General features: G+C 39.6%; 2 protein-coding genes across 2 annotated transcripts; one reads left to right on the forward strand and one right to left on the reverse strand.

Annotated features, from left to right (window-relative positions):
• Positions 1-1,552: 1,552 nt before the first annotated feature.
• On the reverse strand, positions 1,553-8,176 carry SSMEM1 (serine rich single-pass membrane protein 1). The gene is made up of 3 exons (XM_079152669.1): positions 7,939-8,176; positions 4,110-4,164; positions 1,553-2,350 (listed from the first exon to the last, which is right to left on the reverse strand). Exons 1-3 carry the CDS (start codon positions 8,119-8,121, stop codon positions 1,854-1,856), a joined length of 735 nt encoding a protein of 244 aa, XP_079008795.1. The 5' UTR covers positions 8,122-8,176; the 3' UTR covers positions 1,553-1,853.
• Positions 8,177-10,234: 2,058 nt separating this feature from the next.
• Positions 10,235-44,733, forward strand: TMEM209 (transmembrane protein 209). Its single transcript, XM_079149798.1, has 15 exons — positions 10,235-10,337; positions 11,293-11,429; positions 11,553-11,611; positions 12,630-12,761; positions 13,273-13,514; positions 18,697-18,898; positions 24,819-24,994; positions 25,621-25,692; positions 27,971-28,067; positions 31,565-31,690; positions 33,964-34,061; positions 35,342-35,456; positions 35,627-35,724; positions 37,529-37,602; positions 43,022-44,733. Exons 1-15 carry the CDS (start codon positions 10,335-10,337, stop codon positions 43,074-43,076), a joined length of 1,686 nt encoding a protein of 561 aa, XP_079005924.1. The 5' UTR covers positions 10,235-10,334; the 3' UTR covers positions 43,077-44,733.
• Positions 44,734-65,075: the final 20,342 nt, after the last annotated feature.

The raw sequence follows: 65,075 nt of genomic DNA on the forward strand, positions 1-65,075 counted from the left end.
AGTTCATCCCCGGGAGCAGGGCGAAGTAGGTAACAAAGTCTTTGTGAAAAAGGCCAGTGCTTACACTCTTGGTTTTCTTTTTTTGGAAGTACTTGAGATTGAACTCAAGAGTATTCTGCCATTAAGCTATAATCCCAGCACCCACTTTAAAAAAAAAAAAAAATGAACTTCTAGAGAAGGTCTCACTAAGTTGCTGAGACTGGCCTCAAACTTGAGATTCTCTTGCCTCTGGAGTGACTAAAATTAGAGATGTACACCACCATGCCCATCAAAGCTTGACGTTCCCTGCTTCCCACCTGTGCCTTCAAGCCTACTCCAAAACTGAGGCAGTCTGAGTAAGACAAAGGCTCTACAAACTTGGCTTAGAAATGTCACCCCATGTCCTGACTTCTAGCACCCTAGTCCCAATGGTTGTAATCGGATAAGGAATCTGCTCTTGTCAGGAATGAGTACCAGCTCTCTGGTCTCTGACCTGTCCTTTCCCTGTCCCCTCCCCCTTGAAAGGCTCAGTCCTTAGTTATTAGGCTGCAATCTTGGTCATATAGAGTACCCATGTCCTTCCCCAAGACTTAAGCCCTTCTTTGAACTCTAGCCCCATAACCAGTTCCTGCTGCTTTATCTTGGCTTCATCAGCCTTCTCTGAGATAGGGGCCTTGTTTTAAAATCCCGTTGTGGTTCTACCACCCAATCAAAGAATGAGTTCCAGAGTAGCCACCCACTTCACAGGAACCATGGCTGAATTTCAGCTAATTTCTGACAAAGGCTAAACTTTGGTCAGGCTCCTCTGAGTCCTATTCTTCACTAGGCCTCAGTTTTGGTCCTGGACTCTTTGGCCTGCCCAGCCAGGTTTGTGTTTTGTTTGTTTTCTTTTGAAGTATTGGGGATTGAACCCAGGGCCTCACATATGATCCAGACCAGTTTAACAAGAACATTGCTAAATTAGTTTAGGAGGAATCCCCCAATATCAAGTTCTTCAACTCCTACCTTTGAGGTACAAGTCTGGCCTGCTTTTACCAAGAACCCTGTTAGGTCAGTTTAGCAGGAATCCCCTGATCCTTGAGGTCTCTTTATATCCACTAACCTCCTCCATCCTGTCCTTTGACTATAAATCTCCATTTGTCCTTATTGTATTAGGAGTTGAACTTGATTTATCTCCCTATTGACCTTTATTGCCATAACCTTGTATAAAATCTTCATTACCATTTTAACAAGTATCAGAAAAATGTTTTCTTTGGCACCTGCCATGCCCACAGGACAACAGCTGTGGACAGCCCATGGTCCATCTACCCTCTGAGTCATGCTCCTTCCCCTCCCTGGTCTACTCTAGGAATCAGTTATTTTTTTCAGGCCCCTGAGTTCCTCTTCCTCAATAGCTCCTAATAGATGTAGAAACAGAGCTCAGGTAGAGTTGTTTGAAAGCAGAAACCTAGAGAGGATGGATCAATTCTAATCCAACCAACTTCCTCTAGTTCATTCCATCAGTCAGATAACCAAAGGATATGAATAAATTTAAATGGTTTCTTAACATAAATTTATTTCCAAAGAGCTTCCTTATTTGCATTATAGACATAAGCAAAATACACACACTCAAGGCATGAAATATCTATTATATGCTCTTTTGAATAAAAGAAAAATCACAGTGACTACATCAGTGTTCCAGTGGTGCCATAAACAAATCCACTGGCCTTTCCTTGAAAAAAAGAATTGTCTGAAATTTTACCTCTTGTGTTTCAAGTATATTTTTGTTGATAGTAGAGAAACTTTATTGTAAAAGTCTCCTCACCTAGGGCTCTGGTGATTTTTCATTTTTATTAATCTCTTTCACTTGGTTTCAAGTAAGGTAAAGGTGAAATTCAAAATTTTTTGAATTTTGGATTAATGTCAGGCATAGCCTTTTCCTCTGTAGTATCGCCCTTCCTGGTGACTGAAATTGAAGTGCTCTGTAGGAAATGGCGTGTCAACCATTCATTGGTTCTCATGGCTTTGCAGTGGAGGCAGGGCCTTTCTCTGATTTGGTAATTCACCAGATTTCTTTGCCTCTGAGCTAGTTTTCTCCTCTTAATACCAGTTGGAAATAGATGCTGCTCACTTTCACTCTCCTTCCATGAGGAGGCTCCTGAGTTGGATTCTTCACTGTCACACTCAGTAGTGTCACTGTCATGTTGGGTCCGATTCACCTGATGGAGTTGAGAATGGCGCTTGGCTCGTCTTTGTTCAAGATAGGCACTGACCAAGGCCAATTCTGAGTCAGTTACCGGGGAAAATTGAAACTGTTTGGTTTTTTTCATTACTTGAGTAAAGTTCCAGGAACCATCTCTGCTTTGTCGCTTATAAGAATTTTCTTTGCTTGCTAACCAAGAAAACAAATGGACAAGTTAGACACATGGTTGTTTACTGTAACTTCACATTATCCAAGGAAGCCTACAGCATGTGTGGGCTCACTGGTAGGGGCCAAATGTCAAGTCACTGCTTTTATTCAGTTATGTGCACAGCTGGCAGCTGACTGCACTTACCAGTACCATACCCCATCTCCCAAAGACCAGAGGGTCAGACAGATGCTTGATATGTCACTTTTGAAGTTTTGCAGACTCCAGAATATTAAGAACAAAGGGGAAAGTCTCCAAACTTTTCCAAGGAAGGACTTTTCCCCCTTTGTCTTGAAGTCTCAAAGATTCAAGTGTGTACAAGAGGGTGATTTGGGTAGCAAAAACTAAGGATATTTTCTTTGTGCAGTTGTGTGCTGGTGTTGGCTCAAACCAGCTCACTAGCATTAATAAATTTTCAGGAATTTCATGAGATAGTTACACAGTCATTACTAAAAACCATACAAATTTACAATTAAATCAAGCCACTAAAAAAGGTAATAATTACTTAATAATCATCACTTCCAAATTATTGTACTACAGTTTACTATGCTATATGATCTTGAAACGATTCATTTATGTCTGTTGTATCTGGGTGCTGGAAATACTGTGTAAGGGTATGCTACTGCACATCTCTCCCCAACTCCATGTTCAGTGACATGCTGGTAGCTTGAAACCAGCTTTGATGGGGTTACCCTGAAAATCAGCAAACACAAAAGATCAGGGTTTGATGTATGGTTTTGTTGATTGTCTAAGATTAAGAACATGACAGAGAACATGTTACTAATGCAGATTTCAGTGTCATGCGTGCAGCCACTACCTTGTGAATAGCTCCCCAAAATGAAATGTTCTTCCAGTATTCTCAAGTTATTAGCCATTTCAGCAAAGAAACCACTCATATTATAGACAACCATGTTAAGTTCCAACATAACATCTGTTTCACTCTCATTTGAGAAAAACAACATTCATGCTGAAACTATAACCGTTCAACTGCAGCCATGCTCAGAATGTAAGGGTCTGGCAAAAAATCAAGAAGAGGGCTGGGGGTGGTAGCACACACTTGTAATCTCAGAGGCTAAGGAGGCTGAGGCAGGAGGATTGCAAGTTTGAGGCCAGTTTGGGCAACTTAGCAAGACCTTGTCTCAAAATAAAAGATAAAAAGGGCTGGGGGGTATAGCTCAGAGGTAGAGCTCCCCTGAGTTCAATCCCTAGTACCACCAAAAAAAAAAAAAAAAAATTCAAGGAGACCATTTTCTGTGTCTTTCAGTGGTGTACACAGAATTTACCATAAAGGGCATTATATATTATATTATTTATAAATCATGTAAATTGTATGATATATATCCTTTCAATAAAAACATGCACATTTTGGGAGAGCCAGTTGTTAACCTTTACCAGCACACCACTGCTTATAGTTTATTGAAAAAGATGTCACATCAGCTCACTTTCCTGTCTAGCACTAACAGCAAAATGTACAAAAGGCAAGTTAATGTAAAGGGAGAGTGCTGAGGAATGAAAGGAGAGCTTGTGTTCTACCTACGACTAATTCATTGCTTCTGATGGCTTGGCTCAAGCAGCAAAGCTGTCCGGAACTAGGAACTAGAAAAGCAAGGAGCTCACCCAGTGGGCCTTTGCTGGGTGGAGAGGCCCTGCCATGGTTTTAGCTGTTTGCCTCTGTTGCTTGCTTTCCACACTCAGCACATGCCTCTCATCATAGTCTAATACCAGCCACACACCAGCTCTCACCTTTACTTACTGAAGCACTTGTCCCACTGTCTTCATCCTTTTTAGTCTCAGACATCTGTCTCAGAAATATACATTAGTTAAGAGTGATTTCAGTTGTTTTTCACCAATATTTACTTGTTAAGAAAAACTATTGCCCAAGGCAATAATGTTCATGTCTGTTTTTAAACATTCAGCACAGTTAAATAAGTACTTGTTGAGTTCCTATTACTGTGATTCTACTTCTGCTGCCCATTCAGCAGATCATGCTTTGATAACATAATCCACCAAAATGTTCTAATCTAAGCAAAATGGAACAGAGAAAGGAGAGAAAATAATGCTGAGGAGCTATAGGTTACAAAGTTTTCCTTATATTCATTTACATTACACAGAAATTTCATTTAAAAACAGATTCGATAGTACTTCAATTCATTCAAAAATGTTCTTAAAGAACATTTGATCAGGTTGAGTTATTGTTATTGATTTTTTAAAATAAAATGTCTGATAGGAGACATTTACATATACAAATATCTTTACCTGAATTCATGGACTTAATACCTCCTTAATCTTTCAGAATGTTTCCTTCAAGATACAACAATAATTTATTATCTGTTAATATGACATTCAGAAGAAATGGATTTCTTCGAATAGACCAATTCCAAATATTCTGCCCCAAGACCCTATAAATATATTTGTCCCATATTTCAGATTAGTGTCCCATTTTCTGATGCTGAAAATGATTTTTCAAAAGACACAAATACAAAACAACTTTCAGAATGTATCAAAAACTTTAGAAATATTCATTAACGACTTGACATACAATTCTTTCTCAAGGAACCTATCACCAGGAAATAAGCCCCCAAAGAAAGAGAGCTTTTTACACAGAAATATTCATTATAGGATAATTAGGATGATATAAAATTCAAAATTCAAAAGTAGATAATGGCTAATTAAATTATGGTATGATCATATAAAATTTAGTTGTAAAACATTATAATAAAAGTATGTCATAACAAGAGGAGATAAATGTTTCAATGTTGAGCTAAAACTCAAGATGCAAAATTATATATAACAATATGATCACAAGTTTGAGAAAAATATGAAAAGAGACTTTAAGGAACATATGTATATAAGGGGTTGGCTTTTAAATGGTAAGACAGCAACTTCGTTCCATTTTTTTCAAATTTTCTACAATAAGGGGAAAAATGAATTTATGCAGAAAGTCAAACTTCTTTTGGGTTTAAAAAGTGCCATACTTGGATATTTGTAACTGCAATCTAAGATCTTTGGCCCAGTGCTTTCTTGGTACCTAACAAGGTATATCTTTGTTTTGGAGGTAACAGTAACCATTCTCTGAAAATCTTGACAGTGGAAGTCCTCTTTGAAGACACCTTTTTAAAAAATGGTTTAGAGTTCCATAAATATTTTAAATTCGATATGCATAGAGAAAATTATTTAAAAATTGGAAATTTATAATTTATAATTATAAATTTATAATTTATGATAGTTATAATTTATAACTATAAAGTTAATAGTTGGTTATTTCTACATAATCTGGAGTGATTTGTCTGTTTTCCAATAATCTTCACATTTTTTCTAATGTGTACTTTTGTAATGGAGGGAGGAAGGTGTTTGAAAACACTTATTGGTTTTCTCTCATTTCTACAGAAAGCTTCCACATTTGATGTCAAATCAAAATATAACCACAAAATTAAAAGAAAGATTTTGCATTAAGCTAAGTGGAATCATACGGACCGTGGTTACAAAAAGCATTTTATTAATTATCTTTGTGTGTGACTTAGTGAGTGAAGACAGCAGCAGTGCCTGCCCTGAGGGCAGAGTAGAAAATGTGGGCTGTGCTGTCTTTCTGCCACTAACCCAGTTTGTGATCTTACCAAACCACTTAACACCTCCTAAGCTCAGTTTCATATAGGCAAAATGAGGATTTCAGATTAATATTCTCCAGAAAAATACAAGCACTAGCAATCTGAATAAAGCCTAAACAACTATATAAGTTAAATAGAGTATTGATAGTCTCTGAAAGCAAAAGGGTAAGTGCATCTTAAAAAGTGGGAAATCCAGAAGAAATCAGCGTACTTCATGTTGGAGGATAATTACCACCACATTTCCATCGCGCTATTACCATTACTTCAAGGTTTGTAAATAAAGTCTCATAGTTTAGCAGAGAAATGAAGAAGTTCAAAGTGAAGGAAAAATTCCAGTCTTCTTGACTAGCTCTCATATGGTTCTCAGATTTCAAATCTGGGACCCTTCAGGAGAAGCAGTCCCGCCAATTGTAGCTGCCACAAAGGATACAAAATGAAAGACAAAACCTCTAAGATAATTAAGGTTTTAATCAACACTGCATAGACTTAATTCAACATTTCAAACTATGCTTTGAAGTAAACAAATAATATGGCAGGAAATCTAGGTCTAGTCCCCTCTGTCACTCTGTCACTAATCACTTGTGTGACATTGGACAAGTCCCTTAATTTCTGTGGGCCTTATCAACTAAAAAAGGAGGTGGATAATGATCCCTTGTTTGCCTGCAAACAGAGCCTGGACCACATACTCCCTTGAGTCCTTGAAGCTCAGGGTTCGGAGTCTCCAAAGAGCTGATGCAAGCAAGGGAGCAGAGGAATAGCTGAGACCTCTTAAGTGGTCCTCATGATGAAATTGCCAATGATCAATTTCAATTTTTTGTTAATTTTCTAAAGTAGCTTTTCTTGCCAGGCCAGACAAATTCAATATACTTAGCTGGGGAATCTAAGACACATATAAGCTATCACTATTCTAAATCTCCTTTTGGCAAAGTATTTACCTTAAAGAAGCATTTAGACTGTAGATGAAACTTCTTCTTGGCTGGGATATGGTAGGGGAAGAATCTTTGATTATTATAATGGAATCCGGCTGGCACAGACATAGCAAACCTCCTCTCTATCCAGAGCTGATATAGCACTCAGTCTAGCTGACCACTGCCAGACCAGGGCTCTGGCCATAATGCTCAAGGATGGTAGTTTGATTAATCATCAACCTGGCATTAATGGCCAGCAAGGATTCCATGTCAGCAATTTATAAGAGCTTGGTTGCTCATAATATTTTGGGGCTTCACAGTCCTGATAAAGTGGCTATGTCATTCCTAAGAGAATGGGATTTTCTTCTGCTGATAAGTGATCAAGAGTGGTGACTTCAGTTTAGTTTAGTTTAGTTTAGTTCTGCATCTTATCCTATGCAGAAAGTGTATTGCCTCATTCTAAAATCCCCGAAATCCTGCATGTGTTTTTATCAATATGACTAACTTTTTTTTTTATCTTTGACTAGAATGAAATGGCTACAAAAAGAATTTGGAAGTCATTAACCAGGACATAAGTTTATCCCAGCATTATCTAGCATATAGATAAGTGACAAATAACCTAAATATCACAAAATTGAAGAACATCTATGATGTAACCACAAGACAGAAAATTAAGCAATCATTAAAAGTGCCAAGTGAATATAACTTTTGGAAGTGCTTACAGTATATTATTAAGTTTAAAAAGCAGGATATGAAAATACATACAATATAATGCCAGCCATGCAAGAGGAAACATTCAGAGATATACTGGGACAGAAAAAAAGAAGAAAAATAACCTAGAATGATGTACTCAAAAATGTTAACAGTGGTTATCTCTGTGAAATAGTTTTAAAGTTTCTCCTCCATTCTTTTTAATATTTTTGGATTCTCTAAAATGACCTTGAATTATTTTAATAACTAAAAAATAAATTTTAAAAAGTAGATTCAGCAAAGTAATTTATGAAAAATCCCCTAGTATACACTAAAAATATTATTTAAAATGAAAAAATGATATCCTACCCAAACAGAAGCCCGAGAGAAGAACATCAGGACCAATATAATGACAAAATACCAAAGCAGGAAGTTCCCTATTGCCCCACAAGATTCATCCTTCTGGCATTCATAATCCTGATTTGGAATGGTAAAACTTAAAGGTATGGGGGGAGGATCTACCTCCCAAAATAAGGAAAAAAGGTCTCCCATGATGGATTCTTGCTTAGAAAATAAAACATGCTCAAAGGGATGAAGATGACTGGGAACTATTTCACTTCATGAAATGAAGTGACAATATGACAATTTCCCTGGCAACCCATTATGACATACATTTAAGGAACTATTACAGGAATTGACAAGTGCTTCTTGTATTTCTAAGTTTTTAGAAGATTTATCCAAATTACTTCTACTAAAGTTTATGGTTATTTTCCCCCAGACTTCAATATGGTTTGTTTGGCCTCAATCTTTTTCTCCCTGAAATTTTTTGTATACATTTTCATATCTTTAAATCTACATGTCTAATGATACCATTTGTATCAGTCTCTTATGTGTATCATACCATTATAAATTAATATACACAATTCTAATGTTTCACAGAGTTGTGTTCCCCAAAATTCAAATGTTGAAGTCCTCCCTCCTCTCCCATTTGACTATATTTGGAAAGAAGACCTTTAAAGAGTTAGCAAAGGTTAAGAGGGGTCATAAGAGTGAAGCCCTAATCTAATACTACTAGTTACTAGTGTTTTTATTTTAAAAAAAAAAAGGACACACGGTAAGGTGACGACCTATAAACCAACCAGACAGGTCTCAAGAGAAATCGACCCTGCTGGCATCGTGTCATGGACTTCCAACCTCCCAGTTGGAAGAAATAAATGCCCGTTGTTTAAGCTACCCCGTCTGCGATTTTTGTTTGTTTGAAGAGGCATTCATGGTCTGTAATATTTTGTTATGGTAGCTCAAATACATAATGGCAAATGTCTATCAAATTTGATTGGTAGTGTTCTTTTTTAAGCCTTGAATAAATGCACAATAGCCTATAGATTACATTAAGATGGGGAAATAATATGTGTCTGTTAAAAATTATATCAAATGTATACTATTTTTTTGTAGAATTGGACATGGAAGTGGTAGGAAGCTGACATTCTAATTTTGACTGTACATTGAATTGAACCCTTTGAACAATTTTCAAGTTACTTCATGTCTAAATCCACAAGTAGAGTCAAATAATATTACTGTAAAAACAATTAAAAATGATTTTAAAATCTCATTTTAAAAAATCTGTTGGATCTTTAAGCATAGCATACCTGCAGATTTTCATTTGCAATACAGTAAACTTATTTTTCTTCTATTTAAATTTGGAATCATTTTAGGAAAAAGTTTAGTTACTAGAAGAACATGATATAACAACCTACTGGTTTATCAAGACCCTGGCTTAATGTTTTCATTGCCGGACACAATGAATATGCCCAATGAGTCCCAGCTCTGAGCATCTGGGCCATTGGCTCTCTGGGCCTCAGGCCAGCGTCATGATCTCCAGATCTGGGACCCAACTCAGACCTGGGCCAGGGCTGAGCTGGATGTGCCTCCTTAGGGCCCACTACATTCACCTCACTTGGCCTTCACTGCACCTCTGAGACAGTAACCAGGGAGTTCTTTTTTATAGTTCACACCTAGCTCAGTGGCATACTATTTGTATTTGTTAAATAGAACCAAACTCAACTATTCCTTGATGAACCTTTCCCTCATAATCTTAAGTTCCTTCAAAAGAATTTTCAGGGAAATAGGTATTAAAAAAAAAAAAACAACTCTAATTGTTAACTTCAATAAAACAAATTTTGAGGTTTCTTGTTACTGTTGCACTCTCATTTCTCTCATATACGAATATTTAAGAATTTACGTCGGACCAAAACAATTAGGTAAATTATATAGATAGACAGATAGATTTTAACACAAGGAAATTATATATATATATATATTTTTTAACACAAGGAACAGAAATGCTTTGTCATTGCTCATGGTGTCCAGACCCATCATGCACACTCTATCCTGCAAATTACCCACCCTACTAAATAAAATCTGCTTACAAAGGTGAGTACAAAAAAGCCCTAAGGAAGTTAAAATTATATTAATATATACAAAATTCATCTTGTTATAGTTATTACTTTTTACTGCGGTTCAGAACCTGGTCTGAATTCTGCTGCTCAGCTTTCTCCCTGCAGCTTAGTGAGAACTACAAATCGGAGCTGTTTCCCTGGTAACACTGGAGCCGGGTCCCTCCGCCCCGACCCTCCTTCTCGCGAGAAGAGATGGCCCAGTTCTTCCGGTAACTGTAGCTTTGCCCGCCCGCTGCTTCGGCCTTAGCGCTTAGCTTCGCGCATGTGCAGTTGGGAGTGGCGCGAGTTCGCGACTTCCGGCTGAAGAACATGGTGCGTTCTCGGGGTCGTCTTTGTGCTTCCTGGACGTGGAGTGCACGCGGGCTTTAGGAGTTCCGCGTTTACTGATCTGCACGGGTTTCAACCAAGGGAAGATGTGGCTAGGCGTCCCAACACTTTTAGTGAAAGGGAGGAAAGAAACATCAGGGGTGACTAAAGTTTGTACTGAGGGAGCCTGGGAGGGAAGCACTCTGCACTGGGGAGTTGTGATGCGGTGTCAATGGCGGGTACTGTAATGTGCTGAATGGGATACGACTCCGTAGCAGGCACGTTTTCCACTTACCTGTAAGATTGAGTTTAGCAAAAAAAGGAAAGATAAATCCCCATGTGGACCAAAACTGATTGCATAGTTTCCCCTCCTTTTCCTCTTATTCCTTTCACACCATAGATACCCGCCGTCTCATATGTAACTCCTTGAACTTTATCAGCACACAAAATGAAGATCCTTGGCTTGTAGAAGTCCCAGTGCAGGGTTATTTAAGGTGGGACATGGTGATGGCTTCTGCGTTACAATGCAGAAGGAAGATCTTCATGATTTACGTGATCCATGGACTCTTTTCTCCCCAAATTTGGGTATTTTGAGTTTTTTAAATTAACTTTTGATCTAGTCTTTGTGACATACTCCAAAGACAAAAGGTGGAATGTTTGTACACATAATAACCAACCCCTAAATTACAACAACAAAAAGACATTTTTATTAATTGAAAGCATCGAATTGTTTTCTGAAATAACCAGCCAGTTCTCTTTTGATTTCTCTGTGGTGCCAAAGAAGATATAATTTAGGGTTCCCTTTGCATACACTGATTTCAGAATGGAAAAAAAATTTGGTTAGATATTTTTAGAGATGAAGGAAAGTACAGTTTTTCTTCATGAAGGACAGAAAAGTTTTATTTCTTACATGGAGAAATTGTTTCTTTTTATTTAATTCCTATGATTTTTCTTTGAATAGATGCAAGGAGAGGCAAGCCCTAGTGCTTCCCTTATTGACAGAACCATCAAGATGAGAAAAGAAACAGAAGCCAGAAAAGTGGTTTTAGCCTGGGGACTCCTAAATGTATCAGTGGCTGGAATGATATATACAGAAATGTAAGTTAATCAGCCAAAAAAGATGAAAATTTAAGCAGCCAGTAGTTGGTTCCATGGTTTTTTGTATGTGTTTTGATTTTCATTGTTGTTTTTTTAATTGAAAACACTTTCTGATATTTTCAGGACTGGAAAATTGATTAGTTCATATTATAATGTGACTTACTGGCCCCTCTGGTATATTGGTAAGTAATTTTCACTGTAACTGAAGTTTACTATCAATGAACAACTTGTTTGTGGTTTAATTCAGCTATAGTATTCATTCCTTCATTCAACAAATACTGATTGTTTACTGTGTTCCCCAGACTGGGAGTATAGCAGGAAAGGAACAAGGTAAAGCCCTCTTACGGAAGAAACATTCTAGTAAATAATCAAATTAATGAACAATACAATTTCAGGTAATTATGAGTTTTGTGAAGAAAAATTAAGTTCGGGAATGTTGAGATTTGTATTTGTTACTTTCCTGAAATGCTCTCTCCACATTTAAAAGATTAGCCCACATTTCTATTCCATGGATGCTTTCCTCAGTTTCCTCACTCTTTCCTCTTCTTTTGTCTGCTTTTCCATAATCCTTGAGTGTAAAGAATCCCTTGTAAAATGTTAAAATAAATTCCATAATCTGCACACATTAGTCTACAATCTGCCATGAGAGCTGGTATGTCAAGTGAAAGAGCAAAGGATTTGGAATCTATAGACCTGAGTTAGAATCATGGCTCACTGTCTAGATGTACAGTCTTATAAAAGTCATTTGGACTGGGCATAGTGGAACATGCCTATAATCCCAGCAGCTCCAGAGGCTGAATCAGGAGAATTGCAAGTTCAAAACTAGCCTCAGCAACTTAGAGAGACACTCTCTCAAAATAAAATATAAAAAAAGCACTATGGATGTGGCTTAGTGGTTAAACACCCTGGATTCAATCCCCAATACCAAGAAGAAGGGAAAAAAAAGTCATTTGGCCTCTCTGTGACCCTTGATTCATGATTAGAAGGAGGGTAAAGCTTTTCTTACACAAGATTATAAGGATTAGTGATAGTTTGAAACTCATTGATAAATTCTGTACACCAAATAGATATTCATTAAATGATAACTGTTATCAGGGAGTTTTCAATTTTGTTGTTAATTTGCTAAAATATGGAGGCTTTTTGTCCTCCACCCTGATATATACCCCCTCCTTTTTTAAATAAATTGTTGTTCTCTTCCAGAGCTTGCCCTTGCATCTCTCTTCAGCCTTAATGCCTTATTCGATTTTTGGAGATACTTCAAATATACTGTGGCACCAACCAGTCTTATAGTTAGCCCTGGACAGCAAACACTTTTAGGACTGAAAACGGGTGGTGAGTGTTTTATATCTCTTGCAGAGGTGAGGATAAGGTTAGAAATAAATCTTTTTAAATTTAATTTTCCCTTTTCATAGACTCAGAGCTAGAAGGGACTTATCAGGCCTTCTGGTTAACCTGTTAAGCAGATCTGTAGTAAACTGTCTTAAGACCAACTGTTGTTATTCCTCTTTCTATAAATTGAATGGAACTAGCATTCATCAACCTTACAGATAATTGTTCAATTAAAATCAAACGACTGGTTCTTACATTGAAACCAATATCTTATTTTGAACTCTGGAAATGGTAAAAAATTAATTTTTGTGTCCTTTAATAATAATATTTTATATAATTTAACAACCAAGTTCTTATGTTGCTTTCTTTTCTTCCTGAAAAAGGTCTGAGTCCCTTAAATCTGTCTTCATAAACAAATTTTTTAAAATACATACATGTATATGTGTTTGTGTATCAGTGTCTGTGAGCATATGCACATGCATGTGTATAAAATTTTTTTTTCTTCTCCTTCTAGTTGTACAGACTACTCCTCCCCATGATCTGGCATCCCCCCAAATCCCTCCCTCTCCGCCTTCCCCTTCAATTCAGGGTCAAAGCGTATTGAGTTATAGCCCATCTCGTTCACCTAGTACCAGTCCCAAGTTTACCACCAGCTGTATGACTGGATATAGCCCTCAACTGCAAGGTCTGTCCTCTGGTGGCAGTGGTTCTTACAGCCCTGGAGTGACCTTCTCGCCTGTCAGCACTTACAATAAGGTAATGACACTTTTCTCTTGGCCAGTCACATTATTTTAGAATTGGGAGGTACATTGAGAATCATCTAGTCCCACCAAGCGTGGTGACACATGCCTTAATCCCAGCTACTTGGGAAGTCGAGGCAGGAGGATTGCAAGCTTCAACTTTAGCAAGAGCCTATCTCAAATTAAGATAAAGAGGACTGGGGATGTGCTCAGTGGTTAAGCACCCCTGGATTTAATCCTGATACCTAATCAAAAGATTTTTAACAACATCTTAGAACTTGTGGTGTAGCTCAGTGGTAGAGAGCTTACCTAGCATACACAAGACCCTAGGTACCACAAAAACTATTATTAATTTGCACTAAATATCTGTGAAGTTCCTGATAATTTGAAGGGGATAGGTGACTACCCAAAAGAATTGTACCAGTTTATATTGTCACAGAAATGTTTAAGAGTATTCATTTTATCATACCTTTGATTATCAGGTTAATCAATTTTTTATAAATCTCTGCTGATAAAAAAAATGAGAATAGTCTATTGTAGTTTACTGTGAATTTCTTGCAAAGCCACCAAACTATATCCAGAAGTTCTCATTCTTTACCCACTTGTCTTTTGGGTCTGTATCCTTAGGCTTTTTTCCCCTCTTAAATTGGTATTTTAATTATGGGATTTTTGAAAATATACATATAGAAGTTTTAAAATTTTAATAGTCAAATCTGTTTGTCTTATTGTGGTTTGTTCTGTCCTAAATTTAGAAATTTCCTTACTTTGCGAATTGATTTTTTTTCCCCTTTCTGTGATATAAGGCGATGTTTTTGCTGGGTATCACGTGGTGTACATGTAAACCCAATGACTAGAGGAGGCTGAGGCAGGAGGATCACAAGTTTGAGGGCAGCCTCTGCAACTTAGCAAGACCCATCTCAAAATAAAGATCTGAAATATAGTTCAGTGGTAATGCGCCGTGCTACAAGGTTCAGGCCCCAGTACCCACACATAAACATAAACACAAACATGCACACAAACATACAGATGAGGATTTTATTTTTGTTTTTGCTAAAATTTATGTAGCCCCAATATCATACATTATGACTGACTTGTTAGTCCTCATTTATATTAGTGTAATCTTACATATTATACGATCTTTTTCTGGGCCATTCTGTTCTTATAATATGTCTCTCATTGGTTCTTTATATAGCACTTTCACTGTAGATTGTTCATATCAAAAGAGTTAACAAAAAAATTTCAAACATTGCTTTTTTGCTTCAAAATCAGGCAAATTGCACCTTATATTCTATCTGTACAAAAGAAGTGATAGTGAGGCCTACTACCAAAATATCAAGTACAACGTTTATTTTTAAAGAAGCAGTCTTTTCTTGCTCACTTTTCCTACATGATCTTTTGCAGTCATCTTTTCTGTCTTGTACATTCTTCCATTTACAAATTAGATATAAAAAATTATGAATTAAGATTTTTCACATTATAACTTTAAGGGAGAACACATTATATTGGACAAAAGGTCATTTAAATTGATGAAGGAAATGATACATCATGAAGATATAATAGCCACAATCCTTATATGTTGAATAATATAGCATCATTAAATGTAAAGCAGAGGGCTGGGGAGATAGCTCAGCTGGTAGAGTGCTTGCCTTGCAAGCACAAGGCCCTGAGTTCGATCCCCAGTACCGCAAAAAAAAAAAAAAAAGAAAAGAAATGTATATAAAGCAGAAATATGAAGAGAAATTAACAAACAATTATAGTGGAAGATTTTGGCATTGTCAATTTATGTCCAATAAAGTATGCCACAAATAAGGACACAAATATTTGAACAAAGTTTCATAATACCACGTTGTTAAAATATTGAATACTGCATCTTTCTTTTTGAAATGTCCATGGAATTAGACAAACTATTTTCTGACACTTTGTATTTTCTGTTTACTTTGTGGACTGTAATAACACCTAAAAAGCTCAAAAAATACAACAGGACAATTTTACTTATGAATATAAGTGAAAGTCATGAATTAAATAACCATTAATGTTCACAGAATAGTAAGATGCCGATTTTTTTCCTAAAATAAAATAAAGGATAATCAATGACCAGGAGGTTTATTCTACCAGAGCAAGAAATCTGTTAGTATGCTCTGTTCAAGAGTCCACAAAAAACAAAATTTTTCTTTTCTTTATATATTTATTTATTTATTTTTGTAGTGCTGGGCATTAAACCCAGGGCCTTGCACCTGACGGCAAGCACTCTACCAGTGAGCCATACCTCCAACCAAAAAGTAAATTTTTGAAAATTATTTTCTAAAAGCATCCATTTGAATATTAAATACTTTGGTTAACAGCCAATGTGGTGGTGTACACCTGTAATCCCAGCAACTCGGGAGACTGAGGCAGGATGATTGCAATTTCAAGGCCAACCTCAGCAACTTAGTGAAACCCTGTCTCAAAATACAAAATAAAATGAACTAAAGATGTGGCTCAGTGTTAAACAGTGCTTAGCACCAAAACAGCAACAACAAAACCTTCCATTAAGTAGCTGGATATAAGGTAAATATCTAAAATCAATAGCTTATAATCATGTAAAGCATTATTCAGTTAGATCCAAGGGGATTTCAGAATTCCTATCCTAATTATAAAAACCTAACATTCTAAGATTGAGCTGTAGAAATATATATGGTCTATATGAAAACGTGTATATTACTGTGAAATATAAAAAATAGTAAATGAAGAGAGAACATTAATATAGAAAAAAATGAACCAGGAAAGATTTTATTTGTTTGGGGTTTTTGTTTTTTTTATTTTGTATTGGGGATGAAACTCAGTGCTTCACCACTAAGCTATATTCCCAGTTCTTTCTGTTTTGAGACAGGGTGTCACTAAGTGGTTGAGGGCCTCACGGTTGCTGAGGCTGGCCTGGAGTGTGCAATCCTCCTGAGTCACTAGGATCATAGGCATGTGTTACCATGCTCCTCTGAGTAAGAGTTAGGGTATATCCCTGTAGATGTTAAAGCTGTAACATCTGTTTTACTCTTTTAAGTAAAATATGACTCTTGACCAATTAATAGACCAGTTAATACAATAGTACCCAATAAGTTGCAGGAGGAGAGGGGAATAGAATTTCATCTGATTAGACAGAAGGAAATGAAGGGAATGGAGGCAGGATGGGAATAGGAAAGACAGTAGAATAAATCAGATATAACTTTTTCTGTGTTCATATATGAATACAGACCAGTGTAACTCTACATCAGGTACAACCTCAAGAATGGGAAGTTATACTCCATGTATGTAGAATATATCAAAATACACTCGACTGTTAGGTATATCTAAAGAGAACAAATAAAAAATTTAAAAAAAATAAAAGTACTCCAGATATAATCTTAGTATATATAGGGAATTGATATGTTAACATAAAATAAGAGAAATCAATATGAAGGAGGATTAACATTTTTACTTTCAAACAGTGTTAAACAGTTATAGGACCTGTAATTTTTTCTAAATTAATATGAATTGATCATGAAACACAATAGAAAAAATTGTCAATATGCTTAAGCAGACAGTTAACAAGTTATACAGATGACCAGTAATTGTATTTATAGTGTTTAACTTCATGAGGATGAGAAGTGCTAATTAAATGTACATTTAAAACAAAATATTCTTGTATATCAAGTAAACTAAAGTAGTACTTCTGATGAACATATAGTGAAATAGGTATTTCTGTCTATTAGTCTCTGATAGGAACATGATTTAGTGTAACATTTTCATTTAATAGATGGGAATATGTATTTTTTAAAAGTTTATATGCTTCAGCCAAATAAGTTCAGTTTCAGAAATCTATCCTAAAGAAAATCATCAGAAATTCAAGCAAAGATGTATGTATAACAGTGTTCAATATTAATACTATTTACAGTAGCCAAAACTTGCAGACAATCCAAATGTACAGAATAAGAGAATGTAAAAATAAATTATATTTGTATATTAAAATATATGGTAGTACAAATAATATTTTTAAGAGATACAGGAAATAGGTAACTTTTTTTAAAAAGTATATAAAGCTAAATAGTATTGTCTTAATTAGGCAAAGGCATTGAAATAGCTATGTACATTTTAAAGATTTCAAAATAGACAAAATGTGAAAAAGGATTAAATTATCTCTGGGTAGTGAGTTTATAGATACTATCTATTTTCTTCATAAAATTTTTCTAAATACCCATATTACCTTTTCTAATAAACTATTTTTAGAGCAGTTTTGTGTTTAGAGCAAAATTGAGCGGAAGGGAGAGCTGTCCCATAACTCTTCTTATAAATATACTCCATTAGAGTGGCGCATTTATTACAGCTGATGAACCTACATTAATTGACACATTCTGTGGGTTTGGACAAGTACATAATAACATCTATCCACTATTATAATGTCATAGAGAAAAAAATCCCCCATAGTCCACTTATTCATCCCTCTTTCCCTCCAAATTTCTTGTAACCACTGATCTTTTTACTTCCTCCATAATCTGCCTTTTCCAGAATGTTTTATACTTGAACTTAAACATGTGTAACCTTTCAGAGTGACTTCTTTCACTTAGAAATATGCATTTAAATTTCCTCCATATCTTCATAACTTGATAGCTTGTTTCTTGAATAATATACCCATTTCACTCATTCACCTTCTGAAAGACATCTTCATTGCTTCCAAGTTTTGGCAATTATGAATAAAGCTGCTAAAATATCCATATGCAGGTTTTTGTGTGGGCATAAGTTTCGAGTAAATACCAAAGAGTACAATTACTAGATGGTATGGTAAGAGGATGTTTAGCTTTTATAAGAAACCACTCAACTGTTGCAAAGTGGCTGTACCATTTTACATTCCCACCAGCAATGAATGAGAGCCCCTATTGATCCACAACCTCACTATCATTTGGTGGTGTCAGTGTTCTAGATTTTGACCATTGTACGGGTGTGTTACTTTTTAAAAGTTAAAAATAAACCAGGTGTGGTGGTGCATGCCTGTAACTCCAAGAGACTTGGGAGGCTCTAAGGCCAACCTTGGCAACTTTGTGAGACCCTGTGTCAGCATAGAAAACAGAAAGGGATTGGGATATAGCTCACTGATAAAGTTGAAACCACAGTGTAAATAAATAAAAAAGAAATAACAAAAATAAGTTTAAGTTAAGAAAAATAAACTTGGCTTCTTCTATTTTGTATAGTTGGCGAGCTTTAGTCCCTCTCCTTCTTCTCCATACCCTACCACTGTTGGCGCAGTGGAGAGCAGCGGCTTGAGGTCTCGCTACCGTTCTTCACCCACTGTCTATAACTCACCTACTGACAAAGAGGACTACATGACAGACCTGCGCACTTTGGACACTTTTCTTCGAAGTGAAGAAGAAAAACAGCATAGAGTTAAGCTAGGTACACAATTTCTATCTAATGGAAATATTTTTTGTTGTCATTTTACATAATCCTTATTATTTTCATTATTTTAATACCTCTACATGTATTTTTGTCTTTTATTAATATAAGTGAAGTTTAAGAGACAAACACATTTTGTATTTTTATGCATTAGAATTAACTCCCATCAGATTTTAAGAAGTTAAAATATAATTGAACTGAGAAGTCTTGAACCTTTTATGTATAGTAAGATTGAAAGCCTTTTTATATAATGTAAGTTAAAATTTCTGGTTAAAGCTGAGACTAGGCCAGTGCTTATTGGCACATACCTGTAATCCAGATACCCAGGAGGCTAGATTTTGAGGCAGGAGGCTCACAAGTTTGAATGTAACATGGGCAGCTTAGTGAGAACTTGTCTCAAAATTAAAACAAAACAAAAAAACACTGGGGTTGGAGATGCTGAGGATGTAGCTTAGTAATAGGGGGCTTGCCTAGCATGTGCAGGGTCCTGAGTTTACTCCCCAGTACTTGCAAAATAAATAAATAAATAAAGTTGAGGTTATAAAATAATGTTTTGAAGCGGTCTGTAGCAAAACTTATTCAAATAATAGTTGTCTCTTTTGAGATAATCTTTGGAAAGCTGATGTGGCAGGGCAGGTTGAGTAGAAAGCATGTATTTACTCTAAAAATGCTGCTCTTTTTCAGAACATTTTAAAATTTGTCTTTTAGTATTTTCTTAAAGCTACGTAGTTTTCCTAGGGAGGGAAAGTTAGCAAATCTTAATCTATTTGTGGTGGATTTGATTATTACAAAGTCAATTATTTGAAACCAAATTAGATTATCGAACTGAGTAATGATTTTTCCCCCTCAGGAACTTTCACAGAAAGCACATTAGGTGCTAAAGCGCAGCCATGGTGAGGAAGCCAAATTATTGGACCATGGCTCTTTGTGTCGCTTGAAATCTCTCTAGGGAGTTTTAATTTAATTCTGCCTGAGAATGCCACAAATGTCAAAGAAACAAATCAATATTATCTTATTACTTTTGATACATGCTTTTTTTTTTAAATTTTGAAGTATTTCAAATCTACTGAAAATGATACAGGGTGTAACACAAAACAACCTCTACACATGTTTGTGATTTTAAATATTTTCTGACTTCATTTTTATTTTTTCCTCAGCCCACAGAAGTTTATTTAGAAGTGCTATTGTTGTTTGCAAGTGTTATGGGTGTCACTTTTAATTTTCAAGCCTGAAGAGGCCTGATTATCTTCATTTCCCCCTAAGTTAATTGTACTGTGGCTAGAGATTCTAATCTATATCTATTAATGTCTGGGAGTTTTCTTTTTCCTTTTTGTCTGTGAGTTTTCTTTCTTTCTTTTTTTCTCTTTCTTTTAGACCTGCTTGTAAGTTACTATGTGGTAGTATGTCATTTTTTGTAAATGGTTTTTTGCTGAATTCAAAAGAATGCATAATCTCTTAAGTTTGGTCTCCATATTTATTTATTGGTTAAGGTTCTTGATGATATTCTTAAACTTTTTATGTTTCTAATTTTTATCTGCTTCATCTGTTATTTTAAGAAAATATATCAAGGCTCAGTAGAAGAGCACTTGCCTAGCATGAGTGAGGCACTGGGTTCAATCCTCAGCACCACATAAAAATAAATAAAATAAAGGTATTGTGTCCATCTACAAGTTTAAAAAAAAAAATATATATATATATATATAAAGTATATCAAAACCTTCCACTGATTTTCTCAGTAAGACCCTGTCTCTAAATAAAATACAAAATAGGTCTGGAGATCTAGTTCAGTGGTCAAGTGCCTCTGAGTTCAGTCCCACTGATTTTCTTCAATAAAATATTTCTTCATAATTCTGTCAGATTGCTAAATATATGAGATTATGTTAAGTGCTTATAAATTCAGAATAGTTAATATTCTGGTGAATTATGCCCTTTATTTTTATCTTTACCTTAAAATCTGTTTTGTCTGACATTAACACAGCTATACTAATTTCTTTTGGTTAATATTTTCCTGGTATATCTAAATCTATACCTGAACTTTTAAGATTCTTTTCTAAATTAATTTTTACTATGTTGGTTGTTACAGAGACTGTCTCATTGCATTCTTTCATCTCTAGCTTTCACATTTTTTATTGTGGTAAAATTTACATAAGACTTAACTATTTTAAGTGTACAATTCAGTGATAGTAAGTACATTGACACTACTGTGTGTTATGACCTTTATTTGTTGGCATTCTACTTACAAAATAGCATTCTACTCTCAAAAGAAAAGATAAAGCTTTTTCTTCTCCCCAGTTAGGTCATTTATTTTGATGGTTGCATTGTCCCAGATTTGGCTAGTGGGATCCCCTTAAACTTGGCTTCTGTACTCTTTCGACATGACATTCTTTGAGCACTTTTCCCCCTCAGATACTTTCTAGCATTGCAGAATATTCTAGACTTATCCTGTACTTTTGCTGGCTGGTTCTGGAATTAGTCTCTTTACCCCAGGAGTCCTAATTCATTTAGTGAAGCATATTTAGAAGTTAATAACCAGGTTCTGGGTGTTAAACCACTGTTGTTACTGAGGTATTAATACTCTAGGTCCTTAGAGCATACAGCTAGAAAATAGTTCATATTTACATCTTAATTCCAATTCAGCTACAATGGGTTTTTCCTAGTTTCTCTCTTTCCGTATCTGTAACTCCTTTCTCCAGTAATGAGAAACTAGGTGCTCTTACTGTCCCTTACTCATGTGTGCACACATTCTCTTTTCTCCTAAAGCATTTGAAAAAAAATTGTGGGCCCCACACCACTTCATCCCTCAATATATCACATGCATCTTCTAAGAGCAAGGATGTTTTTCTTTATAAGTACAATATGATTATTGTACTTGAAATACTTCTGTAATTCATAGACATATTAATCCACTTGACTTAATAATGACTTTTGTAACTTTTTCTTTTACTGATGCAGTATCAAATGAAGGGTTCCTTTACATTTAGTTGTCATGCTTCTTTTTTCTTTTTTTTTTTTTTTTTCTTTTTTTTCTTAACCAGGGATTGAACAGGGCTGGGGGCGGATTTTTAACCACTGAGCCACATTCCCACCCCTTTTTATTTTTTATTTTTTTAAGACAGGTCTCGCTAAGTTGCTGAAACTGGCTTTAAACACATAATCTTCCTGCCTCAGCCTCCCGGGTCCATGGTACTATAGGTGTGCACCACCATGCCCACCCCATTTGTCTTCTTTAATTTAGAAATTTGCATGTTTGTTTTGGAGTTATATATTTGTCTTCTATGACATTAGCATTTTGAAGAGGTCATGCTCTTGTTTTGCAAATTTGGATTTTTCTAATCATTTTTTCATTATTAGATTCAGGTTAAATATTTTCTGGTGGGAATACAGCTTAGGTGATGACATATATTTTAGGGTTTCCCATCAGGAGATACAAGATAGCATTTTGTCCCTTTGTTGGGGATATAAAATTTAATTCTTTTATCTCCTGCTCTGCAGCACCCTTTTCCCCAAGTGACTGTCACATCCATTGATGAGCGTGCCTCCGTGGGTTAGTGCAGTGGTGGTTGGAAAATGGAATATTATAATTTCTGCATTTTCATGTCTTTTACTTGAACTAGTTGGGTGATTCTCTAAGAAACAACTCTTGTTTTACCCCTCAGCCTACTTTACGTGTTTTAATCACTTTGGCCTCTTGGGCAGCTCTTTAGCTCTCTGTATTTTAACTCACTGAATTTTTTTTTTTTTTTTTTTTTTTGAACTGGGAATTGAATCTAGGGGCTCTAAACTACTGAGCTACATCCCTAGCCCTTTTTATTTTTTGTTTTGAGGCAGGATCTCACTAAGTTCCTGAGACTGGCTTTGAACTCGAGATCCTCCTGCCTCAACTTCCCTACCAGCATTACAGGCACTCATCATTGAATTTTATTTCTGCAATCCCACAGTGCTGGGGACTCGAACCCGGGCCTCGAGCATGTGAGGCAGGCACTCTATGAGATAGGCTATAAGGCCTGCACTTCATCATTGAATTTTAAAGTTCAGTCAGTCATGTTTTTGTTTTGGTTTGTTTTTCATTTTTCAGTTTCATTTGGTTCTTTTTAAATATGTCTGATTTTTATAGAGATCTTTTGTTTTCAGTTTCTTTTTCTATCTCAAAAATTCTTGGAGGTTAAATACTGACACTTTTGTCTTTTTGCCTATTTTGCTTGGAGGCTTGTTCCCCAGTGATTTGTGTGATTTCAGTTTGTTTTGGTAAGAAAGCCTTCATTTTCAGTAGTTTTATTAGTACTTTGCCTAATGTACTAGGCTAGATGGAAGTTCAAATGTGTGTGTGTATATATTTGTATGGTATTGGGGATTGAGCCAAGAGTCTTGAACATGCTAGACAAGTGCTCTACCACTGAGCTACAAACCTAGCCCTTCAAGGTCAAGTATTTCACAGAAAGTTTGATTATCATTTTTAAAGTTACTAGTCAAAATGATCAATTAAAACAGGATAACTTTTTATGCTGTATCATGACCATATTTCTTACCCTCCTTTTCTGTTTCCTACTTGGAAATTAGCTTCACATGAAGTATGATGTTTCTTTACATAACTAAAATTTTATGCTAGCATAAAACATACTATATTCACCATGGCACAAGACTGGCTAACCTTCAAGGTTTGGTGAATTGAAATGTTGCCATATTTCTCTTTCATGTTTTCTCATCTTTTGTGCCTATAAACATCACAGGAAAACCAATTTTAATATTTCATAGTCACTTCTTTTAAAACTTTGTCTAAGGCAAAAAAAAGTTTCTATTTGTGATTTTTGTGTGTGGGTATAAAGTCTTAATTGATGTTTTAGATATCTGTTAAACTAAAAAAAAAAAAAACCCTTCTAAGAATAATTGTCGCTGGAAACTTGCTTATTTTTTCAGTCACTATACTAGGTGCTAGGAGAAAAATTACTCCCTGCCTTCAGGGAACTCAGATTCTCTTTGAGAAGACAGACAAATTGTAACCCTCAAGTGTGATGAGTACTCTGTATAAATAAGCCTCTGTAGGAGTAGATAATTTCTAAATGTAAATTTTTTTTACTCTTCCTATAAGTAAATGTATAAATTTTGTTATAAATTTAGAAGCATAATCTGCAGATAGTCCTTTTTCTTTTTTCTTTTCTTTTTTTTTTTTTTTTTTTTTTTTTTTTGGTACTGGGGATTGAATCCACGGATGCTTAAACTGGACCACATTCCCAGCCCTTTTTTATATTTTGTTTAGAGACAGGATCTTGCCGAGTTGCTGAGTGCCTCACTAATTTGCTGAGGCTGGCTTTGAACTCGAGATCCTTCTGCCTCAGCTTCCTGAGTTGCTGGGATTATAGGCAAGCTCCACCACGCCTGGCTGCAGATAGTCTTTTAATCAACACAGGAATAGTAAATAAAACACAATTAGTGCAAGGATGAGTAAGGTCAGCCCATAGCTCAGAGAATAGTCTATTAATAGAAAGTTGTAGTCCTTCCATTCAGCAGGTGCTTCTAAAATCAGGCAACTTATTAGCCTGTTTATTTGCTGGAGAAATTTGTTTCTCACTGAATCATTTAAAAGTTTTACCAAATAGAACAAGCTTAATTTTATAACAGATATAAACACAGTCAACCACTTATAATTTTTATGGCTCTTAAGTTAATACTATTCAGAAAATGTTCTTTTTAATTTTTAACATGAGAAATGCGTGTTTTCTAAAGAGAAGTTAATGGGAAGGGGGAATATAGATGCTTCATGAGGGGTTTTCTAAAGGGAAGGGGGGAATATAGATGCTTCATGAGGGGTTTTGTCTTCTGATTCTTTGTCATTGCCTGGCTACCTGACTACCCAGTGTTTGGGGGGTAACAGCTAGATGTAAAAATGATAACAAACTGAAATTGTTTCAATTCATTATTGTAGGAAGCCCAGATTCTACCTCTCCTTCTACCAGCCCTACTTTCTGGAACTATAGTCGTTCTATGGGGGATTATGCACAAACTTTAAAGAAGTTTCAGTATCAGCTTGCCTGTAGGTCTCAGGCCCCATGTGCAAACAAAGATGAAGCTGATCTCAGTTCTAAACAAGCTGCAGAAGAGGTAAATGGAAAATAAAAATGACAATATTTATGATTTTCAGATCGCTAGAAAGTCATCTATTCCTGGATCATTTTTTTCTATAATCTCCACTTTACTAGATAGAACTATAAGTCTGGCACTCATTAAACAGAGGAAAGGCTCCTGTTTTACTTTGTGTACTGAAAACTAAATTATGTTGTACATTTTACTCTTTGTGACACATAGTTGACATTAAGGCTCTGCCTAAAGTATTTTTTTACTTATATCATAGAAAGCCTCTCAGGTATCTAATTGTACTTAACATATCCCAGACTCTTGCTTTTAAAATACATTTGGATTAGAACATTTGGCATTCTGTAACTTTATCAGTTTAGTACCAAACATGGGATTTTTATTTTGTCCTTAAAAGCAAGAAAAGTGTTCTTTAAACATACCAATGTAAGGAACTTTTAAAGATATAGCTGTGCATGAACAATAGTCTTGAGAGAATAATTTTAAAACTATGGAATATTAATTAAATGAATATTGATGTTTTTGGAGATTTTTTTCCAAACTTCAGGCACTTTTGAAGGTGCAAGAAAGAAGGATGATTTTTGGCAAGATTTTTTTTCTTCACTGATTGTTCATTTTAAATATATTTTTAATAGGTTTGGGCAAGAGTGACTATGAATAGACAACTTCTTGATCACATGGATTCGTGGACAGCTAAGTTTAGAAATGTAAGTTCTGATGTTTCTGTTAAGACATATTTGTCTCTTAATGTGCAAAATGTGTTCTTAGACTTCAGAGTTAGCTATTAGAATGTTAACATTAATTGTTACTAAAAGTATAATATGATTGGTACACACATAAGAATAAATATGACATTCACCTTATGGTGTCTGTCCATTTACATGAGATCGTTTTTCCCTCCATATTTAGTAAATCAGTGCATTTAGAGAAGATAAAAAATATAGTATTTTTAACCATTAGGATCCTCTTCCCTTTCCCAATTTTCCAGTTGTATTTTCCAAAGAACTCTTCTGTCAGTCTACTATGTACCTAGAATTGTGAGGGAAACAATTGAGAGGAGCCTTGTCCTCAGAAAACTTGAACAATTAGATGATGTATCCTTGAAGATAATTCAGAACATATAATTTCATTGATTTCTCTAGAGAAAAACCCTCTAATCTTTGACCTGGAAGTCAATTCTTCCACATCCAGAGGTGATTAGCTTATGTGCTTTCAACCCTGCCTTTTTGCCCAACTCTGTAGCACTTGTATGTTCCAGGTTCTGTGGGCACATTAACCCCTCCTTCACTACAGCGTTCCGAGCTGCTGAGATTACAGGCATGTGTCACCATACCAAGCTTGTTTTTTAAACAATAGTTAAATGAATAAAAATTGCCAGAACTACTCAGAATTTGATGGTGGAGGAATAACGGCTATATCCCTCTTCCAGACATCTTAGATCATTTTGTTCCAGCCAAAGACCAGCTGGCAAGTAGATGGCATGTAGTAAATGTTAGAAGAATGAATGGATGAAATGCTGTTCTGGATCTGTATGCTGTTGTACTTCTAATTATAAACTAATCTAAAGCTGGGCACGGTGGCACATGCCTGTAATCCCAGTGACTTGGGAGGCTGAGGCAGGAGGATCGCTAGTTCAAAGCTATCCTTAGCAACTCAGTGAGGCCCAGAGCAACTCAGTGAGACCCTGACTCTAAACAAAATAAAAAAAAGGGCTGAGGATATGGCTTAGTGGTTAAGCGCCCCTGGGTTCAATCCCTAATACCAAAACAAATAAAATAAAAAATAAACTAACCTAAAAATGCTAATATACTTAAAATATAAAGTCTTGTTAAGAGTTTTACCTGCTTGCAAACAATTCCTTATCTGAATTCCTTAGGCTATAGCATTCTGAAATCCTGAGTTCTCAGTATTTTTTTTTTTTTTTTTTTTTAAAGCAGTATGGGGGTGCCAGGAATCATGGTGCATGCCTGTAATCCCAGCTGCTTGGAAGACTGGGGCAGGAACATCACAAGATAAAAGCCAGCTTGAGTAATTGTAACAACACTATTAAGAGTCTGGTTAGCACCCCGTAGTCAACTACATTTATATATCTGCAGCAAAGTATATGGATAGGCAAAATAAGTGGAATAAAGTCTATAAATAGCATAGTGTGCACTCAGTTCAAGTTGTCACTGTCTCACATTTTGCTTGCTAAGTCTTTATAAAAGAACTTTCCATTTTCAGAGATTTTTAAAAATTCAGGTGAGTATAAGGAATTGTATGCCTGTATTTTGTCTGAAATATTTTTTCATCCTTTCATTTTATGATTAAAAAAAGCATGGAAACAGAATTGGTGGATATAGTTGCTACAGACACACACAAAACAAAAACACAAATATACCAAACAGGAAGCTTCTTTGGAGAGTTTTTTCACATATCAGAATGAGTGTGATACTAGCTATGGAAAATGGAATTTAAAAATCTCAGTCTTAAAGTAATAGTATGATATTCACAAACTGGTTTCAAGTATAATGAATCCCAGTTTTTCTGTGTGTTTAAGGAATTGGGTTGAGCCTGTATACCATTAATCAGTTATTTGAAAAATTATCTTACAGATTGCAAATTAATATAAACTCTACATTAATATGTGAATAATTACCCTAGAAATATAAACTGAATATTATATTCTTAGATGAGAATAATAATAATAGAAAATACTAAGAAAAATTTAGCTGGAAGTTTTATATTTTCTTCAGAGGAAAAAATAAAACAGACATGTATGATTTAAGAATATAACAATTTGCTTTCCATTTGCATGTTTGCTTAACTTTCTGTAGACTTCAGGTGGCAGCTACTTCCATTCTCTTTCACTGTACTTTATGGTTCTGTTAATATTCAAGTACAAGAAAATAAAAAGTTCTTAGAGTTGCTTGTAAAAATGAAAATAATTATTGGAGAAATACTTTGGAATTATGTATAAAAAACCTATACCTTATTTCTTCTTAGTGGATCAATGAGACAATATTAGTGCCACTTGTTCAAGAGATTGAGTCTGTCAGCACCCAGATGAGACGTATGGGTTGTCCAGAGCTACAAATAGGAGGTATGTGCAGTAGAGTTCAGCATTTGATTTACTTTCAATAAATCAGCCAAGTGGAAAATACCTTCTTATAATGACCAATTAAAAACTTCCTTTCTTATCTTTAGGTGAAGAAAACTAAATGTCTATTAATATATGATTTTTTAAAATGTAACAGCTTTATATAATTTACTTACCATACAGTTAGCCCATTTTAAATGTGCAATCCAGGGGTTTGGGTTGTACAACTGTCCAACCCTATCAGTTTTTAGAATGTTTCATTACCCAAAAAGAAACCCCATCCCCCAGTAGCAGTCACTCCCATTTTGTACATGTCCTCTAGCCCTATGCAAGTATCAGTAAGTATCAGTCCATTTTCTGTCTATGGGTAGGCCTGTTTGGGATATTTCATTTAAATGGTATCATTCAGTGTGTGGTTCTTTGTGACTGTTTCTTTCATATATGTTCTCAGTATTCATAAATGTGGTTGTATTTATCAGTACTTCATTTCTTCATGTGACCAAATGATATTGAAAATGCATCTTACACATTTTACTTATCCATTCATTAGTTGATAGGTGTTTGGATGGTTTCCACTTTGCCTATTATGAGTAATGGTGCTGTGAACAGTCCTGTGCAAGTGTTTATGTGGACCTAAGTTTTCTAGTGATATAGAACATCTTCTCATGTGCTAGTCTTTCAGATCCTTTATTAATTTTTAAACTGGGTTGTCTTTTTATTGAGTTGTGTGCATTATTAATCTATACACATGACCCTTTGCTCATATTAAATACAATGTGCTGTAAAGAAAGTAATTTAAATCACTACTTAAAAATAAAAGTAGGCTGAGCACTGTGGTGCATGCCTGTAATCCCAGCAGCTCGGGAGACTGAGGCAGGAGGGTGGCAAATTAGAGACCAACCTCAACAACTTAGTGAGGTCCTAAGCAATTTAGTGAGACCCTGTCTCAAAATAAAAAGTGACCAGGAATGTAGCTAGCTCAGTAGTAAAGCACTTCTGGGTTCAATTCCCAGTTCCAAAAAAACCAGATCTGGGTATGATAGCACACATTTATAATCCCAGTGACTCAGAGGGCTCAGTTAGGAGGATCACCAGTTTAAGGACAGCCTCAGCAATGTAGAAAGACCCTGTCTCAATAAAAGATAAAAAGGGCTGGAGATGTAGCTCAGGAGTAAAACATCCCTGGATCCAATCCCCAATAAATATATAAATTGATAACAAAGTAAGGTATTATATGATATAATTTGTCTGAAACATATATATTACAACTTATTTACAATTGAGTAATTAGATTTCAAAATGAAAAATGAGTATTTTAGCCAATTCCTTCTATAGATTAAATTTCTCTTTGAAATATAGTAAGTAGTTAGGATTATGCATTAGTACTCATTTATACTGGACATCTTTTATTCAATCTTTATTAATTAAAAATAGAAATGTGCATCCCTGAAGTATTTATTCAGTATCCAAATATTTCATATGTAATTAAAACAGCACTTATATTGCTTGGAAGCTGATACTGTCCCATTTTCTGGATGAGGCTACTGAGACCCAGAGAGGTTAAATAAATTACCCAGTACACAGAGCATTGATTTAGGATCAAACCTCTCTGACTCTTAAGACCAGAATGGAAAATTTCTTGGTCTTGGTAATCGTTAATGAATCTGTGCTTAGTCCTTTTTGAGTTTTTTTTTTTTTTTTTTTTTTTTTTTTTTTTTTTGATTCTAAAGATTGAACCAGGGGCACTTAACCACTGAGCCATATCAACAGCCCTTTTTTATATTTTATTTAGTGACAGGGTCTTGCTGAGTTGCTCGGGGCCTCACTAAGTTGCTGAGGCTGGCTTTGAACTATCAAGCTTCCTGCTTCAGCCTCCTGAGCTGCTGCTAGGTTTACAGGTGTGCACCACCAGGTCCCACTTGAGCCTTCTTTATGAGCTATAAAGATGTGTATCACAACATGTTACCACTGTGATGTGCTTGTTAAAAAATAAAATTACTTTAAGTCCTCTACAAAAAGTAGGGTTCTTTTCCATGTGTCTGTGACACATTTACAAAATATGTATTTTTTTGGTCAAATTATGAATGAGTGGTTGATAAAAACTTCCACCAAGAAGAAAAACAGGGAGTAGTAATTTGAGGAATTTAATAAAACTCCTATTTTTTTAATTTAAAAAAATAAATAAAATTACTTTGGTTTATGACTACAAAAGCTATTATATGTTCATTGTAGATTTGGAAAGTACAGATAGACAATGAAGAGTGTAAGTTGGCTTCCAGAGCTAACCACTATCAGTTGTAAATCACAACCAATTATTATGTTCAAAGGAACTACATTATCTATATAATTTAATTGTATCATAATTTAAGAAATGTGAAGAGTACATCTTTAGAAACTGAAAAATGTGTATATAGTACATATGTATATATTTTTAATTAAATTGAGATCATATTGTTTGTTACTTGCCCCCCAACCCCTTTTTCTATTTTGTTAAATATTCTCCAGCATTATTTTTATGGCTCGACTGTATTTATTATTTATAATTGTTATCAATTGTATTTAGCAGATCTCTGTTTTCTAAAATTTAGGTGAGTTTTACTGTTACTAGTAATACTGTAGCGAATTTCCTTTTACCTAAACCTTAGTGTATATTTGAAATCATTTTCTTAAGATAATTTCTTCAAAGTAGAGTTGTTTAACAAATGAATATTTTTAAAAATTTTTTTTTAGTTGTCAATGGACCTTTATTTTATTTATTTATAAGTCGTGCTGAGAATCGAACCCAGTACCTCACACATGCCAGGCAAGCACTCTTACCACTGAGCCACAACCAGAGCCCAAATATGAGTATTTTTAATTTCTTTTCTTAGTTGTCTTTTGTGATTTAAAAAAAAATCATAATCATAAAGTCTCTGCTTATCCTGGCATAATGGGCAACTTCCAATTCAGTTTATTTTTAAAGCTGTCATGCATCTTTTTATACATATGCCATGAAAGTCTTCTATGTATTACTTGTTTAAAGATTTGTGAAAATGGATTTCATGTACTTCCTTCGCAGAGCCAGGTCTTCTTGCCTGAAATGATAAGTTGTAGATAAAGTGCATAATGCAAATTAAGATAAATTATTATTACTTTTATTTATTCTTTAAACATCTTTTGAGTTCCTGCTGTGTACTTGGTAGTCCTATGTATTAGGGATACAACTGTGAAAAAAATGTCCCAAATCCCTGCCTTCTTTAAGCTTTCTATATTAGATGAGACAGACAATAAAAATAAAGAGGTTAGTGCTAACGAGGAAAAACCACAGGAGGATATTGTTATTGTTGTTGTTATTTTTTACAAAATCTGAGATAGAATGCCATGGAAGACATTATTGACTGTGTGAAGACCTGAAAGCAGTGAGGAACCAGCTCTTTGAACACATGAGGAAGAGCATTTTGGATACTTTTAGAGACTCTCCTGAAGAATAATGTGTGTTCTTTGTGTTGTGTTTTTAACAGAGGCCAGTATTACCAGCTTGAAACAGGCTGCCCTGGTCAAAGCCCCTCTCATTCCAACTCTTAATACAATTGTGCAGTATCTCGACCTAACACCAAATCAGGAATACTTGTTTGAGAGAATCAAAGGTAACTATTGACTTGAAGGGGAAAAAAAATGACAGCTTTTTCATGACATTGGGATTTTATAAATGAATAAAATGAGACATTTTTTGGAAAACATTAAGTATAACCATTTACTTATATTTTTGAATATATGTTTAATTAAGGCTTAATGAAGGTTTATACCTGAACAACTCTTAGATCCTTTATTTTATGTGCTAAGAAGTGTCAAAATAAAAACCTCGAATGTGTTAATTAATAATTTTATTTTGTAAGGAATCTTAAATATAAGCTAAATGGGGCTAAGTGGATATTTCACTTATTCTCTACTCTTGGATATCAAAAATGGATGCCATTACAACATTCTTTATATAATATCAACATCTGACCTTTGTCTTTCGTAATTTTTATCATTCCTGTTTAATTTGTTGCTTCCATGTTTTTGTTGTATTACGATTTAAGAGAGATGTCATCTCTGAGGAGGACTGACTTGGAATCAGGAAATTCAGCTATTCTGACATTCACACATACTCTCCTTATGAATTCTTTGTAATTTGAATAAACTTTATTAAGTTCTCATCCCTAAAACAAGTACTAAAAATAGCATTCCATTATTCATATTTATCATAAATCCTAAATTGAAAATGTTGCAGTATTTTCCCTTTCCCATAGGTTTGAATTGGGGTTCAGGAAAATAAGTATTTTTCATGACTTTCTAAGAACTTTTCACATAAGGAGAATTTCAAACATACAAAACTAGACAGACTAATCTGCACAACTCTTTTGTGTGCATCACCCCACCCTAACATCATCCGCAAGTCTCTGGGCAACTTTTACCTTACCCATACATATCCCCCCATCTGCTTTCTACCTTCTGTATTATTCGAAGCAAATCCTATATATCATTACCAGTTTATCTATAAATATTTCCTAATGTATCTCTAAAAGATGAAGACTTTCGAAATACCACCATTCAGTCAGGCATGGTGGCACAGCCTTACTCCCAGTTACTCCAGAGACTAAGGCAGAAGGATCACAAGTGCAAGGCCAGCCTGGGCAACTTAATAGCAAGATCCTGTCTCAGAATAAAAATAAGAAGGGATGGGCGTGTAGTTCAGTGGTAAAGTGCCCCTGGGTTCAATCCCCCCATATTATAAAAATTTTTTTGAATTAAAAAAAAAAAAAAACACCACACAGCTATACCTCACTACAACATAGTTATCACACCTAATATTTTTAACATTTCCTTTATTTCATGAAATACCCAGTCTATATAAGTTCAGATAAAGTTTTTTTTTTAAGCTTTAGGGTTCCTGTTCATCCTTTCCCTGCCCCCTCTTTGTGGTATTTTGTTGGAAGACTGGATTGTTTGCCCTGTAGAGTTTTCCATGGTCTGGGTTTTATTGAACATATTTGTGGTATAATTTAACATGACCCTCTGTTTTCTGTAGTTCCTGTCAACTCAGGTTCAAATTTTCTGGCAAGATTGCCTCATAGGTGGCAGGGTATTTGTATATCTAAAAACATCATGTAAATATAGTCATACAGACACACATATATACATATAAGTTAAATATACATGTATATATACAGTATGACATATCAAATATACTAAGAAGTTTAAAAGAATGTAATGAACACTGTACCACCAAGATTGAGCATTTGAAACATTTTGCCACATTTGATTGTCTTTCTCACCTGCATACACTTTCCTTTTTTCTATACCATTGGAAGTAACATTGTGGACATCATTACATTTACATTTTCAGCATGCATTTTGCTAAAAATAAGAAAAAGTTTTCAGGGCTATTATGTAGCTTCATGGTAGAGCACTTACCTATCATGTGTAAGGCCCTTTTCATTCCCAGCACCACAAAAAATAAATAGATAAAAGAACATACTTTTATATAGTTACAATACAGTTATCACACCTTAAAAACACAGTTCTACAATACCATCTAAAGTCCATATTCAGATTTCCCAGTTGTTCATTGACTTTTGTTCATTTTAGAACAGTAGTCTTATAACCACATTTTAGATTTAGCTAATTCTTCACAGTGATGTTTAATTTGATCTTTTATAGTCTTTATTTTGGATGTTTTGATCAGGTTTTTAAGATGATATGCTTTCCTTATTGTAATCCTTTAGCCTTTGTTTTTTTCTTTGTCTTTTTTTCGAATGTCTTTAGCTTTTTAATTTTATTTATTGTTTTTAAGTGTTGGGTGTGCTAGAAAAGCACTGTACCATTAAGTTACATCTCCATCCTCTTTACCTTTTTAAATTTTGTCTTTGTTTCACAGAACTTTCTCAGGGAGGCTGTATGAGCTCATTTCGATGGAACAGAGGTGGAGACTTCAAAGGACGAAAATGGGATACAGACCTGCCCACTGACTCTGCTGTAAGTCCTTAGTTGAATATTTTTTTTCAGCTTAATATTTTTGTTACTAGACTTGTAGTTTTGTCTTTCCATTGTAAAAGTAGATACTAAAAATAATTTTGAAACTAAGAAGTAATGACTTATAGTAGGATCAGTGTCTCAACCCAACCAGTTAATACTTCTGTACATTTTTTTCCCCATTTACTTAGGTACTTTTTAATGTTTTTAATCATACTGTAATCATCCTCTATGTAAAATTATGTGTTGATTTTTTTTTTTTTTTTTTTTTTAGTTTGTATAATATTTAAGTATTTTTCATTTTTACACAGTCATTTAACTGTTCTATTTTGGATATTGGATGTAGAAGACTGAAACTTGTGGTAGGGAAACAATTTTTGTTTTTCATATCTTAATGTAGCAAGGAATATTATCTTGTATATTTCTTTTTTCTTTTTTTTTTTTTTTTAAACAAATGGGATACATCTTGTTTCTCTGTACATGAAGTGGAGGCATACCATTTGTGTAATCATACATATACATAGGGTAATAGGTTTTGATTCATTCTGTTATTTTTTTCCTTCCCCCCACCCCTCCCACCCCCCTGTATATTTCTTTCTTGTCTGGGAAAATCCTTTTTCCTTTCCTTTTTATGTAATGATTATTATATGTGAACATTAAGTTTTAAATGGTAATATTCAAGTTGAGAATTGAATATATGTGCATTTTATCTTGATTTTGCTGCTAATTAACTATATGAGTATGAATGATCACTGAACAAAAAACAAAGAATATCCTGCTTTTTTGGGTGACTTTCATTTTGTTTTATTTTCTAGATGCTTTTTGGTTTTATGAAAAAACAAAAATGTATTAAATATTTATGGTAGAGAAGTTTGGTGTTTAAACTGTCCCTGCCCTATATGACCCCCATCCCACTAACACACAATAATGGTACCTTTGGAGGCTGGAATATTTAATGTTTTTTTAATTTGAAAAGGAAACCTTTCCATTAAAATATACACTTATTTGATGGTAAATATGTTTTTCTATTTTAAATTTTTAGTGGATTAGTTGAGCAAAGCCTTGCCTCTCTTCTTAAACATAGTGTATGATTAAAGAGGAAATGATTCCATTATTAGCAAATTCCTTATATGGGTTTTTCTTATCTTTCCATTTTATAAATTTCATCTTAAGCATAGCTTCTTCAAACAATTTTTGTTAATTCTCTCTTGAGGGAAAACTTTAAGGGATATATCTGTACTAGACTTCATGTTAACTTTGAACAATTGTTTCCTCATCTTCAGATCATCATGCATGTATTTTGCACCTACCTTGATTCCAGATTACCTCCACATCCCAAGTACCCTGATGGAAAAACATTTACTTCTCAGCACTTTGTTCAGACACCAAATAAACCAGGTATAAACCTCTCCTAAAAGAATGTGTTGAACCCCATTTGTGTACAATGAATCAAAATGCAGCCTATAAAAATAAAAAATAAATAAATAAAAATTTAAAAAGAATGTGTTGAGATTTTCACATGAAGTATGTCTAGTGGTTAGTTTTTTAATGTAACATTTTCTTTACAGATGTTACAAATGAGAATGTTTTTTGCATTTATCAGAGTGCTATCAACCCTCCACATTACGAGCTAATCTACCAGCGTCATGTCTACAACCTTCCAAAGGTATTTCTATATGTAGAGAATTCCATGTTAGAGAATGTCATGGGTGACTTATATTGATAATGTTTTAAAATTAGAACTTCTTGTTTGTAGAATAGTAAGTGTTTTAAATTAGAGGAAATGTGTTTCTTCTATATTCTCTTCTTTTGACTATAAAGGTAGTATGTGGGCTGGGGATGTGGCTCAATGGTAGAGTGTTTGCCTGGCATGCATGAGGCTCCAGGTTCAAATCCCAGCAGCACAGAAAAATAGAAGAAGAAAGAAAAATTATTCAGAGGCAGCTATAGTTACCATTTTAGTGTACTACCTTTTAGAAACTTTCATTTTGATCTTTTAGTGTATCTTCTACGGGTTAAAATCATTGTCTATAATCCTTTTAAAAATGAACTTTATATCATAATTTTCTGTTCCATAGAAATACTATTTAATGGCTATAAAAAGCTTCAGTCAGGCGTGGTGGCACACGCCTATAATGCCAGCGAGTCAGGAGTCTGAGGCAGGAGGATCACAAGTTCAAAACCAGCCCCACAACAGTGAGGCACTAAGCAACTCAGTGAGACCCTGTCTCTAAATACAATACAAAATAGGGCTAGGAATGTGGCTCAGTTTCAATCCCCAGTACCAAAAAAAAAGTCTGAGGATGTGTCTCAGTGGGTTAAATCCTCAGTACTTGAAAAAAAAAAAAAAAAAAATCACACATCCTCAGTTACTTGAATAAAAACAGCCTGAATCAGGGTAGCAGGTAAATCTGTAAATTGAAAATATAAATTAGCTATTTTTATAGATCAACAACTTACAAATTAATAGTTTGATTTTAGAGCTAGCGAAACAGCCTAGTAGTCCCTTTGTAGATAAAATAAATTTATATTTAACATGTGACTTGTATACTAAGGCATGATGGAGTGTTTGGTTTTTCTTGGGGGAGTACGGGGGATTGAACTCAGGGGCACTTGACCTCTGAGCCACATCCCCAGCCCTATTTTGTATTTGATTTAGAGATAGGCTCTCACTGAGTTGCTTAGCACCTGACTTTTGCTGAGGTGGCTTTAAACTCGCCATCCTCCTGCCTCAGCCTCCTGCACCGCTGGGAGTATGGTAGTGCAACACTGCACCTGGTGATACAGTGTGTTTAGAAGAATGACTGAGAGCTTTTTAAATTCTAACATTTGTTAACGTTTTAGTTTGGGGCATAGAGCACTTTTTGTGTGTAGTGTTCAAGGGCACCAACTTAAGAATAACTCTTTTCCAGGCCTTTATTAGTGCTGTTCTCATGCATGAAACCTCCAAAATGTTAATTTTTTGTTTGTGTATCAGGTCTCAGCTTTCACATGGTTCCCTCAGGGAGGTATTCGGTTCTCTGCCTTGCCAGTCTAGGGTAGATGCCTTCTACCCTAGAAGGCATCCTGCAGCCCTCATAACATTTCTCACACTCTATCTCTTCATTTTCTGTTTGCTTTTCCTACTTGACATTAAAGCTTCTGAATTATGTGAGTCCTTGTGTGTGTGTGTGTGTGTGTGTGTGTGTGTGTGTGTGTTGGTGCTGGGGATTGAGCCCAGGGCCTTGTGCATTCGAGGCAAGCACTCTACGAACTGAGCTATATCCCCAGCCCTCTTTCTGTCTTAACTTGCCGCAAATATTCCCATTTCCTCTCACAAAGTCTAAACATTTTGTTTAACGAAGGAAGGAAAATCTGAATTATGTGAAATTCTGAGTGGTAGAATACAAATTGATAAGATCTGCATTTTTCTTACCAGACTGAATCTTTTTAGATTAATTTAAATTTCGTCTTTTTTGTTTTGGTTCTAGGGCAGAAATAATATGTTTCATACCTTGTTGATGTTCCTCTACATCATAAAGACCAAAGAGTCAGGAATGCTTGGGTAGGTATTTAAAACATAAGTACTTAATTTATTTACTGTTTTTCTTCTTATGTTAAGATTCTGCAGAAGGCAACATCACATAACAAATGATTAGTGGCCTGAACCTTCAATGCAGCTTCTGGTACTAGCTCAGCCCTGTCATTCACAGACTCACCCATATTGGGCAAGTCCATTAACTCTTGAGAACCTCCATTTCTTAATTGGTGAACTGGACCACATCATTAGCTTTAACTTGTGTCCCCTAGAGTTGCAGCTCTGAGATAGATAAAAATCAGGCTCATAGCCAGCACAGTGACTATTAAGGAGGCAGGTTCACAGTTTCAAGGCCACAGTGGGCAACTTAGTGAGATTCTGTCTCAGAATTTAAAACATTAAAAAATAAAAATTTAAAAAGCTGAGGGATTAGCTCTGTGGTAAAGCACCCCAGGGTTCATTCCCCAGTATAGGGATTAGGAGGTAGAATTAGGCTCTTACCACTTGAAAACTTAAAAAAAAAAAAAAAAAAAAAAAACTTGGAAGTCCATTATTTCCAAGCCATTTTATCTCACACACCAAGTATTCTGTAAAATGTTTTTACTTGCAGAGAGACTAAGTTGGTACCCATTCCAAAATATTGTTAACTGGGATAGACAAACCAGTCCGCTGAAGTTTTTAACTTGAAATGGAGCTCACATAGTATTACAGTTGTGGTATTGTCGTTTTAACGATTCAGAATTTTAGTATATCCAACAGTATTTGAAATAAGTGGACCCCTGCTGAAGCTAAAGGTAATACCTGATCCCAGAGTCCAAAGATTGAGTCTGAAGACCTGGATTCTGGGCCTAGCTCTGCCATTCTATCTAAGGCTGGTAAAATGTAAAGGGAAGGGCTCCAAGTAAAAGGAATTGGGCCAACTCCACTTTTGGTAGGCATGCCTCTGTTGAAAAGATTTTGTTTAGGCATCCTGTCATAATTTAGAGATTTCTTATGTTCCAGAACTACACTGTTCAGTAGAGTAGCCACCAGCCACACATGCCATTGAGTACTTGGAACGTAGCTAATTTGGATTGAGATGCCCTCAAGTGTAAAACGTGTACCCAATTTCAAAGACTACCAAAAAAAGTGTCATCTTAATGATTTTGAATATTGGTTAAATACTAAAATACAACTTTGTATATATTGAGTTAAATGAAATCTAGTCTTAAAATTATGCCAGGTACAGAAGTAGATGCCTATAATTCCAGTTAGGAGGCTGAGGCAGAAGGATTACAAGTTTGGGGCCAACCTGGACAACTTAGCAATACCCCGACCCAAAATAAAGTAAAAAGAGTTGGGGATACAGCTCAGTGATAGCGCCCTTCCCTAGCATGCATGAACCTAGTGGGTTCAGTTCCCACTACCACAGTAATAAGAATTTCTTCTTACTTAGGTTTCTACTAGAGAATTTCAGATTATTTATGTGGCCTGCATTTGAAGCTTATATCATATTTCATTTCTGTTGAACAACAATACTCTAGAGAAAGCAAAGCTCTTGTCCTTAAATATATTAGATGCAAAAGAGTAAAACAGATATGTAAATTTATAAACAAATATAAACATTTATCATCTTCTTTCATCATATATATTTTTAGTATAAGATTAAATGGGAAAATCACTTTTGTGGGGCACCTAAACTAATACAGCTCTTCATTATTTTTCATTTTTATTATTATTTTTTCGGTACCAGGGATCAAAGAACATTTAACCACTGAACCACATTCCCAGCCCTTTTTATTTTATTTTTTAATAAAGCCTCTCTTGGCAGCTGGGATTATAGGCATGGGCCACCATGCCTGGCCATTCCTTATTTTTTAATTTATAACACATCCTCAGTAGAGAAATATTTAAACAGTACAGCAATGTACAAACTAGAAAGTGAAAATACTCCTCTCTTAGCCTCTTTCTCTCCACCTCTTACAAGGTACCTAGTGTTAACAGTGTTGAATTTCCTCCTTCAGACTACTTTCTGGAAATGGGTTTGTTTTGTCTTTTTGTTTCACTTTCCTTAAAATGTATTATATCCAAACTTAATACTCTGTGACCCTTTCTCTCTGATCTACACCCCCATCTCTTTTTATTTTTTATTTTGAGACTGAGTCTTAAGTTGCCTTGAACTTTAGATCCTCCTGCCTCAGCCTCCTGAGTAGTTTGAATTACAGGAATGAGACACTGTGCCCAGCTGTGACCTGATTTTTAATCTTATGGTATATCTTGGAAATGTCCATGTCAGTAAATACATATTTTTAAGATTTCTGGAAATATTTAGTTACAAATATGTGTATACATGTATACTGGGTGGAATATGGAATTTGCTACAAATATATTAGTTTCTAAAAGGTTATTTTGAAGTGAATTAATTTTGAAACTTTTTTTGTGTGTGTGTGGTGCTGGGGATTGATCCCATTAAAACATTTTTTGAAACAAAGAATTTTTTGTTGTTGAGTTTTGAGGGGTTTTTGTTTTTCTTTCAGTTCTAGGCATCAAACCCAGTACACCCAGGGCCTCAAGAGCAGGTTAGGCAAGCTTTCTGCCTCTGAGCTACATCCCAGCCTGAATGTTAGGTCTTTTTTATTTTCCTCCTCCCGTTACAGCACCAGAGATTGAACCCAGGGCCTTGTGCATGCAAGGCAGATGTTCCACCGCTAAGCTTCGTGCTCAGCGCTTTTGTCATTTTGAGACAGGGTCTCTGAAAGCACCCAGCTAACCTCTAACTTAGAATCTTTTTGATTCAGCCTCTTGAGCTGGGATTACAAGCATGCACCACCATGCCCAGCTGAATTTTTGGTTTTAATTTAAAATTTGTTTTTCTTTCCATAGATCCAAATTAATACTTTGATGGATAAATGATTTATTTATTTATTTTATGTTTTTATTAGTTGTTGATGGACCTTTATTTTATTTACTTACTTATATGTGGTGCTGAGTATCGAACCCAGTGCCTCACACATTCTAGGCAAGCACTCTGCCACTGAGCCACAACCCCAGCCCGGATAAATGATTTATAATGATAGCATTAAGTTTGTGTTGAGTACTAGATACGATATATCACATACATAAAAATGAAAGAAACTTTAAAAGTTCTTAGGGGAGCAATAATTTACTCAAAGACTAAAAAGAATTGATACAATTTTTGGTTTTTGTGTTTGCTTTGAGACTGAATCCAGGGATTCTCTGTCCCTGAGTTACATCCTTAGCCCCTTTTATTTTCTATTTTGAGATCGGGACTTACAAAGTTGCCCAGGCTGGCCTTGAACCTGGAAACCTCTTTGCTTGGTGCTCTGAATTGGTGCTTGGTGCTTGGTATTCTAGGCATGTACCACCATGCCCAGCTTGAAAGTGTTCATCTTAATGAGCAACTTATATGTGTAAAATAAGACATTTTAGACTCAAAATTATGTGTTTATTTTTTATATTTTTGGGTACCATGGATTGAACCCAGGGGTACTTAGCCAGTGAGCCACATCCCCAACCCTTTTTATATTTTATTTTAAGACAGGATCTCACTAAATTGCTTATTAAGACCTTGCTAAGTTGCAGAGACTGGCTTTGAACTCACAATCCTCCTGCCTCAGCTTCCCTAGCTGCTGGGATTATACACGTATGCCACTGTGCCTGGCTGTTTTTAATTTATTGGTTTTTTTTTTAACCAAGAGGAAAAAACTTTGAAATTAACAACCTTTTAAATGTGATTGACAAATCTTTTATTATACTTTCTAAATCATTTAAATAGTTAAAAACTACCATCCTATAACTTAAAGGAAACTGAATAGCTCAAATAAAGTCTATTTTTAATCATGACCCTAAAACTGCAGATTGATCCAAATACATTATCAGTTCAGTGCCAAATATTTGTGCTTTTACTGGAAATAGATAAATATTTTACTTCCAAAAGGAAAAAAAAACAATTGTACCATGACTTAAATGTTCTGTTCAGCAAAAGACCCCATAAATAAAGTTCAGTGCTAAATGACAACCTGAGACAAGGCATTATACTGTGATACCTATAGCAAACTCAAGTTAATATCCATCACATATAAAGAATGCATATAATTAAGTAGAAACTTAAAATATAGAAAAATAGGCAACAGTATCAGACATTTTTATAGAAAAATGTTGTGCAAATGCCTAACAACCACCAAAAGATGCTTTGACTTCATAAAAAATCAAGCCTAAATTAGAACATTTTTTCCTAGCAAATGAAGTTTAATTTCCCACATTATCAGTGAGGTTATGAAAAAGTAGGGCATCATAGTTGACAAATACCTGTTTTGAAGGATTTTTTTATTTTGTTTTGTTTTGTTTTGCTGTACAGGAGATTGAAGCCAGGGGTGTACTGCTAGTAAGCTTACATCCTCAATCCTTTTTTTTAGCCAGTGGAGTCGGGCTAGGGAGACTAGGGATTGAACCCAGGGGTGCTTTACCACTGAGCTACAATCCTAAGCCAATTTTTAATTTTGATATAATTTATTTATTGGTACTGGGACTTGAACTCAATATTGCTGTACCACCGAGCTAAATCTTCAGTTCTTTGTTAATTTTTATTTTGAGACAGGGTGGCCTCAAACTTGCAATCCTTCTACCTCAGCTTCCTAAGTAGTTTGGATTACAGGTGTGCCCCACCATGCCCTGCTTGAAGGGTATTTTTGGTAATATAGCTGTGTTTTTAATTTTATCAATTTAATACATTTTCATAATTTTAAAAGTCATGTAGGACTAAAAGTTCATGACTCTCATCGTTCCAGATAATAGAGCTATACAGCCCTTTCTTGGGTCTTCAGTTTTAGACACTCTCTGTTGATTTCTTGTTAGATGAATAATTTGTCTCTTTTGTAGTCCTTTTCTATTCACCTCATACTTTGAATACATTTATATCACTCCCTAGAGTAGATTTGTCTTTTCATCCTATGAAATATGGTTTAGTTTAAGATCTATTCATAATATACAATATGCAAACTTACCAAAGCATTCCTCCCTAATAATTAGTAAATTCCTAATTAGCAAATAAAATTCTCTAAGAGGACTACTATCTCTCTAGTCTCCACTTTTTAAAATTTAATTGACTCTTTAATCTTATTTACTAAAGTTATTTTGTTAGCTCTCTTTATTATCTGGTGTAATAGTTCTCAGAGTCCACTGAAAAATTAATTTTCAATGCTCCATAAGTCTTATTTATTCTAAACTTGGGTTTTAAGCACAGTTAAGAAAGTAATTACTATTACTAGAATTCACCTGATAAACCATGCGTAACATGGTTCATTGCAGTATAGCTTTAAATGTCATCAATTAAACATATATTCCTTATAAGGATTCTTGTTTTTGTCGTTAGTAAAAGACCTCAAATGCTTGGCAAGTAGTTGTACTAAAACTTGTTCTGTTTTTTTTTTTTTTTTTCTTTTTATAGGAGAGTTAATCTTGGTCTATCTGGTGTGAATATCTTATGGATTTTTGGCGAGTAGTTGGTTATTTAATTCCAAACATTTGGACTTTAATTTTATTCAACCAGCGCAAGTTGAATCTAAGCATCTTTGAGTCACTGCCTCTCCTGAAATAAGATACATATGTGTATATGTTACAGATTCCTTAGATTTAGCAAAAAATTAGCTATTGTGAAACTTCCTTGTGAAAATATGCTCTGTATCTTCTACTCTAAGAAGCATTACCTTTGATATTGTATTTCAGAAATTTTAATTGGCTATAAAACTGCAACCTTTTGGATTTTTGTTAACACAAAGTAGTGCTGTTCCCTTAATTAAATACATTTACGAGCCCTTCTTCTTTGTAATAAGAATGATCCACCTCGTTCTCCCACCACAGAAATGTTTTCAGTTATGTTATTTAGTAGTAGTATAAGTACTTAAAAAAGAAAATTGCTAATTTAGTTTGTTTTATCTTTTATCCCAGTGTTCTGCAAGTACGCATCTAAAGCCCATTTTCAAAGAAATGAAATTAGCTTCTAAGTTATGTTTGATTAGTCCATGTATATTTTTAAAATATTATTAGAAGAGGCTTGACAGTATTGGCATTTTAAAATGTCAGCACTAAGATTAAATTTAGTTGGTAGAATTAAACTATTTGGATTTTAGTTAGAGTTTGAGACATCAAGAAAACTGTTGACTGCTTTGGTTTTAGCAACTCAATTTTATAATATAATATAAATATTATTATAATATTTTGCTATTTTTAAAGTTCTCTTCTTTAAGATTATAGTGATAGCCTGTTCACTCAAGGCTTTTAGGTACAGTATTTTCAAAATATCCAGAATGAGAAGATACCAAGCTTTAAGTTTTGCTTGACTCTCCATCTTTCTTTTCTGTGTGTATATGGTGTTGCCGGCACTGGCATGTACTTTTCTTGATTGACATTTTCTTAGAGACTGCTGCTTCCTTCACCTTTCTACAAACCTGAAAGTGGCCAAAACCAGTATCTTCTAAAATATTATATATGTATAATTTGTAAATTGTTTTTCAAAAAGTTGCTCCTGTTTTTTTTTAAAGTTGATGCCCAAAAGAAAGGAGATTTTAAGTATTTTTAATGTGTTAAATATATTTGGTATAACATCTTAAAGGAAAATATCATTTAAGCATATTAAATACAAGGACATGTTAAAATTTAAATCTGTGGTTTCAAAAGTTATTGAGGATGTCCTGGAATAACATCTGTTATTCCATTTTGTTAATCTATACAGTTGTGTAAAACTACAGTAGTGTATACTTTATTAAAAGCAGTCAAGAAAAAAATTTCTTAAATGGGTATTTTTTAGTTGTAGGTGGACATAATACCCTTATTTAATTTTTTGTGGCGCTGAGGATGGAACCCAGTGCCTCTTGCATTCCAGGCGAGTGTTCTACCACTGAGCCACAACTGCAACCCCAGGAAAAAAATTTTTAATAATACATAAGACTAGAGATACACACTTTAAAAAAAGGTGTTTTGTCTGCCTACTAAGTGCAGTGTGGCTAGACTCTAAGTATAGCTTTCTTACATTAACTTTTCTTTGCAAATGTTTGAGCCAATTTACTTTTCTTTTTCTTTTTTTTTTGGTTGTTGCTGCCGCTGAGGATTGAATCCAGGGCTTCATGCATGCTCAACACACACTGTTCTCCTGAACTACAACCCCAGCCCCAAAGACAGCAAATGTTTTATCTTTCTCTTCTTCTGTCAGTACCAGCCTTTACTTAAAACCACATTTGTTCTAGAGCATACTTCATTTATAATTCAGTTCCTACTGAGCCATAAAAATACTATGTTGCTTTGCTTTCTCAAGCTCATAAATACTTAAACTGATATTTTGATGGTGAAAATGTGTAGCATGTAAGGGGACATTTTCTAAACTTAGCCTCGTAATATAAATCATTTACACATGGGGATTGCTCAAAGGGCAGTCTTTGGTCCTGTGTTTCACTATATATGCTTTTCCTTAGCGATCTCATTCATTCCACAGCTTCATTTATCACTTCTCTACCTGATTCCTGAGTTCCTCACCAAGCTCCACATCTCTCCTGAGCTCTAGTGTTACATTTCTAGTTACCTGTCAGACATTTCCAACTGGGGATCCTGTAGACCCCCTACATCTGAAACTGATACCACATCTGCTAAAACTAGCTCCCTCATCTATCCTCCCTTTCTCTGCTCTTTGTACTACCAGTTGCCCATGCTCAAAACTCTGGTGTCATCTTTGATTCCTTGAGCTCCCTGGGTCCCCAATCCAATCAGGCAGCAAACCTCATCCATTCTTTCTTAACAATGTCTCTTGCAGCTGTCCCTTTCCATTTCTGCCACCACTCTGCTCATTTACACCCTTATCAACTCACACAGGACTACTGCAACAGCCTAATTAATCTCACAGCCTCCTAATTGTTGCCATGCTTCCAGATTTTCCAATTCATCCTACACATTCTCTTCAAATTTATCTTCCTGAAACACCTGTTTGATCATTTCATTCCCCTGATAAATTCCTTAGCTTGACATTTAAAGCCCTCCACAATCTGGCCCCAAACTGGCCTTCAGCAACCACATCCTTGGCTCCAGCCAGTGCAGGCTGCTCCCTGCTTGCTGGGTTCTCTGCCTGCTCCCTCCTCCTCATCCTCGTCAGTTCTCTGGGGGTGCCCCTCCCATTGCACACTCTCCCCCTGCCTTGAGACTCACTCTGATTAAACCTGCTGTTTGGACCTCGTCCTAACCACACCAGCTGGCAGGCATTCTCCCCAAGGGCAGAATCTGTGCCCCTTCTTTGGCACTCAGCAGCCATATGAATGGACTTGAAAATGACTTTTAGTGCAACAGTAGGCCTCAGATCATGTCTCCTCATATAGAACAAAGATTTTACTAGTTGGAGCTGTAAATGCTGCTGTCCAGGAATACTTGATGGCTAAACCTACCTTTGGGAAAAGGTGTACATCCTCCCTTCTGAAGTACACCTTTTGAGCCAGCCAAGCCTGCTAGCTTTCCTTTTGTGGTGAGGCAAGGCCTGAGGAGAAGGAAGCATTCCCAGCCTGGCCAGGAGAAGCAGCAGCACTGCTTGGAAAGTAAAGTGTTAGGTCATTGATGCCACTGAGCCATGTCTGCCTCATTGATGGGGGTGAGGTCCCTGCACCTATTCACAAGCAGTACATCGTTCCAGATACTACAGGGATTGCTGTGAGGACCCAGGAGAGGCCTCTGGCCTGCCCATCCCTCTAGCTGTCTCTAATCACTGCTGGACTGTGAGTTAGGGCAAGAAATATTAGAGCATAAGCAGGCTCTGGGAGGAAGGCTTCTGGAAAGGATTCATAAAGGGTCTTGTCTGCCCACTAGAATGAGAGTGGTTTACACAGCCAGCACCTGCTGTTCTTGGTCCCCAGCTACACTGCCTAAGTCACTGGTTCTGCCAGCAGCTTTCTGCCATGTTTGCAGGATTTTAGGCATCAGCCCTTTGCCCCCTCCCTCATTCGATCCCTGGACAGTCATTAGTCATTTAGTTTCCACATTGAATGAGCTTCAGTGACCTGGGGTGGGACAGATTATGACTTCCACAGAAAGGGCACTCTGACAGGGTTAGGAAGAAGAGGTGCATCACAGAGGACAGCAGTGATCCCAAAGGTATTTCTTAACTGTCCACATGCAAACTGTACTAGACACTGCTGTGGGTGAAATTTTAAGATAGAAGTAAATCATTTCCTACCCCCCAAACCAAAGTGCTTATTCCTAAATTATTCTGCCTGGAAGAGCTACTGGCCTGCATGGACACATGTAGGGACCAAATTCTGTCACTAACTGGGGCAAGGCAACTAATCTTTCACATGGGAATTTCTGATTATGAGATACAAATACTCTTCATACCTCAGAGACAATTGGGAAGCTAAAAGTGAAAATAATGAATGACTGCCTAAAAGCAGGTGAAGAAAATGACTTTAAGACGTTTTTCAAAAATAACAAATCAACGTAAATCTAGGAAATGGCCCCTTTCACGTTGAAAAGCCACTCTCATTCTTGGATCATGCTAGGATGAAGACCTTTATGAGTTGGCTCAACCCAGCTATATCTCCCTCCTGCTCCCTCTCTGCCTCCCCACCTCAGACTTGGCCAGTCACAGACAAAACCACCCTTGTGTCCTGAAGGCTGGGCTTTCTGGTATACCAAGAAAATGCCTCCTTCCTATCCCACTTCTAAACTAGAAGGAAAAAATAACAACTCAGAATCAGACTCTGCTTTCATGAACTGCATCCCATAGGAGGAAAGTCAGAAGGTGACAAGCTGCTCTAGTGGGGGCAAAACTTGTTTTTCCAGGAGCAGCAGCCGGGCGTGACTCTTCCTCAAACACATGGCGTGTAGACTGGAATCAGGCAACCCTGTGATGGTTTTGGCCCAGAATATAGGCACCAGCTTACTGAACTCCAGCTCTGAAGAAAGGCCCCTGTGTTTCTGACAGGGAGGGGTGTCGTGGCAGGATAGCCTGCGACTAGAGGAGTCCTACTACCTCCTGTAAGAGATACAGAAATCATCAGCCCTGAAACCTGTGGCTGGAGGTGTTACAAGGCTTCCCTCGCAAGTTAGCTGACCACCCTTAAAAATAAATTCAGTTCAATGTTCTGCTGTCAGTTCAGTGTACTGTGTGAGTTCTTCATGCTCTTTTTATGCCCGTCTTGGAAATTCCTGGAGTAAGGACCTTAAAGTAGTGGTTAAGACTCCGCTTAGGCCAAGTGGCTTGGGTCAAACTTGGAGGTAAATCCACTTCCTACAATATGATGTCTCTTAAGTAAGTTACTAGATATTTTCTGTGTGGATAGAAAAATTATCTTTCATTTAAACCGCTTGCTGTTTCTGAGGAGTTGCTACTCCCCCACCGCCATCTTTATTTACCCACTCGCCCACTCCCAGTAGTTCGTGTTAGTAAGGATGTACAGGCATTGCTGATGCCCCTCCCCTGGCAGGTGTGGTATTGGAGCACTGAGTTTTCTTCTCAGAAGAAAATGCAGGTCTCTGCAACCGCAACTCCTGCCAGACTGAGGGTTCCTTGAGGCCTTTGAGGGTAAGTGCATGCAAGGTGCTCAGTATTTGTTGAGTTAATTATTGGGCAAAGTAAACAATTCACTTGAAAAGCAGCCCTTTCCTTTTCTTGAACTGGAATTTTGGTGACTGTGCCTTCTCTACTGAAGACCATAGGGAGTTTCGTGGCTGATAGGTAGAAGGGTGAAGAAAAAAGAAGCCAGGAGCTAACAGTTGGCGGTTGGATCTAAACTTGTGCAAGGGAAAGCCAAAGGGCCCACTCCAGTTCCATGCCCTCCTGTTGATGAGGCTATATTGAAATTGATTCAGAAGTAAAGGGTCTATAAATGTGGCTGGGGTTGTGGCTCAGTGGTAGAGTGCTTGCCTGGCATGTGTGAGGCAATCCTTAACACCACATAAAAGTAAATACAGTAATTTTTTTAAAAAAGGATCTATAAATGACTGGAAAGAAAAAGGCATTTTGAGACATATCTACTGGTAGTTTCTTTGCAGGATGCAAAATTGGTGACATCTTACAAACCCTGTCAGTGAGAGCTGGATTGGGTTGAGATGCAGTGCCTAATGACTGTTCTGACCCAGGCCTAGGATACCCTGATTCTTTTTCTTGAAACACTGGAGAATTTCCTCCAAGTATGTATCTAATTGGACTAGAGGGTGTTATTTTTGGTTTTTTGTTGTTGTTGTTGTTGTTTTTGTTGTTTTTTAGCTATTTATCTGGAATGTGCTCTCTGTGATTAGGAGACCAAGATAGCCTCAGTCCAATCCAGTTGTAGCCTGGGTCCCCTGGTCAGGACAGTCTCAAAAATGCTTATACCTATGCTTTGAATAGATGTACAACATGTACCAACTGCCAACTGTGAACTCCACCAAGGACTGTAAGCAAGAATGCAGTGATGTATCCCCTCAAGGAACTGACAGTTTAGAAGTAAAGATGAGACCTGGAGAGAGAAGTGTCCCCAGAGAAACCAAGGTGATGAATGAGGTTGTGGTGAATCTGCCACATCCATCTTCTGTAGGCAATGCAAACCAGTACAACCCTTCAGGAATGTAATGTGAAACTACATGTGTGTTCCAGTTACTTCCATAACAGATTATCCCAAAACAACAATAAAATAGCCATAGAGTATCTTCCCATGGGTCAGGAATTCAGACAGGCTACAAAAGGGGTTGGCTCCTCTCTGCTCCATAATGTCTTTGGCTAGAAGAGTAAATCATCTTAAGGCTCCTATATTCAGTATCTGGCAGTCACTACTCTAGTTTTGAGTGTCCTAATAGGATATAAACCACCTTGGCCTCCATGTGTGACCTAGGCTTCCTCATAACATGGCGACTGGGTTCCCAGAGCAAATGTCCTAAGAAAGAGAAAAAGGAACGGGAGGGAGGAGCTAATAATATCCTTAGAAGTTCCACAGTGTTTCTTCTGCTTCTGTCAATCAATGCAGCTACAAAGAACTGCCTGATTTTAAGGGGAGGAAGCATAAACTCCCATCAGCACCATCACTACTCAACAGAGAAATGCCTTGTGACACACGGGGTAGCATGGGAGATACATACACGTATATGTGGCTGGTTTTAGTGTCATAATGTGAAATGCAAAAAATGTATATATTTGTATTCTTTAATTCATTGACCCAAGAAAAACTTATTCTATGAAAAGATTCAATAGAAAAAATAGTTATGCCTAAAGGTGTTAATTATGTGTATTCATTATCCATCTATCCAATAAATACTGATTGAAGTACTTTGCCGGGTGCTAGGAATACAAAGAGAATGTAAGATACCCTTCTTTCCCTCAAATAGCTTCTAGTGTGTAATAAGTTAATTCAACCCATCCTAATGCCCAGTGATAAAATGATTTAATAAATCATAGTACACAGGGCTGGGGCTATAGCCCAGTGGTAGAGTGCTTGCCTTGCATGTGTGAGGCACTGGGTTCAAACCTCAGCACCACATAAAAATAAATATGGAAAAAAAAAGAAAATGTGTCCATTTACAACTAAGAAAAATTGTTTTTAAAATATTACACAATTCTATGAGAAACAAGCTTGAGACAACATAATGAAACACTAATAGACTTTTTATTTTGATCTTTAAAAAAAATAAACCTCCTACAACTTTGAAAGACTATGTAGACTGATGGGAGAAATGTTGGATAGAAATGAAAACAAATCAAAGTTGTGTGTCTGCTGTGATAACAATTATGTAAAAATATGCATGCATATCGCCAAGGACTAGAAGAGAATATCCAAATGTGAACTCACTTGTTGAAGTGGGAATATGGATGATTGTTTTTCTTTTTTCAGGGTTTTTTTTTTTCCCCCTAAAGTACTTTTCAATGTAATGTTTCTTTTAAAATTGAAAAAAAAAAAATTCTAGAAAAAAAAAGTGGTACAAATAAAACTTCATAGATCAAAAGAAGAGAAAGTTCTGCTAAGTAAGAAGCTAATGGGAGAGATTTCATGCAGGAGGTGGCATCTGGATTTCAGTAGAAGAAGCAGGAGTCAAGATGTGAAGACAGGAAAGGAAGAGATGTCTCTGGGAAACTATGGAGAAACCAACCAGAGCTGGCTTAGAGTAACATGGGAGGATGGGACTGAATGGAAAGTGGGGTCTGAGGTGCTACAGTAAGGATGGCAATTGTTATTGGGAGATACCCTGAAGCTTGCGGAGCAGAGAATTAAAGCAGTGCTGAAGGAGGATGGCTGTGCCTGCAGTCCTACAGAGGACAAGATCTACAGCAGCTGAAGGTGGGGGTGGGGGCGTTCTTTCTTTGAGGAGGCCACTGTAGTCATCCAGGACCTGGCTTCCTGAGATGGCAAAAAAGACAAGAGCGCATTAGAGGAAGAATGATCACAACCAGTGCACACGACTTGAGGTTTCAGTCCCAGTGATTGGGAAGATGGTGGCACAGATAACAGCAGTGAGGAAGCAACAGGTGTAGAGCAGAAGAGAAATGTTAACCATGGTGACCTTGACTGGTAGTGAAACATCCACATGAGGACTGTTGGAAATAGAAATCTGAATCTTAAGTAGAAGATCCTACCTTAGGCAGAACACCTTGAATGTAACCCTCCTCAGAATGTTCTTCCTTGGCTATCTGTACCAACTCCTTTCCTATCTTCATTAAGAAGATAATTAATAGAGATCAAAACAAACAAACAAACAAACAAACCCAAGTAAAAGAATTACGAAGCTTTAAACACTTAAAAACAGAAAAAGAAAAATCTCTGCTGCGAGTGTGATTCTGTGGTAGGGCACTTGCCAAGCAAGCAGAAGGGGAAAAAAAGACCTGACGGAATATCAGGTCTGCATACCTTTTCATGGCATGTCACATGCCTTCACCTCACCCTGCTCAGCTCTTCATTGCACATATGGAAGATTCAACTTATTTTGTTTTGGGGATCAAACTCAGGACCTTGTGCTTACAAGGCAAGCACTCTACCAACAGAGCCCAGATTCAACTTATTATTGCTGCCCTAACTAACATCCCCTGTAGAGATGGAACCCTGACTTCATCTTCCTGTCAGAGGAACTAAACATTAACTATGTAGACAGACACAATGATGGATGCTTGTAATCCCAGCAATTCGGGAGGCTGAGGCAGGAGGATCACAAATTCAAAGCCATCTTGGTCAACTAATTTTGTCTCAAAATTGAAAGGGCTGGGGATATGGTTCAGTGGTAGAGTGCCCTGGGTTCAATCCCCAGGACCACACACACAAAGGCAACTCCACAAATTTTTACTGTGTGAAATTATACAACAAATTTAACTCCTTTAGTTCAAGGGTTTAACATTTTCCTGCTATGTTATTGATCAAAATTACAACCATCTGGGCACAGTGACAAACACCTGTAAACCCAGTGGCTCAGAAGGCTAAGGCAGAAGGATCATAAGTTCAAGGCCAGCCTCATCAATTTAGCAAGACCCTGTCTCAAAAAACAAAAAAGGGAAAGGGCTTAGGGTATAACTCAGTGGTAAAAGCCCTCTGGGTTCAACCCCCATATCAAAAATAGAGAAAAAAAAATTAACAACCTAGCAGAAAGGATATACTCCAGGGGTTTGTGAAGGAAGTTTGAATGGAGGCAGACACTTCTGCACACATCCTATTGGTCAGCGCATCATCACATGGACATACCTACCTGCAAGGGAGTCTGGGAAGTTAGTTGTTTGTTCTCCGTGACCATCATTATCTCTGGCTCATAATCCTAGCACTAGAAGAGGATGGATGTCATGACTCTGCCATTGTGGGACATATCCAAATGTGCCACAGAGTCTTGGTTATGCTGACTCCAGGGACAGTGTGCTGTGGAAGTCAGACTCATCAGTCCCTTTGAAAAATGTCAGTCTCATCAAGCCCTTCCTTAATTGACTCACCTTTTCTCCCTTACCTGGGTACTGAAAACAATAATCCAGAACCAAAAAGTCCTTTAGTTCAAAGGAATTGGTTAAATTCCTTTAACCAATGTTCTAAGTGTTTCAGCCATATTGGCTACATACTTTGTAGGACTCAGAGCAAAAATAAAACAAAGGCCCTCTGTTCTAGAATTTTAAGACAGCTACAGCACAGCATTAAACCAAACACAGGCCCTTCCTAGGGCAGGGTCTTGTGAGGCAGGTTGCGGGATTGGGTAGCCAGTTGTGTCTGTCCCAACGAAAGAGACATTGCTCATTCTTATAAGATAACCCATGCAGGTAGTGTTGGCTTTTCTGGCTGCTTCAGCTTTTAAGTGAGATGTTTTGCATCTTGTCATAGCTCAGGAAAACTTAGAAGTGGTCTTAAAGATCAAGCAGTTGGACTGTCGTTTTACAGACGGCCTGGAGTGCCACGAGCCGACTTGGTGCTGGCATCAGAGGAACCAACCAACCTGTTGCACTGTTTCCTCCTCTCCTTTCCCTTCCCCATCATGCCCACTCTGGTGCCAGGTCACCAGCCTTGTCTGACTCCCAGGACCTCCCACTGCTTCCTTGGGTTAGACTGTTCTTTCAGCTTCTGGTCAAAGTAGAGACCAGAGGCTGTCGGGTCCTTGCCTCCCTTGAGGGAAAGTCATGGGAAGACCTCATGGTGGCTGAGAAAGAAGAGTTGACCACTGTACTGATCCTTGCTCCTTGAACACCTCCAGGCTTGCAGCCTTCCCTCCCCCGAGGTGACCGGAGAGGCTGCAGGGGCCTTCCTGGATGGACCCAGCCTGCCTTCTGGGTGCACAGCTAACCAGGACGGGGCTGGGGGCAGGCAACAGACCATCCTGGAGGAGGCAGGAGCAGGAGCGAACAGACTGGGCCTGGGGTGAGTATAGAGCAGACACAGCGACGGGGACAGATGAATGTGCCACAGGGAGCCAGGGGCAGGCGGGTGAGGTGTCAGATGGGCACGCTTTCCTCCAGGGGCAGGCAGGTTGTGGAGAAGTGCGGCGAAGGAGAAGGGAGTGATTAGCAAGTGGGGAGTGAGTCACGCATCCAGTCCCCTGGCAGCCCCGTGCACTGTGCGCCCTCCTGGGAGTGGCTCCATGCCAAGCTGCACAGCTGGTACCAGAAAGGGACCGGGGCTCCCGTGGGGCCTGCAGAGGATGAGCCTGGAACCTGGCTTCTCATGGCCACCTGCTCCTGGCTTGAATTCAGAGTCGCCCGGGAGCTCTGCCCCTGGCCCTTGTTTGCCTCTCATGGCTCTGATGAGACTCTGAGCTGGCCGGCCAAGCTGCTCCCCGCTACCCTGCCCACCTCCATATCCTGAAGGTGCTTCGAGCTGTGAGGGCAGCAGGAGCAGCCACCGTTCCCTCAGCTCCGCTTCCACCTGAGGCAGCCCCGAGGAGGGCAAGGCCCAGGCCCTACTACTGCCCCAGGGAGAATCTGGCAGGACAGAAACCAGATAGAAGGACAGGGTAGTCCTCCCTCTGGAGGGAAAAGGCACTCTGGTGACTCATACAGAGGAGCTGTAACTCTGTGGCCCTGGCCAGGGAAGCCCAAGGCAACCTTGGCTCCCCCAGCACAGCCATGCTGCCTCTCTGATGACATTTAGGTCACTAGTTTTCCATGACATGGTGAGTTGTGGGCAAAAGGAGCTCAGCTGGTTTTCATTCCCTATCATGGGCCAAGAGCTGCAGTGGTTCAAAGGTGGCCGGGTCCCTTCATCCTGCGGCTGAACTCCTGGCCGGTGTATTCCAGAGCTGACTGCCCTCTCTTCCTCACCCACAGGAAACCCAGGTTGACATTTCACTGAATTCTAGTCAAAGGTCCCTGAAAGCGTGGGAGTGGGGACAGGATGCCCATGGACAGAGAGGCCCACAGTGGTAGTGATGAATCCTGCCACAAAGGGCCCCTGGAACACCCAGCACTCCCCTGGAGTGGTAGGAGACCTGCCGGCATCTTGGGGGGAGCTTCTGCTCCTGATTCTACCCTCTCCGTGGGCCAAGTTGACCCGCTAGACCTGAGTAGGGAGAGGGAGGGAGGGCCACAGTGGCCATGCTGTCCTGACCCTTGTGGCTCTTCAGGCAAGCTGCTGCTAGCTCTTCTGAGCTACCCTTTGGATGTGGGCAATTACTCAGATGCCACATGCCAGGTGTAGCCTTTCCAGTTGTGCCAACAGCCCCAAAGGACCAGGAAGTTTTTCGTGTCCGTATGGTGGTCACTTATATTTGCTCTCTCCTGCCAGAAACAGGAGCGGGGAGTGGGGTGGGGAAGCTGGAGGCCAGCCTTCTCCTCAGCTAGCTCCAGAAGGGCAGGAGCCATGGCGGCCGCACTCCCCTTCTTTCCTGACACTGCAGGGGGGATCTGGCCTCCGGCACTGGCACTTCGCAGCCTTTCGTTGCCTTCCGAGTCAGTCTGCGGATTTATTGAACACTTAATCTGCTCAGGGCCCTGGCTGCTTTCACCTTTGGCTGATCACTTTCCTCCCCTGTATCCATTTTCTCTGTCTGCAAAATGAGATCAATAAATCTCAGTGCTGAGGTACGAGGCCCTTTAACAGCAGAGCTGGTAAAGGAACAATAGCCAGGGGCCTTCACTCTTCTGCGCAGCCTGAGCCAGTGGGAGGAAATGACGCAGTTTGTCTTTAATGGCAAAGACGTGCCAAGTGAGTCATGGTCAGGACCCTAGTCTCCTTGCTGGTCATGGCGTGCATGGCAAACTTGGCCTGCCTCGAGTCACAGATTCACTGGAGGCCAGGGGTGAATGGCTCCTGATAGATTTGGGGTATGTGGGTACAGTTTCTGTGGTATGTGGTATGTATGTGGTTTGTGGGGGCATGGAGGGGTGTGGGAGTACGTGTGTGATACGTATGGTGTGTGTGTGTGTCTAGTTTGTGGTGTGAGGTGTATGTGGAGTGGGGGGGGACGGAGAGTTTGTGGTGTGCATGGTGGGTTGTGAGGGTGTGGTATGTGCGGTAGGAAGTATGTGTGTGTGGTACTGAGCTGTGGAGGGTGCTGCCTGGTAGCAGGAGTCACACCACAGGGACTCTCCCCATTTATTTCACCCCCTGGGACTGCTCCAGGGAAAGGCCTTGGTCTGAGTTCCTGATTGTGGTCTCAAAGTGTGGCTCAGAGCAGAAGCCATCTGTGGACCTTATGTAAAGTGCAGGCTCACCCTAACTTGGTTCACTGACAGAACCTCTAGGGTTGGCTTGCCACCTGCACCTTTCCACAAGATCCCGAGTAGCTCTCCAGCACACGCAGCCGGAGCGCCATGGCTGCAGCTGGTTCACACAGACCCCTGCCTGCTCTGCGGGGCTCACCACTTGCTGGTGTGTGTTTTCAGGGGTGGGGCCACCTTCACACTTGGCAGCAGTCATTTCCATGGGTCACTGGCATCCTTTTGTGTATACGTTCTTGAACTTTTAACATCTCCTCTGATTAGCCCCCATCACACTGCACCATTTTGTGAGTAGATTTGTTTCATCATTTTATATCCTTTAGAGTAAACCCATTTCTGTTTTTTCTTGTTTCCTTCCTTTTTTGTGTGGGGTAGGCGGGTACTGGAGATTGAACTCAGGGGCACTTGGCCACTGAGCCAAATCCCCAGCCCTATTTTGTATTTTATTTAGAGACAGGGTCTCACTGAGCTGCTTAGCACCTCACTTTTGCTGAGGCTGGCTTTGAACTCGAGATCCTCCTGCCTCAGCCTCCCAAGCTGCTAGGATTACAGGCATGCATCACCACACCTGGCTCATTTTCTTTTTGCTCCCCAGCATCTAATGTGGGTTCGTGTGTGTGTGTGTGTGTGTGTGTGTGTATGTGTGTGTGTGCGTATGCATGCGTGCTGGGCCAGGCTTCGTGTGTGCTAAGCACATGCAGTAGCACCGTGCCACAACCCCAGCCCCTGATGTGGGAGCTCTGCCCACAGCCTGTGCTAAGCTACTTGCTGAAATAAAATGGCGACAAGTTAGAGAGGGTCTTGAGGACCCTTAGAGCCATGCGTGGAGGGACCCCTCTTGCAATGACCACATACCTTTAGCTGCCTGTTCAGCACCCACCCCTGCCTGGGGTGACTTGCCATTTCTGGCCCACCTGCCCTCCCCATGTGAGAATAAGGACCAGGCTCCTTCTGGCAGATCCAGAGCAAAAGAAAATACAGCTGAGGCCAGTGGCAGGTGGTACCCTGCCTACATCTGCCAGGCAAGGTGACAGGGCTCATGAGCCTGGTCACCTTACCTGGTTTCAGTGCTCAGCCCTCCCAGCCCTTACCCCACTGCTTCCTCTTCCAGCCCAGCAGCAGTGAGCACCCTTCTGCAGGGAGAGACCCTGGTGCTGCACCTCACCGTGAGACCTCGAGAGCAGGATCTGGGAGAGGGACAGCATGTCTTCAATGCCAGGCAGCCCCTGGTGGGAACAAGAGGTCTTGGGGGCTTTCAGGATCAAATGTCTCCACAAGCCTTTCACCACCCGCTGCCCCCATGTTAAGTAAGAGTTTAATTGAAGCCTGTAAAGTGCAGAATTCTGCAGAAATCATTACAAGAATCTTCTGGGGGGGGGGGTCTTCTGGAAAATAGGGACTGATAACACTCCCTGTAGGGACGAGTATGAAAGTAATTCAGGGCTTACCAAGCCCTCTGGGCAACAAATCCCAGGGCACCCAGCAGTCATCTTTGCCATCGCGGTCCTATCCCATTTATGGTCTTATTAAAACCAAAAGGACCATATTGGAGCTGGGGGTGTTGCTCAGCGGTAGAGCATGTGTGAGACCCTGGGTTCCATCTTCAGAGCTGAAAAACAAAACAAAACAGGCCATATTATTTGGCTCCCATCTGGCCTTTTGAAATGTAAGAAGGACTTTAATCTGTAGAACATAAAAGAATTAAATCACTTTGCAATAACAAGGAAGCCACCAGCTGGCCCTTACAAAGTGACCTTGCAGAGTGGGTGGGGAATGAACGCTCCACGTGGGGCTGTGTTCCCGCTTGGGGGGGCAGTGAAGGAGGACACCACTCAGGATCCGCCTTCACAAAAATGAAGAAAATGTAGGCCTCTGAACAACTTATATCTAAAATGTCACTGGCTTCCGGCATGCCGCAGTCCCCACCCTAAGCCAGCCCCCTTCAGTTTCTTATTCCAGGTCAAAAATTCCAACACGGACTCTTTAGGAAGTGTTGGCATTTCTAGGCCCTCACAGAAGGTCCCCAGTGGAACAATATGGGAAAGTCTCAACGGAGGAAGGAAATTACTTTCTAAACAAGAACGTTCATCTCATTCTTCCTTCAAGCCGCAGTCTAGGATTTACCAGCGCTCTTCCTGGAGCCACCCGCTTCTCAAGGGGGAGAACCCGAAGCTAAATCCGTGAAAGATGAAGAGGCCAACTGCCCCCTGGTCCACAGTTAGCACTCCAGGGGTGCAAGCCAGCCTCCCCCCTCTCTAGGAGCCACAGAGAGGGAGCCGAATCGTCTAGACCTGGGAGTGAAGATCCCCACACATGCTCCTCTGGCAATGGCGGACTAGACCCTGTCCTAAGTGTTGTGTCACCAGGAAAAAAAAAAAAAAAAAAAAAAAAAAAAGAGAGAGAGAGAGAGAGAGAGAATGGAGAATCTTTGGGAGGCAGGATGGAAACTGGAGCCAGGCCTGGAAGCACCGTGAGGAGGCAGCTTGGGCTCTGCTTCCCCAAAAGGGCTGTTGAGGAAGTAGGTTGAGGTCCGTCTCCACACTAAAGGGTACTCTTGCAGACTTGAGCCACTTGGCTGGCTCCCCTTTCATCCTGCTGCCCCACGCCAGGCTCCTCACAAGCTGTGGAAACTGCGCCCTGGCACTGGCTGAGTACCAAGGCCTCTAGGCCAATGGTCCCCTTCTGGAGGAACTGGCCACTATCGCCCTGGGTAACACTCTGGCCCACTCAGGCTGGGGAGGCCCATCTGAGGTGTGAGGTGGCGAGGAAGAACATTTCCCTGAAGGTGCACAGTAATCCTGGGCAGCGCATAGCTCAAGACGTGAGTGTGCCGGGCGACTCGTGTGGCCGGAACCACACATTCCACAGGCTCTTAAACGTGGCTCCGTGGTCCTAGGAATGTCTCACCAGACACCTACCTTTGGCCACTTTTCTGGTACCTCTTTTTTAATCTTGTGCCTGATCTTCACAACCTTTTCAGGGAGGATTTTCTCATATTACAGAGGAAGAAGGCCAGGTCCAGAAGAACCCATCCTAACAGAACTGCTGAGATCCAAACCCACATATTGTTCAAAGTCAAAGAGGCTTTCTTGTAGTGGCTCCATGCACCTGACCAGCTGGGCCCAGCTGGCTTGTTCTCCTCAGGGCAGGCTGTCCCCAAGCAGAGGTCACATGGCCCCCCAAGCGCCAGGCTCAGAGCCTGTGAGTTCCGCAACCCTAGTAGAAAGCTCTTTTTTGACTTAATTCTTTAAAAGAAAACCTAGAGAACAAGGTGCTATGGTTTCTGTTTTGGAAGGGATGCCATTCAGCCCACCACACACTAAGGACATACCTTTCCCGGATACGTGGCAGCCATGGAACCTTGAGGAGACGTTTATAACTAGCACAGGCAGTGCTGACTGTATTCCATCTTGGAACACTCAGGTAATTTCACAAGCCAGATGCAATTCACACCTGGACCTTCCATCACAGCAACCTGTCAACACGCCGCTCGACTTGGTTAGACACAATTTCCAGGTGTTGCAGGACAATTCAACATGTGGCAGGTCAGCCTTCCCTCAGCAGCAGGGACAAGCCTCCTGCAGTCACACACCGAGGTGTCCTGTGCCAGGGCACCCACGCCAGACCCTCTGCCAAGGAGGTAATTCCAGCAAGAGTTTTTTCAAGATCTATTGCCCAAAACATACTTACATCTGGCACAGCCATTTGTATTCCTTCTAAGTCCATTTTTGCATTGCTGACTTCAAGAAAGCTAATTAATTATTTTAGACACCACTATTAAATTGACATAGTGATTAATCTGATAATCCTTTTTATGAAATTACCTCTGAAATGCTAACTTTTCATCTTTTGAAACTTACTGTGTAAATTACTCTGAAGATTACACTCTACCAGCTTCAGGCTCTGTAAATCTTAATGGCAGTTTTTTGCCAAAAGCAATAAAAGCTATCCTGGATTTATCAGGTCAATCAGGAAAGAAGCAGGCAGGCAGGAAATTGAAGGTGACTCATGCTCCAAGTGGAAGTTTCAACTGAAGAAACTATTAGAACCTGCTGTTACTGGTTAGGCGGGAGCCTCGAGAAACAGAGGGGCACGTGCAGTCCCTGGTTGCACATGTCAAGGCCTGAGAGCAGAGCCAGGGTGGTTCTGAGAGGTGGTCCCTTCCCCTCCTCCCTCACCCCTGCATCTCTATCCAATGCACAGGGACGGGTCTTTCTCACCACCACTAACTGGGCACAATCCCCAAAAGTCCTTGGCATGGGGCAGAAGCATACCTGAGCTATTGTCTTCCCTGCTGTACCCAATGGGCAGGGCCCTGGCACTCCAGTTGTGCTAGAGATACTGCTGCATAGGACTCGAGTCTGGCTGGAGCTACCAAGCTTGGTAGAAGTAGCAGCATCTAAAGCCACTTTGCTGCTTATTTAGTTAGTAGTAACCCCTGTGCAAGCCTGTGTGTGCCTCATCAGAAGCATGTTGTCACTCTGCAGCCTGTCTTAAGGCAGCAGTGCAAATCTCATTGTTTGGAGGACACAACTGACTGAACCTATGGTCCATTTATGTGCTACCGTTTGGATGTGAAGTGTCCCTCCAAAGCTCCTGTTACTGCAGGAAGGTTTGGAGGTGGAATGGTTGAGACCTGGGACTGGATCAGTCCTGGTCTCAATGTACTGACTGGGTGGTAAATGTAGGCAGGTGGGGCACGGGTGGAGGAGGGGGTCACTGGGGGCGTGTCCTGCCACCCCTTCTTTTCTCTGCTTCCCAGCTGCCATGCGGTGAGCAGTGCTCCTTGCCAGGCCCTTCCAGCATGATGTTCTGCCCCACGTTGGTCCCAGAGCAATGGAGTCGGCCCCCTATGGACTAAATCTCTGAAACTGTCTGCTCAAAATAATCTTTTTCTCCTCCAAGTTGTTCTTGTCAGGTATTTTGGTCACAGTAAGGAAAAGCTGACTAACACATCATCCATCCATCCAAGAGCGTATATGTGGCTCTGGGGAACATGACAGCAGAACAGGCAAGCAGTTCCTGTCCTCACAGCACTTCCATTTTACAGTGGGAGTCAGACAATGAACAAGATGATCACGAAGGGAGAAGGGAAGAGGACTGGGCTAGGGGAGGGGAGGGCACCAAAGTCTGGTGGCCTCACTGGTGGTACCCAGCCATGGCTCTGCCTCACTGAGATGACATTTGAATAAAGAACTGATGGTGTAGGTATGGAGGACAGCATTCTAGGCAGAGTCAAGGACCCAAGAGGGAGCTACTAAGGAGCATCAGGGAGGCCTTTGTGGCTGGCGTGAGCCAAGGGACAGAGGCAGGTGTCAAGGTTAAGGAAGTTCGGAATCTGCAGGCCATGGAGAGAGCAGAGAAGAAGTGGCATTTCTGGAATTTTGCAAGGAAAAGCAGGTCGCTCTGCCTTGTTCTCGTCCTTGCCCTCAGTCCTATCCTGAAGATATTTCCGGGGTAGACCACAAGCAACTGAGGTCTCATAAGAGAGGAGGCCTAAGGCCTGGTTTTCCTGGACCTAGAAGCCTCACTGCCAGAAGGATTTGTTGTCTAGCCTGGGGAAACTGAGCTAGAAGGATCCAGCTTCCTGCCAGTGTCCTGCTGCTGCTTCAGGAGCTGAAGCTACCCAGGTTCACTCAGCTTTGCTGGGGCGGGAGGCTTACCCACCCATAGTGCCCTCCCTCAAACATAGGCGAGAGCTGAAGGATAAAGCCAGCCACTCACACCCCAGGAGTGGAATGAGTTCCAGCAGAATCTGACAAGAAGCCTAGAGAGGTTTCTGACCCCCTCAGGTTGCTCCTGAGAGAAGGGCTTTGATCAGTCGGGACTTAATTCAACTACTGGAGAGTAACATGGGGACAGTCCTTGGCCTTCAGGAGGGGTAGGGAGTAACCCTGTGACCCACACCACATTTCCAAGCAGGAGTTATTCTGTTTTTCCCTGAGGCTCCACTCTTGCTGCAGCCATTGATCCCACACTGAGCTATCAGGCTCCAGGGGAGCAGGAGGAAGACAGGGCCAGCCAGGGGCTCCTAGGGGAGTAGTGTCCTCCCAGCTCATCCCAGTTGGGAAACTAGGAATCTCTGTTTCACACAGAATCTTGTACAGGCCTGTGTCCCTGGGGCTTTTGATCCCAGCTCTGTGGCTGCCCCTTGGCTGAGTTAACCCATGGAAGGGCTTTGGGAAAAGGGCAGTCAGGTGGGCGTGGGAAGGCCTGGGAGCTATGGTATCTGTTTTCTGTTTCCTGGGTTAATGATTGAGTTTTTGATGCAATCGCACTCTGTCCCCAGGCCCCAGCTCATATGCCACTCCACTGAGGGTGCCCAACGGCCCCCTCCTTCCAACACCAGGTCCACGTAGTGTTCCTGAATGACTCCCACCACGAGCATGCAAGGGCTTTTCCAGTGAGTCTTTTTCTTCAATCCGAAGTCACACTCACACATCCGAGAACCATGTCGACCGCCCTCTGGGTTGCCATGGAAACAGGGCGTTCTTTCCTCCCCCACCCGCCTGTTTACCTTGGTCAGGGACTGCGGCAGAAATAAGCCTGTCGCGGGAGAAGGGGTGGGCGGGAAAGAGGAGGAGGGAGACAGCCAGCCCTAAACCAGATCATTCCGGTTCGGAACGGCTCCCCCTCCCGCGCTGGGAGCCGCCCTCTGCTGTCTGGCGGCGTGGGGGCTGCGCAGGCGCCGGAGAGTGGCTCTGGGCCCTGAGCAGCTTCAATGGGGAGGGTCCGAGACTCGGTGACGCACGCCCCTGCCCCATTTCCACGTAGGGTCCTTGTCTCACTTCCTGCCAGGGCTAGGCATCTGGGCAGCCTCTAGAGGAGCTGCCCCAGGTTGCGGGTGGCTGTGTCCTGAAGGTTGTCACGACACAAGGGGCCCTGCTCAGGGTGGGGTGACAGGAGCTGAAAGCCCGTGCGCCCCGGGTGCCCAGGCCTGAAGTGGCCAAGACCACTGCTGTGTCTGCGAGTGGAGGGCCTGCCTCCTGCGGGCACGCTCCCTGTGGCACCAGAGGGGTGTGGCTGCTAGGCGAGGCGACCACTTGGCCCGCTCTTCCCGAGCTGCCCGCTGGTCTCGCCTTCCTCATTTCCCACGCCCTTTCCTGGGCTTCTCCTGGCATCTGGCACCTGGCTTCCTCCCACTTCCCGAAGGCACTGGAAGCAGGGTATTGTGTCTGGAAATTGGTGTAGGTGCCACTTTCTAGCCCCCGCCCCCAAGCACGCTGGGTCGGTCCTTGGAGGCTTTCGCGAACTTTCTACACCGTAAATCTCCCGGTCAGTCTCCTCGCCTCCTCCCGATGGAAGCTCCCTGAAGGCAGCGCGGTGTCCCGGGTGCATCCAACCCCGCCCGGTGCGGGGCGGTATCCTGTGCTCAATTAGCGGTGGCCCAAACCAGCGCCACTGCTTGGCCTCCCCCAGGCGGGGGCCACCTCCTGGTGGAGCGCCGCCGGGCTGCGCTGCTCGCTAGGGGGCGGCAGAGAAGCCACCCGGGAAGGCTTTTTGGAGACGCCTTAGCGAGAACACGAGGCCATCTTGTTGCGACCTGAAAGCCACGACTTTGCTCCCCAGCGTTGTGCGCGGCGGGCGTCCTGCCCCAGTCGGCAGGGATCGGGGCAGGCGGGCGGCTGTGGACAAGGTAGCTCTTTGCGGACTCCCGGGCCCGCTTGCAGCGCAGCCTCCCGGGTCATCCGGGGCTTCGCCGTGCTGCTAGGCTGCTCCGCCCCGAGCTCCACCCACCCGGGGAAATGTCCCATTTTGAGAGACCTGTCGGTGGCGATCCAGGATCATCAGCCACTGGGCCGAGGGAGGGTGCTTGGAGGATCAGAGCTCTTGGGAATGTGCTTTTGCAGGATCACTGACTGGGCATCCTTACTCTAGGCTTTGAGGGCCAGGGAACTGCCTTGGCAAACCACTTACCTTGGCTTGCGTTGGCCTACCAGTCTGTGAAATGGGGCTAGGATCGCCAGGCTTACGTTCCTGTGTAGGTTGGCTGAGAAAAAATGCTGGGCTACCATGGCAGAGTTTGCAGGTGTGGTGGGGTGCAGAGCAGATGGAAAATTGGCGATCTAGGCCTGACACACGCCATTGTGCAGGCAGCTCTAAGCAGCCTTATGGTCATCGTTCTTAGGGTTTCATATCTTTGTGGGTAGTGCAGGTGAGCAAGGGATAGATGCTGACATCCTGAACCATATTCTGATCTTGGCCGTCTTCAGGAAGATGTTCTGGTTCTGGTGATACATAAGAGCCAGATGCATGCTGGGCATGGTGCTGACCCCCTGTAATCCCAGAGACTCAAAAACTGAGGCAGGAGATTAGCAAAATTGAGGCCAGTCTTCAGCCTCAGCCTCAGCAACTGAGCAAGACCGTGTCTCAAATTTTTAAGAAAAACGGGTTGGGGGTTGGGATGTAGCTCAGTGGTAAAGTGCAGTAGGGTTCAATCCCCAGTACCAAAAACCACAAACACAAAACCCACAAAAAACAAACTCCAGGTACCGCAGATGCCTGGTCTGAATATATTTCTTTGGGGTTGTGCAGTAGGCAAGTCTGCTTCCTTACAAGGGGCTGGGGAGACTGGGGGACACGGCCGTGGCAGTCATGGTGAGAATCTCCTCAGCTCCAGAAGCCAAGAGGCTTTAGGTTTAAGAAGGATAAACTGACCTGTCTCTGGCCTCTGAGGTGACAAACTGAATAACAGCTGCTTTCTCTCTTGACAGATGCCATTTGCAATACTGTTCTAAAGCTCCTGGCCTGGTATGGGGTCCCAAAATAGTAAGTGGCCAGAGTCTCCGGTCATCTCAAGCCTGCTCTCTTCACTGATGCTGGAGCTGGGCAGGGTGCTTGCTGCCCTATGACTGAAGAGGCCTTGCCCTTCCTTCCTGCAGGGCTGCCAAGGCCCTCCAGTTGAGCTGTCTCACCTTGGCATTCAAGGCTGCATGGCTGGACCCTAAGTCCTGTAGGAGCACACAGGACTCACCTGGCTCCTCTCACCTGGCTGTGGAGTGTATCAAAGGAGAACAAAAACCCCACCTTTGTTCTTACTTGACTTTATGAATGGACAGGATGGTAGGGAACAGACTTTGGGCAACAGGATAGAACCACACTTGACAGGCTGTGATTTTTTTTGTTTTTGGTACCAGGGATTGAACCCAGGGGCACTTGACCACTGAGCCACATCCCCAGTCCTTTTTTATATTTTATTTAGAGACAGGGTCTCACTGAGTTGCTTAGTGCCTCGATAAGTCACTGAGGTTGGCTTTGAACTCGAGATCCTCCTGCCTCAGCCTCCTGAGCCGCTGGGATCACAGGCATGCACCACTGCTAAAGATTTAACCCAGGTGTGCTCTACCGCTAAGCTACATCCCCAACCCATTTGCTTTTTAATTTTGAG

Source organism: Sciurus vulgaris, assembly GCF_902686455.1.
Source record: "Sciurus vulgaris genome assembly, chromosome: 8".
Lineage (NCBI taxonomy): Eukaryota > Metazoa > Chordata > Mammalia > Rodentia > Sciuridae > Sciurus > Sciurus vulgaris.

Excerpts from the sequence above, each read along its gene's own strand:
- SSMEM1 (XM_079152669.1), bottom strand. The coding sequence starts at position 8,121 with ATGGGAGACCTTTTTTCCTTATTTTGGGAGGTAGATCCTCCCCCCATA. Across the intron at positions 4,165-7,938 it reads TCTCTCGGGCTTCTGTTTGG|ATGTCTGAGACTAAAAAGGA; the intron begins GTAGGATATCAT and ends TTTCTGAGACAG. Across the intron at positions 2,351-4,109 it reads AAGTGCTTCAGTAAGTAAAG|CAAGCAAAGAAAATTCTTAT; the intron begins GTGAGAGCTGGT and ends TTTCTTGGTTAG.
- TMEM209 (XM_079149798.1), top strand. Across the intron at positions 11,612-12,629 it reads CTGGCCCCTCTGGTATATTG|AGCTTGCCCTTGCATCTCTC; the intron begins GTAAGTAATTTT and ends GTTCTCTTCCAG. Across the intron at positions 13,515-18,696 it reads CTGTCAGCACTTACAATAAG|TTGGCGAGCTTTAGTCCCTC; the intron begins GTAATGACACTT and ends TATTTTGTATAG.